The sequence below is a fragment of the Saimiri boliviensis genome, chromosome 15 (assembly GCF_048565385.1).
Source record: "Saimiri boliviensis isolate mSaiBol1 chromosome 15, mSaiBol1.pri, whole genome shotgun sequence".
NCBI classification, from domain to species: Eukaryota; Metazoa; Chordata; class Mammalia; order Primates; family Cebidae; genus Saimiri; species Saimiri boliviensis.
The window spans coordinates 38,624,114-38,696,202 of NC_133463.1; the positions used below are offsets into that span (position 1 = coordinate 38,624,114).

At 34.9% G+C, this 72,089-nt stretch overlaps 1 long non-coding RNA gene across 1 annotated transcript; it reads left to right on the top strand.

Annotated features, from left to right (window-relative positions):
- Positions 1–1,803: 1,803 nt before the first annotated feature.
- Positions 1,804–35,343, top strand: LOC141581454 (uncharacterized). Its single transcript, XR_012514094.1, has 3 exons — positions 1,804–1,998; positions 15,166–15,223; positions 16,636–35,343. It is a non-coding gene; the product is annotated as an uncharacterized LOC141581454 (long non-coding RNA).
- Positions 35,344–72,089: the final 36,746 nt, after the last annotated feature.

Sequence of the window (72,089 nt, forward strand, 5' to 3'; positions counted from 1 at the left end):
ATTAGTCTCTCAGTAAATAATCGCTTTGGTTATCAATCGTCCCATCTATTTGTTAAGAATCCCTCTCTCCTTATTCCCTCTCCTCCAGCAACTATTGTTTATGTAAACATTTACTTATGTATTCAGTGTATGTTAATTTAATAGAACATATGATTATGCAAAAATTGGAGAACATTAACTCATGGGTATGAAAATGATCCCCAAAGGATTTAAAGTACCTTCACCAGATCAGAATCTTTATGCAGAATTCAGTGATAGACGTCTCAATCATTAATCCACATTTGCTTTTTCAGTTACTCATTCAATCAACAAACAGAAAACCTACATCTTCTATGATATCAAACAGGTATACAATACTCAAGGTGAAATTGCTTGAAGGATGGAGAATACTTGCCGAAAACATCTCTGTCTCAAATTCAGATCATGTAAACATACTTGGCTATGGAGGTATCCAAGAATCAGACACAACCTTTATTTTTTTAAAAGAAAATACAGGAGTCAAGGTAGAATTTCAGTTTTGTCTATGTCAAAAAAGGAATGTGCTTTTATCAGTGAAATTTTAACATTTTAAAACACTTGATCTCTCCAAATAATTAGACTTATAATAACAAAGAAACTGTATGCCTCTTTATTGTTAGAAAAAACAAAATTACAGAAGGACTGGCTTATTCTAATTTAATTAAATTTTATATTAATATTGGCCTATATCCTTATTTTTCTAGGACAATTCATGAGTTTTCCATTTCAACTTACTTAATTTCACCAAGAAGGTAGTGTCACAAGCCCTTGAAATTATTATTATTTTTTTTGAAATTATTTTGACTGAAATGTATCTTCTTTGACTACATGTTAGATGAAATATTTGTTAGAAAATTGAGAATTTATTTTTAATTTCACATTAATTAAAAGACTGTATAATGGAAATGTAACACTCTGAATTAAATAAACTGGATGTATAAAGAAACTGAACCTATATAAGTTATAGTATAGTTATTAAAACATATCATAATTTCAACAAAGATAATGAGAATAGGTCTACAGATGACAGTTGTTGACAGGTGCCTACAAATTCTGCAAGCCAGAATGTTTATAATACAATTCCATTATTGGGTATATACAAAGACAATTAAATAACTACGTTAAAGAAATATCTTTACTCCCATGTTCGTACATAACATGCTATACATAGTAAATGTATACAATTTGTATTTGTCAAAATTAATTTTTTGTTTTTGTAATAAAGCTTATGGCCAAATGGCATCTGAATTAGCCTGAGGGGAGAGAGAAAAGCTAAATGTAAAACATTAAGGGGCATGTAAGTTCACCTTTACAGATTCATTCTAAACTTCAGAAATTGAAGTTTGGAAGAAATTCTGAAGATCTGCATTGAGAGTGAAGATCAGAATTTGGGAGTTAATTAGTGATAGCTGCATAGTAAATTTAGAAAGCAAACAAAAATAGTTAACTCCAGTAAAAAAAAGTAAAACAAATAAAATATGGTCATTTGGTTTGTTTTAAAAATTATAACCAGTTGATATGTGGATGCTGATAATTGATTCAACAAAAAATTGTAACATAGTTATATTAGGAGAATATAAGGAAGGAAGTATGCTTGCATTTGGGGTTAGTGATAAGGAATGAAATTTCAATAAACAGCAGTCAAAACAAGTCATTTTAAAAAGTAAGAGTAGATTTCTAGTAGGAATGTGACTGAGTAAATCAACAACAGTCTCTCTTCCTCCTCCTGGAAGTTACTCAAAACGGAAAACTGTCGCAACTCCACATTCAGCAAAATGAGGAGACACTATAATCCCCAGGTTTTGTAATAGCGGTAAAGGCTGCCAGCAGAGCTGAAATTAGGCAGAAGCTGTGCAGGAGGAAATGGAGCTGAGAAGCTATGGAGAGAAATCACAGCATTGAGAGGGACCAGAAACAGTGCATCCCAGAAGTAGTACTAACACAAAGAAAGCATGTGGAAAACGAAGGACTCTCTGGGAGGTACAAAATCTGTCTGTACTTTGTTTTCTAACGTAAAGATGAAAACTGGGGTGAACTGAGCTGTCACAGATGCTTCTCAGGAAACATGATTTTGAGAGCTTGCGGATGTGAGTGTATAATAAAATCATCCTGTCAAACTATCATTTGGCAAATGTAAGGAAAAGAAAAAAAAATGAAGAAACAGGAAGAAGCGTTTGTGAGAACAGATATTATAGAAACCCCAAGAAGGAATATAGAGCAGGGAAATAAGGTACTTGAACAAAATAAAATAGCATGTGTAAAGTATTACAATTTTTAATGAAGAAAATAATAGCTAAAAAGAAATTAACCAGATTTATAATCCTTTTCTTTTTTTTCCAGAATGGATTAGTTCTGGTAGAGATAGCTCTGTTTTGGATCATCAATTGTTTATGTTACGGCATGAACCAAGTCTCCTTATCTAAACCATAAGGTTTTTGAGGGCACGAATTGTTTTTCAAAAATCACGCTAGTGCTCTGAGATAGAATTATATACGTAACTATGTATATGTGTGTACATGTGTCTATGCATGTGTGTACATATGTATGCATATACACATGTGTGCATATATATACACACAGACACACACGTATATATAAATGTATATATGTCAGGCAAGTCTCATATTAATTTATAAATTGAATTCATAGACCAAAACGTAAATCAGAATTCTGAACTGATAGGTTTTTCTTCCCCTTTAAGCAGTTTAAAGATGGTATTCCACTGTTTTTGGTCTCTATAGTTTGTAATACAAAGTTAGTTTGTGATTGTGTGTTTTTGAGACAGTAAAATCAGCTCTTTGGTTTCATGTTTCTTCTTTGCCAGCACGAAGGCTGGTAAAATAGCATTCTTATCAAAGTGCTAAGGTCTTAATAAATGTAAATTTAAAATGATTCCCAGATTGTGTTTAAGTTTTTAGAAGAATAATGCAAAAAATGTTGGTGTTAACTAACAAAAGTGACTCTAATTCTTATTCCTCGTACATTTTTCTCAGGCTGCTTTCAATAATTTCTCCTTATCTTGCATTTTAAGCAGTTCGACTATAATGTGCCTGGACATGGCTTCTTTATCACATCTTTCTAAATTCTGTGAATTTATGTCATTCACCAAATTTGATACATTTTATACATTTCAAAAATATTGTTCTCTATTCTCACTCTTTCTGGAAGATCAATTATATATATTGTAGGTATTTTGATAGGCTGAGTTTTAAGAATTGTTTGTTCTTCCTGGTTTTCAGATTAGATCATTTATCTGGATCTATCTGCATTTTCACTACATCTTTCTCAGTCATCTCCATTCTGCTATTGAGCTTGTCCAGTGAATTTTTTGTCTAAAATGTTATTTATGTTAGTTCTAGGATTTTCATTAGGTTTTAAAAATTTCTACCTCTCTGCTCTGGTTTTTATATTTTTATTTATTTTATATATTTGAATATATTTATAATAGCTGCTTTAAATCCTTAGATGCTCATTTCAATGTCTGGGTTATCATGAGGTTTATTCTTATTTTTTGTCTCTTCTCTTGGGAATCAAACATGTATTTTTGGTTCTTCATATATCAGGTAATTTTGTATTATTGCAATGTGGAGATGACTTAGTTTTATTGTTATAAAGAGTTGTTGCTGTTATGGCTGCAGTAATTACTGTGTTTTAAGTTATTTGGGCTCAAATGCAAACTTTGTCTATAGCAAATTATGTTTCAGTGCAATCTCTGGTTATTTAATATGTAGTAGGAGAAATCTTAATGATTAACTTATATCAGAAGTTAAAACACTGAAAGCAATCCAGGAAAATTAACTTTCTTAAAGAGTTTGTTTATAAATGATTCGTGTATTTTCGCCACATTTTGATTTTGAAAAAATAAAGACATTTATTTGAGAACACATATGCAGGAAAGCTTTTTACTCAAAGACTTGGTTTTGAATTACTCTACTATAGAACTTCTTTTGCTGTTCATTGAACAACTTTAGTATCAATGACAAAAATGTTTTTCATGCATTTTCAAAATTCAATTAATGTTGGATGAATATATATATATATATGTTCTCTGAGTTTAACAGATAGTAATCCTTTATCTTCTCTTGTTCTTGAGTCCAGTTGCTAGCAAAATCAACTTAAAAAATTTCAGTAACAGTTTTATGCACAATAATGTAGAAATTCTTTTCACTTGTTGAATCAACTGGTGGCATTTAGATGAGCCAAGGCAGATAATTACAACTCTTTGGTTTAAATACGTGTATAGACAGGGTCTTGCTCTGTCACCTAGGCTGGAGTGCAGTGGTGCAATCACAGCTCATGTCAGTCTTGGAATTCATGGGCTCAATGACCTTCCTGTCTCCACCTCCCAAATAGGTAGAACTACAAGCTTGAGCCACTGCACTCACTTTTGTATGAATAATCTTAGACATAAATTTCTTGGGAAAATAATTATTGACTGAATTAAAAATATGTAAAATTAATTAGGTAGATAACCTGTTGTTTCACTTTTGATTATCTTAAACCACCCAAAGAGTACATCAAAATACTCAATGTGCCAGACACAATATGGACTCGAAAATATAACCAAAGTAACAAAAGTGTTATCAACTTAAAAATTATGTCCAATTCTTAAGGAATAGAATAGTATTGAAACGAAATTGTCAATACAACATTTTAAACCAGTCATATTTCTACAACTAGACCTAGTATAGTTTTGACAGATGAGACAATTTTCTTTAGGTTTTGATTGTGCTTTAATGAACATGAACCATAATTAAGCAGAGTTCAAGTTTTCCTAAACAGTTTACAGCCAGAATGTTTCCTAGAATCATAGAGAAGAGTTGGAAGGCAATTTCAAGATTCTGGCAGAGTAAATGTGATAGAAGACTCAGGGAGGCAGCCATGCAAATTCAAAATGGTTGACAATAGGTTACTTTTCTGTCTTCAGAGTGTGGATTGTCTGTATCTAGGCAGTCATATATATATATTTGTGTGTGTGTGTGTGTGTGTGTGTGTGTGTAATTGTATTACACACATGTATTCATATATATGCACACATACATAAATGTATAACATATATATGTACATATATATATACACACATGTGCACATACTCTTAACAGTGTTTCCTTTTATAGGTTAAAAAAATCAAAGATTGTTTTAATTTTAAATTGTTTATAGTTATCTTTTGCCTGTTTACTTTTTCCCCCTATGCTTTGCCTACTGTTTCATTCATATTTAATATCAGAAGTTATTAATATAGAAAAAATATTTAAAAACATGTTACACAGTCAGAAATCACAGTGTATCAAAAGAAAACAGAACAATGAAGATTCTAAAAACAAAAGCTAAAAATGAGATAAAACAACTGAGAAGTCTACTGTTAATTACTTGATATAATTTTATTACCACAAAGAAAAAATAGCAAAAGCCAATGCAATTCTTTAAACTGGTGAAATAATAAATTATTAACTTCAAAGAAGAATACTAAAGCTAGTAAAGCAATAAACTCATAACTACTGAGAGATGTTTATAAACCTACAAGAGCAATATAAAATTCAGAATGAAAGTAAATTTAATTAACGAAACAGTCAAATGGTCTCCAAAATTAAGAATAAGGGAAGTGTGTGTGTGTGTGTGTGTGTGTGTGTGTGTGTGTGCTAAAACTGCTTCATAATGCGAAGAGTTAGTGCTCAGAGTTGAACTTGCAGTTAGTAAGGTCTTCAAGAAGCTGGGCTGGTAAGAGGGCTGAATTTTTCATGAGTGTGTGACAAGAATACTTCCAATGTTTATAGATGATGTCAAACAAATTATGTCAGCATAAACTGTCAAGTATTTCAATCTCAACCCTAGACAATCAAAGGCAAAAGAATAAATTTTAGTAAATGTAAATTATATAAAGCCAAGTCTATTATTTCTCTTTTTGCTAAGTTACTGTAAAAAATGATTAGGATGTCTAAAGCAAAAAAGCAAAAATGTTTATTTAGATTAATAGATAATGATATTTTTCCTTCATGATCTTCAATTCTCTAGGGGGTCATGAATTAACTTCCCTAATATTTCTCAGTTAATATTACATCTGCAGCATGTAATAGTGTTAAAATCATCTGGGAGTTGTCAGCAGGCCATAGGACAAATGCTCAGTAGTCCATTAGTAAGCCCTCTATTTTGTCCATTGAGACCCTGAGCCCTGCTTATATTATATAGTTTTTCATTGCATAGCATGTTTCTTGTGTGTTGGAAACTGCCTACCTATTAAAATTTCAACTAGTTGACTGGCTTGTTGTAACTATTAAGTCAAATTCTTCTTAGAAACATTCTAAACATGTTTATCTTTTTCTCAAAAGGTGTTAAATCACAGTCCCAAGTTTACAATAACTATGAAATCCTGCTGCTACTGCTGGTTCTTCTGTAACAGATTATCCCTGATATAATCCTTAGACTATAACTTCCATAAGTAGAAGCAACAAGGCTGCTTGGCTTGCCACTGTATTCTTAGCACTAAGCATAATAGTTCCTTAGCACATGGTTCCTAAATTTATCTCAGGACTAATAAAGAAGCAATTAGAAAAAAAAAGCCACATTTAAAAATATTAATATATATAGTTAATGCTGATTGAAAGTCAATACATATTTTACATATTTTTACTAGTAATATTATATATTTAGAAATACAATAGCATTTTCATTTAAAAATACTATGTTTATATTACTCCTACAAAAACTATTATACTGAAGATATTACCTCTTAATGCTTTAGTCCTTGGACTATGAGTGCTTGTTCTTTCTAATCCAATTCTCTGCTATTAACGGGCATGCAGGGCAGGGGGACTGATAACAGGATTGGTTTGGACTTCCTTCCTCCCATAATATAGTATGTTGAACGTGGGAAGAATAATTCAGTACTTTTATATTTGAAATTGAAAATAAGTCACAGCCTTTGGGCTGAGTGACCAACCTGGGAAAATAAAGCATGTAGAATATAGAAGAGAGGCTTAATCTGTTAAGGAGGAACATTGGATCCGTGATCCAGTATATGGTTATGTGTTTTTGAGCCAGTAAGATATGCTCTTTAGTTTCATATTTCTGCTTTGCCAACATAAAGTCTGGTAAAATAGCATCCTTGTCAAAGTGCTAGGATCTTAATAAATGTAAATCACAAACAATTGGCAGATTCTTTTCATGTTTTAATTCTTTTAAAGTTTTAAGAAGAATAAATGCAAGAAATGTTAGTGTTAACAATAGTGACTATAAGGCAAGTCCTTTGCTTGGCCTGACAGGTTCCATACTCAAAATACCCAAGCATATCAGCTCTGTGGGAAAAATGGAAGGATTTAGAAAACTAGATGAGATAAAAAGAATTGTTAAACAGATTTTACATATGGTTTACAAAAGTCCGTTCTAAATTTTTTGATGTACATCATTAGGTTGTATTTTTCCTTCTCTATCTTTCTCATTTGTTGCGTCAGACAATGTTCTGTCAAAACTTTTCAGAAGAACGTAATGTGTTCCCTTTCAATTTCATTTTCCTCACGTTTAAATATTTCATAATGAAAATCCTTCTGTTTTGTCATATCCATGAGACTTAATAAAATAATGTTTACCATGGTATAATGTTAAACCAACCTACTTTTCTTTTTCTTTTCACTTACTAATGCTTTAATCCTTGATAAACATGTGCCAAACACTCGTGTGTTTCACATTATTTTATAATACTTGGAGATGTTTCTTCCTTTGCTGAGTAAACAAGTCCCTTTAGACTTTTGAAAGGGATTTGGAGGCTGCTCATGATTCCTATCCTTAGGTGGATTTTCATTTTGTTTAAGAAACAAACACAGGATAAAATATGTTTATAAATACTTTGAGTTCCAGCAGCTATCTCTGCGGGCATCAGGGGTTGTGGGATAAAAGTTAGAGTACTTTGGCATGTTTCATAAAGTTTTTAAGCCTGGGTTCCCTAAATAACAGATTGAAACAATGCTTACTTATTAATACTTTATTGTGAATTATAATTCTGGTAGGTAAGAGAGATGGGAAAGGAAAAAATGGGAAAAAATAGAACACCAACTTAAGGTTGTATGTTTCCGAACAGGGCATATTCTCACAAAAACACCCAGGTAGTTAATAGTCACATGATTTAAGTTCAGGCTGAATAAATGAAATCCCTGCCTGTCAGAATGGGGAAGAATAAGTGAGTAGTTGGGATGTAGATTCTTTCCTGTCTCATTTCTCCCTAGTCAAAAATTTTCCTATAGACTGTTAACTTCCACCATTTCCAGATTCTGTTACTTTGGTTCTTTTAGGAAGTCTCTGGGGATGGTAGAGCTATAGTAACTCTTTCGGTTGGACCCATATACTGGAGCTGAGGTGGGTTTGATGGAGGTTTTGCTGAAGGTTAGTCTACGTCCCTGGGAAAGGCTAAGATAATTCATATTAAAAGATGAGGTGAAATTTATCACAGAACTGAATGTATAATTTTTAAAAAATGAGGTGAAAGCAGTGCTGGTCAGGGATTATGACTTGACTTTATATCTCTCCTGTTGTGTAGATCTGAAGGGGAAGCCAAGATCCAGGGAGCAGGTTGCCCTGACTAGATCCGGTGATCCTTGGAAACTGGATCTGGTATGGTATACACCCTGAACCTTTCAGATGAGCTTTTACCCTCTTACAAAAACTGTATCACAAGTGAAAACTGAATGTTCCTTCTCTGAGAAGGGCAATGTAAGTCCCATTCTTCAGAATGGCAGCCATTAAAATGACCTAAAAAAGAGTTTAAAGAGGTTGGTTGGCAAATGAACAGAGATTCAGTCCCCACCGCTGCATCTGGTCTTGAAACTTCTTTTTACTCACATTTGTCCTGCATTTCAAGCTGTCTGGCATGATGGCCTGAACCTATATTTAAGTCTTTGGGCCCATATGTTCCTTGTCCTTATCAGGTTATAGTTACTTCGTTTATCCAATCACAGTTATTACTTGGCAGGGAAACAGTAAGTGATGCCAACTGAGCCCTCATTGTTCTAGAGACATGCTACTCTCCCTGTAGCAGTTCCATGCTGACAAGGTCATTTATTCTAGTCATTCTAATTATATTGTCTAGTCATTCTACTGTTTTCTTGTGGGTACACTGGAATGTGACTCCAGCATGGCCAGGTGGTAGTCAAGTGTTCAGTTCAGTGCAGCTCTTACTGTGTCACTTCAATGATCTTTATCCCATGTATCAGAGTCTGTAATTTAGAAGATTCTAAGGTTGAATGGATTGGAAGAATAAATTCTGCAAATGAGTCTCTAAGAGTGATGGTGAGAGGGGCCAATCCTGCTTTCAACCTTGGTGACAGAGTTCTTGTATTTCAACTATTGCAGACACATGACCATATACTGGCCTTTGGTTCACAACAATGACACATTCTGACAGCATGCTCCAGATCCTCAAAGTTTTGTCCAAGTTGACATCTTAGTTGACTCTTCAGTATGCCATCCCACTATTCAATTGGCAGAACAGGCCAGCTCCTTCTGGATTATAGAACATGGTAATACAAGTGGATTTCATGTTTATGATCCCATTAACACACTCCTTTTGCCACAAAATGGCAAGACATGTGTGTATGTGTGCACATGCATAGAAGAAAAAAGAGAGCTATATTTTGAAAATGCCATTTCTGAATGTAGTCTGGATATGTAGGCAAATTTGAGAAATATTTTTGGAGTAAATAAAATCACCATCTTGGGATGAATTGGAAACAGAGCTGAGAGAGAAGCTAACGTTGGAGTGGACTCAAAGTACTGGTGTTGAGATATGAGACGGAGAGTTGACCTATTCACTGGGATTCAAAAAAAGACTACTCTGGGTGGCAGTACATATAAAGTTATCTTTTGTTGCTTCAAGATGTGGATAGGTTGAGTTTGAAATAGAAAAAAAAAAAGAGATGTCAAAGTAGTAATTGTGCATAGGTGTTCGGAGCTCAGAGAAGCGTCTGCACTAGAAATGTCAAATTCTGTATCGTTTGCATGCAGGTAAACCTCAGCATGCATAGACGAGCAAAAACGTACATATGAGAAGAAAGCCTTTCACTGAAGCCAGTGAAATTTCAACAGTTGGTTTCCTCTTAGAAGAATATGAGCCTGCAGAAAATACGGTGGTGGTAAAAATGATCAGAGTCAGGTAGAAAACCAGGTTATAAATGGAAAAAGAGTGAAAAGGAAGAAGATATCTCAAGAAGGTAGGACTAGTTATCTATGTTGAATGCTGAGATGTTAAGTAAGATTGAAACCTTTCCATTGGATTGAAAATAGAAGTCATTAAAAAGTTTAGGAGATTGTTCAGAGTAGAAATCAAATTGTAGTGAGTCAAAGAATGAATGTTCCTGGCATATACTAAGTGTTCAGTACATGATTATTTCCTCTCAGTTTTTTAAGATAAAAGATTACTTGACAATTTTTTGTTGCAAGTATTTTTACATTTAAGTCATTTGATTTTAATATTTAACTGCTGTGGAGTCTAGGATCTCATAATGACAGTGCAGATGATGAGACATTTTTAATGGCAGAAATAGAAGTTAAATTTTAAAAATTAATCTGTGATATGATTTCCCATTTAGACATTCTAGGAGAACACTAAACAGAATTTACTAAATATTTAGTAAATACTATTAGTATTACTACTACTATTATTAATACTAATAATGTTAGTGTTACTGGTAATATTAATACTAATGTTAGTATTGCTAATAGTAATAGTACTACTAATATTAATACTAATCATAGTATTACTACTAATATTAATAATATTGATGTTACTAAATGCTAAACATTTACTGTGTTCTAAGCATGGAGACAGAGTCTCTCCAAATTCACCTTTAATAACTCATCAGAAAAATAGAAATTTAAAATGCTAGCCAGTCATTAATCAATATTAATTAATCGTTGTTCCCTGCTATGGCAAAGTTCAAGTTCATTGGGAAGGGCACACTTGAGGCAAATGACAATGAATAAGCAAATAACTGCAACTATATAAAAGATAAAGTAGGAGCTGTGGGCATGTACCATAGGATCTATCTACTTTTAAGGATCACAGAAGTGAGTTACAATAGAAAATCCAAAATACTGTTAGAGAAAAGCAGTGGTAAAATTGCCAGCCCCAAGGTCTAAACCAGCCTGCTGATCTTGTCTGGGTCAGGATATATGGCATTATTCACAAGCTAGGAAGAGTGTGCACAGTTTAATTTTTGAATTCAGTGTTCCTTTCAGTTAAATCAGAAGGCATTGGGAGCTTTACTTCATAGTTACTTTCACCTTCTGTAGAAAAGTTTTCAGAAGAAGAAAGCATATGTAACATTCAACTATCATGCTTTGTAATTAGAAATAATCATCGTATGAAAGAATGTGTCAAGTTTTGATGTTATATTCCCTCCTCCAGTGTAAGCAATAGCAAAAAAAATTTTTTTTAAAAAGGTTACCATTTACTCTGTTTATGTGCCATGTTGTTTACAGATGTGATTATCTTTGGGATATTATTGTATTATGCTTTATATGACAAAGGTCATATCATAGTTTACAGTCATGCCAGATGTCTCAAAAAAACAAAACGATCATGTACATTGAATCACTGAACTGCTAAAGATATCAAATTATGTTTAGGCTGATTTTATGAGTAGATAAATGCTATGATAGTGGAATGGGAAAAACTTAAAAATAGTTTTTAAGGTTCTTAGTCATGAATTGTGACAGTTTTATTTACAACTGTAAACATTTATATTTAAAACTAAGCAAACTGGGCAACAGTTGTTTTTGCCCTAGGTATCAATGACGATAAATAATTTTTTTGTTACTAACATTCAAATAATATTTTGAAACCTTCATTAATCTTTTTCACTGATTAAATTCAATTCTGGAGAATATGTAAAACAGTATAACAAAAGCAATTTCTTTACTTTCACATTTTTGTGAACATGTTTTGGTGCCCTAATTAATAAGGTAACAACTTAGCATTTCTTCATGAAGAAGATATGGACAATGAGTAAATATTGGTATTATACATTTCATATTGTATTAGGTAACTTTAATATAATTACTCTCATGGAAGACTGAATTCGTTCAGAAAATTCCAGTGCAAATACTTCACAATGTTAATATGAAAAATAAACTTTTAAATTGATACATTATAATATGTATAACATATGTTTTAAAGTTTAAAAAGTAGTAATATTTTATGTTAATTATTTTCATCTAAGAGTCAGTGATTTTTTTTTTTTTTTGTGGGGGATGGAGCTTTGCTCTTGTTACCCAAGCCAGAGTGCAATGGCACGATCTTGGCTCATCGCAACCTCCGCCTCCTGGGTTCAGGAAATTCTCCTGCCTCAGCTTCCTGAATAGGTGGGATTACAGGCATGCGCCACCATGCCCAGCTGATTTTTTGTATTTTTAGTAGAGACGGGGTTTCACCATGTTGACCAGGATGGTCTCAATCTCTTGACCTCGTGATCCACCTGCCTCAGCCTCCCAAAGTGCGGGGATTACAGGCGTGAGCCAGAGTCAGTGAATTTTTAGAGTATTTTGTTTCTTGCTTTATGGTCTTAATTTGTTATACTATATCATAAAAAGTTTTTTAAAAGATAAATCTTCCTGTATGTGAAAAGTAAATCTAGATATATCAAATGGTATTACTTATGTATCCTGATTTATATTATAGAAGAGTATAACAGTGCCTTGTTAAATTATACAAAATAAGGCAGTATCACTAGATGTGATGTACGTGGTTAAATATTTTACTTTATAGTATCTGATTAACTGTATGTATCAATTCATCAACAAAATGATTCAATAAAAATTCTAGGCTACTCTGATTAATTTCTAGCATTTGCTTATGAAGAGTTTATTACTAAGATTCTGTTTCCATGTAAAAATGAATTGGAAAATATTATATAAATATTTTTTATTATTTTGTCTACCTTTCTATTTTTTGAATCATGTACAGTTATAGCACATACTAGGATTTCAATTAATTTTTGTTAAATGGTCAGTGTCCAGATAATTGAAGTAAAACATGTGTTCCTTTTGTGTTTACTTAAATATTTGCCTAAGAACATATTTTCATGTCATGGGAGGAACTAAATGTAATCAAGTAAGAAACAAAGCAGTCACTCAAAGTTGAGGCATTTGCAAAGCTGTCTCAGGGAAGGAGCTTACATTAGAAATTATTATAATAAAAATAACATGCATTAAGCTTTTACTAGATGCTACACATTCTTGTAAACACCTGTATATACATGTAAGATCTGATTTAATACTTATAATAGCTTTATGAATTGAGAATTATTTATAATCACCATTTTGTAAGTAAACTAAGGTGGAGTTTCAGTACAGAAATGACAGAATTACTTATGTCATTAACTGTCCTGTAGATAGCAGTATTAAATTCTGAAAAAAATTTAAAAAGAGCTGCTGAAGAGTTCCTAATTCCTAATTAGCCGAAAACTAGAGGAAGTTTGACTCTTGAAGGGAGGAATTTGAATATCATTGAATGAGATTCATGTTCTTCAAGATTTTGACCTGAGGCCACTCTGCAGTTCATACCATGTGGGGTAGCTGGCACTCAAGTACAGAATTGCATTCTTCTTCCCTTGAAGTATCGAAGGATGGAGCTCAGGACTGGCAGAGGATAGAAACTGAGGAAATAAATAAACAAAAGGAGCCACAAGAGAAATATCCTATCATCCGCTTAAACTCCTTCCAAATTCTTGTCTAACTTCTGAAGAAACACATGAACAGACTCTAAGATCTTACAAAAAGCAAGAGCTTGAAAAACAGAAGAACTAAGGAATATTTCAGTTTGCTGTTTCCAAGGAGAGACAGTATTTTGAGTTACAAGACCTGCTAAGTCAGAAGGGATTGGTAAATACCTCAAGCTCTACCAGATATTCAAGAAAGCATGAAATGGGCCTGGCATGGTGGCTCATGCCCATAATTTCAGCACTTTGGGAGGCTGAGGTGGGAAGATAATCTGAGCTCAGGAGTTCAAGACTAGCCTGGGCAATTGGCAAAAACCCTGCCTCTACAAAAAATACAAAAAATGTTAGCCAGGCATGGTGGCATGCACCTGTCATCCCAGCTGGTGCTTGGCAGCTGAGGTGGGAGAACTGCTTAAACCCAGGAGGCAGAGGTTGCAGTGAGCTGAAAGTGCACCACTGCACTCCAGCCTGGGTGACAGGAGTGAAACCCTGTCTCAAAAAAAAAAAAAAAAAAGAAAAGAAAAAGAAAAAGAAAAAGAAAAAGAAACCATGAAACAAAGCCCTACTCAAGGTAATCATGTAGTAAGTTAACTGTGTGCCAGCAAATAAGTGAACGCAGAAACCAGAATTCCTGCTATTTATCATCTGCATGACCAGTTTAAAACCAAAAATTACTAGATATATGCTGGTTTGGTTTCCACTTAGATTATACAAAGTTTATGAGTTCACTACCATGCCCCAACAGTGAAAAAATCCAGATAATCTACAAAATCATCATTTCTTCAGTCTATTAGAGAGATTAGATCTCACATGAAGTTAAATCCAAAGAGTAAAATCCATGTCTGAGGAACATCCATAAAAGCAGATAAGAAGAAAAGAAATGAGGCCGGGCGCGGTGGCTCACGCCTGTAATCCCAGCACTTTGGAAGGCCGAGGCGGGTGGATCACGAGGTCAAGAGATCGAGACCATCCTGGTCAACATGGTGAAACCCCATCTCTACTAAAAATACAAAAAATCAGCTGGGCACGGTGGCACGTGCCTGTCATCCCAGCTACTCAGGAGGCTCAGGCAGGAGAATTGCCTGAACCCAGGAGGCGGAGGTTGCGGTGAGCCGAGATCGCGCCATTGCACTCCAGCCTGGGTAACAAGAGCGAAACTCCGTCTCAAAAAAAAAAAAAAAAAAAAAAAAAAAAAAAAAAAAAAGAAGAAGAAAAGAAATGATATTTTAATAAATTTTTGCTATGGTTTGAATGTGTCCCCAAAAAAGCGTGTGTTGGAAATATACTTCCCAATGCAACAGTGTTGGGACATGGGGCCTAATGAGAGCTGTTTATATCCTGAGGGCTCTGCCCTCCTGAATGTATTAATGTTGATCATAAAAGAGCTTGAGGTTACAAGTTCAGTCTCTTGTTCGCTCTCACCCTTCTTGTCCTTCTGCTACAGATGTCTCAGCAAGAATGCTCTCGTCAGAAAAGGCCCTTCGATCCCAACCTTCACAACTGTAAGTCAAAACAATTTCTGTTTATTATAAATTACTCATTCTGGGCTGTTTTTTTATACAGTCCAAAACAAACTAAGGCAATTCTTAAAATACGAATTATGGATTAGTGTGACAGTTTAGAGTCCTTGGAAACTGTAGGCACAATGGCTTTCTGCCTCCATGGCCCGCTCACTGGAAAGATTGAAGAAAACGAGTATGCTAGTGAGAGTACCTTTTGGTGTTGTAGAGGCATAAAACCTTGCTCACTTCCTAGATTTTTTCCTTCATAGAAAGCAAGAATCATTGGGCCGCTTATGGGGAAAGGTGCTTCTCATTACTTACATAGAGTTCCTTCACCTACACATGCCCTAGAATATGCAGATTTGATCCAGCTTAGCTTACTCAAAGAATGTATGTGAATAAAAGGAGGGTGCAGTCACTCATTCCTGTAATCTTAGTACTTTGGGAAGCTGATGCTGACAACATAAAAAGACCCTGCCTCTACTAAAATAAATGAGTAAGATAAAAATACGAATTTGCTGGGTGTCATGACAAATGCCTATAGTTTTAGCTACTCTGGAAGGTGAGGGTGGAGAACTGCTTGAGCCAGGAGTTCCAGGCTGCGGTGAGTTCTAGTGGCCACTGAACTCCAGCCTAGGTAACAAAGCAAAACTCTGTTTCTGAAGAAAAAGGAATAAAAAAGGAACAACAGCAACCATCAAAGTAAGCACTAAACTAGTACATATATCCTGTAACAATTTTGCAATATTTCCTGTTGTAAAGTTTATTTCTTAAAAGACTTAATTTGGCCGTAGTTCTGCTAAAACATTTTCCTCTTCAAGTGTAGCTCTAAAAATCTACAGATGAGACAAGTAGGATGGTTGTAATTTATAAAATCAAATTTTAATAAGTAATAATTAAATGTCACCTAATACTTTGTTTTTTGGATGGTTCACATTTTATGTGTCAATGTGTTATATACCTGTCATGAAAAAATGTGATTTGTATATGTATGGTCATTGCATTCTTATACTCCTATAGAAATATGCTCATTTTTCCTTTTACTTGTTACTGTAATGCAAACTTACAATAACTTAGCAATACAAACTAACCTTCTTTCAATGCACATACAACATGCATTTATTAAATCAATGTCTTTGGTGTTTTCTTTTGTAAAGAAAAATCATGTTTTACTAGAGAAGAAAATGTGTAATTTATGCCATGGGTTAGTATAAAACTTAAGTAATTATTGAACCCAGAATAGGAGAGTGAAATTTCAGTGGATTGACTTTTTCTAGATTTTTTAATTTGCTAATATGCAATTTACACATACTGTCTAGCTTCACCAGTGTTTCAGAGCTTATTGTGCTGAATTATACTTACTTAGATGCACTGTAAAAGAGATTATAAGATATATTTTATATTTTGAAAAGACACTCAGTCTACGGCCATACCACCCTGAACGCGCCTGATCTCGTATGAAAAGACACTCAAAATCTCTCCTTCTTGCTCCACAAAATATAATTTTGGTAAGTCAATCACATAAATTAATACTTTGACCAGTGCATATAAAGTATATTATCTTGCAAGGGATAAATGTTGTGCAGTGTAATATACATGAGCATAGTAAGTATGACTTCTCATTTAAATATCAGCAGATAAATTCTCTGACTGTAAAACATCTTATAATTTAGGGATGGTTTAAGCATGGATTTTTTTTTTTTTCCAAACTGATGAGAACAGCCAAAGGCCAATTAGGGATATTATGATTTATTTGAGTAATATCTGAAAGTCTCTTGTTGTCATTAATAATGTGTCCTGCAGATGTTTTAGAACATGAATATGCTAAAAGGGTTTTGTAAAATTATTTCTCTGATATCTGCTTCATCAGTAATCTTAGTCATTCTCAACAGAAATTGGCTTTATGGACTTCCTTGGGCAGTGGGTTTAATACATTTTTGCCACATATCTAAAGGCATGGTTGGTGATAGTCTCAGTGTATTGACTTTGTTCATGCCTGAATGAATATCTAGCATTTATGCCTTTTTGTATATTTAGTATCTGTATGATGAATGTGACATGAAATATGAAAAAAATTAACTTCGCTTGAAAACATTGTTTATATACTAAAAGCATTTAATTTAACAGTATATTGAAAAAGATTGAAAATAATGATAATGGTTATCATTTTCCATAAAATAGGGTAATTATGTTGAAACTTCTTTCACTTTTTACCAGATTCAATAAGATATTTTGATAAATTACAATAAAACACTGCTCTTTGGGGATTAAATAATTTACTTTCTAGTGATACATTTAAAACTCCAGCTGAAATTTTAGTGAGCATTTTGTTTCTGGTAGTATAACAAGCACAACAGAAAGAAATTGAAATGATATAAAAAAATTTCAAAAAAATGCTAGAAAGAAGACGCAAGGAATCACAAAAATGTAGGACAAATTGAAAGCACAAACTGTGGTGATAAATGTAACTGTAAACATAAGAATTTACTATAGAGATAAATGGACTAGATGATGTGTTTAAAAGACTGTCATAGAGTATTAAAGATAATTCTGCCACATACTTTTTATAAGAGAAAACTTAAAAACTTAAGAAAAAAGTAAAGATTGAAAGGAAACAAATGAACACACATACCCTGTAAATACTAAGCAAAGCAAGCTAAAGGAACTATACTAATCTTAGTTAAGATTGTCTTTAACGTATAAAATACTACTAGACTTGAAAATTATCTTTATAATGATAAAATACACAGTTCATTAAAATGACATAATAGTTTGAATGCATTTTCTAACATGGCCTCAATGGCCTCAAATGCCCAAAGGAGTACAGGGCGGAAAAGAGAAATACAAGAAACAATGTATCAAGCAATAAACATATTGGAAAATTCTGGCACACCTCCCTGATCTTGAATAGCATGATTAATAAATTTATCCCAATGAACACATGTCGAACACATTACCCAAATGTTCCAAAATACATATTTTTTTCTAAGCACATATATAGATAAAGTATAATGGCCAATTTCATAATATTTTTAAAACTGATCTTATATTGTTCCATAAATACAAATGCCTACATCTCTGAGAATAATATCATTAACCTCTATAGAAATGATAGAAGAAAACTATTAGAAGTCATAGATTTAGAAATTAAGGCTGAATGCTGCGGCTCACGCCTGTAATCTCAACATTTTGGGAGGCTGAGGCAGGTGGATTACGAGGTCAGGAGATCAAGACCATCCTGGCTAACATGGTGAAATCCCGTCTCTACTAAAAATACAAAAAAATTAACGGGGCATGGTGGCAGGCACCTGTAGTCCCCACTACATGGGAGGCTGAGGCAGGAGAATCACTTGGACTTGGGAGGCAGAGGTTGCAGTGAGCCAAGCTTGCACCACTGCACTCCAGCCTGGGTGGCAGAGCGAGACTTCATCTCAAACCAAAACAGAAATTAATGAACATTGAATAAATAAGAAAATGTAACAAAACTTGTAGAACACAGGTAATGTGATTCAGAGACAAATTAATTGTTCAGAATGTATAAAGGGAAAAATTGAATATAAATGAGCTAAACACATTTAACAACAAAAAGAATAATTGTAAAAAACAAGCAAAGAAAATAGTAGAGTTGAAATTAATGAAAGAAAAGACAAATATCAGGAAAAAAACTCAAGAAATTATAGAATCTACATACTCTATGAAGTAATTAGGTGGCATAATGAACTGTTAAAGTTTGAAGATGTATATAAGGTGAACCAATTTCTAGATAACAAATGACTTTATGAAAGTTGACACAAAAACAGAACACATAAAGACTATGATTTAAAATCTTCCCATGAAGAAAACTATAGATTCTGGTGGCTTCATCAGTAAAATATTTCAGATATTTAAGGAAAAATAATATAGTCTTATACTCAATCTTTCTGAAAGAAGCAAAAGAATCAATATTCTCCACCTTATTGTAGGTATCTGACATAACTTGATTACCAAACCTGGCAAGAACAGGGAAGCTATAAGGAAATTCTTTCCTGTACATAGATGCAAAAGTTCCAGATATGAATTTGTATTTCAAGTTCACATCATGTAAAATGGATAAAGTGTAACGACCAATTTCAATATATTCCCAGATTCATTTAAACTATAAAATTCATTAATAAAATGTAGCACAGATTCCATGATTACTCAAGGAATCACAAAAATGTAGGACAAACTGAAGCCCAAACTATGGTGATAAATGTAAATGCAAACATAAATATTTACTATAGAGATAAATGGACTAAATTTTGTGTTTAAAAAACTGTCGTAGTGTCTTAAAGATAATTCTACCACATGCTTTTTATGAGAGAAAACTTTTAAACTTCAGAAAAAAGTAAAGGTAGAAAGGAAACAAATGAGGTGAACAAATTCATAGATTGGTTCATGATACAAGAGATATTCATATATCATGAAAAGGATGCATTGAACATGTATCAAAATCATCTGGTGAACTTGTTAAAATATGGATAACTTGCCTACAAGTAATCAGACTTTCTGATTCAGTAAGTCTTGGGTGAAGACCAATGATTTACATTTCTAAAAAGTTATCAGATGATGTTGATACTGCTGGTCTCGGGAAGACATCTTGAGAAGCAGAAGTATTTTGTTACATCTTGAGAAGTAGGAAAAGTATTTTGTTAGAAAAATCAAAGACAGTAATCTCTAATAGGGGCAGTTAAGATATTTAATAAAAAATCACTATCCATGTATTTTATTAACTATAAAATAAAACACCTTGTTACCCAAAGAAGGATGAAATTATGTTTCCCTGACTTAGAGAATGCAATATATTAATATATCATTATATTTAATAGAGCACCATATTGAAAACATTTATTTGAGGCCAGGTACAAGACAAAAGTGCTTATTTTTACCACTTATATTCATCTGGGCAATTTATTAAAGGGCCCAGCCATTGAGATGCAACGTTTTTTTTTTTTTTTTTTAATGGTATAAAGAATAAAAGAAGAAATACTCTGCAGATGGTTTGATTACATGGGTAGGAAATTTTTAAAAAATAAAGTCTGAAAGTTAACAATACAGTTAAGCAATAGTCCTGGCTGTCAAATCAATATGCAAAAATCAATTATAGCTCTAAATACTTTCAACAAATAGAAAAGTTCAACAGTATAAGATTGGTAACAATCATGTGTTGAATTCAAGCTTCCTGCCCTTTATTGCCTTTCACTGCCTACTGTAAACATCTACCGAGTTATGATTTCAAAGGTAACTTTACTTTTTAATAAACTTTAATTATAGAATTGTTTTAGATTTACAGAAAAATTCAAAGATAGTACAGAGTTCTCATATACTTTACACTTGTTTCTCCTATTGACATTTTATATTCATATGGTATATTTGTTATCATTAACAAAAAATTTTTTTCATTAAATAAATTCATACTTTATTCAAATTTGTCTTGCTTTCAGTTGGCAAACTAAAAACATTTTCTGTTCCAGGACCCCACACATGATAGATACCACATTAAATCAAGTTTTCATGTCTTCTTAAGCTCTTCTTGACTACGACAATATTTTATACTTTCCTTGTCCTTAATGACCTCAAACATTTTGAAAACTTCTTGTCAGTTATTTTGTAGAATGTCTTTCTATTTGTACTTGGCTGGTGTTTCTTTTATGGCTAGACAGGGATTATGGGGTTGTAGTAGTGTCATTCTTGTCATATCATATCAAGGGTAAATATTATCAAGAAGACTTATGACTCAGCTAAGGTGGTGTTCATCAGGTTTCTCCACTATAAAGTACTTTTCCCTTCCTTTTTATATTATATTCTTTGAAAGAAATTAATTATGTACAGGAGTCATGACTCACTACCTTGAGGCTGGGATATCTGGTTTTTCTGCACAGGGAGTTGTCTATTCTACCCCACATATATATTTATCCGATTACTTATTTGTATCAATATGAACTTAAGAATCTTTTAAGTATATATTTTAGACTATAATCCAATGTTACTTTTTCTTTCCCTCAAATAATTGCAGTGTTGCCCAGTGGAAACTTTTCCAGTTGGCTTCTGTGTCCTTTTTATAAGCTCCTTTATCATGTGCGTGTGTTTTTGTGTGTGTGCATACATACAGGTATCTGTGTGATCTAACCACCTCCTTACTTTTAAGAAGTAAGTAAGATACTCCAGTATCATCTTGTTATAATTTCTGCCATTGCCAGAGAATCAGCTTTTCTCCAGAATTCCTAGTTCTTTTGATTGAAGAATAATATTAGAAACCAAAATTTGAACTTGAAATGCACTTGTTGTTACTGGGGTGCCCTTCTTTGTAAGAACTCTCAGCAGAAGGAGCAAGGAAAAACATGTATGTATACTAACACATAAGAATACACACACACACACACACACACACACATATCAATAAATACTTCTGTTGATAATCATTTGTACCTATTCATATTTCCAACTCAAATCCATTATCACACATATAATTTTAGCCTATTCCCTTTGCTTATCTGTAAACTTCCACTCTGTCAGTGAGAAACCTGACTCCTATGATCTACATTCCACTTAATTATTCTATTTCAGTATATGTGTATCATTTTTTAAACGAATTGTTAATCCAGGTAACTGTTTTTAAAGTTGCATGTTTGTGACTAAAATGTCAATACCATTTTGGGTTCTGTTATCAATAGGAGAGGAAGAAAGAAGCACTGGTAGTGTGAATAAATATTTTATGCCGTGGAGAGAAAATTGTTTCTTCTTACATAAGAGTTGTTCTTCCTATGTGTGAGATTCTTTTGCATTTTGTGAGCTATGCAGCTTTCAAGGACAGCATGATTTTGGTTTAAGTTAGGTGTAGCTCTAGAAAAAGATAGGGTGAAATAAGAGATAGAGAGATACACAGATCATAGCTTCAGATATGATTACTCTTTCCAGGATTGTCCAAGGGAAAATATCTTTTAGGAAATGGATTCGATAATATCCAATGATTCTTGGGGAGAGATAATGAAAATAATTCAAGAAGGGAAAGATTAAGTTGATCATGAACTATATATCTTTATTAAAATATTTAATATCCTTCAATATAGGCTAGATTTAAAGTACTACGTGACTCCACAGGTTTAATGTATCACAGAATTTATAGAAACCAACTAAGATAATTTTTCATGTTCTAATCTCATTTCTAACACAATCTCATTTTTATAATGCAAATTGTAAGTCTTGATAGAAATGTATAATATGTAGCTTTCAGTTTTATTTTTGGTCAGATTTTCATCTTGCTCTATTTCTCAGTGAAATATTATCTTCTATTTTAGCAAGTGGTTTATTTTCCTTACTTCTAAGTGGCCAGAGAGCCCCTAGGATAAATGTTGTAAATTATTGGCCTTCAGTATTAAACATTTCTTTCAGTAAGCATTTATTAAGCATTGTCTGTGCTTCAGGCAATATGGCTGGCCCTTATACTCAAGCAGCTTACAGGTTAGAGGAAAAAATACTACATTACTATGATAACATAATAAGGGCTATTATAGAAGTATGGACAACATACTACAAACAGCAAGAGCTCCCAATGCAAAGTGTGTGTTAGGAAAGTTTCCTGGCTGTTTTAAGATAAGACCTAATGTTTTCTTACTTATTTTATACCGAGGGAGAGACTTTAGTATATATACTAAAGTCTTTTATACTTTAGTATAAAAGAATATATACATATACATAAAGTATAAAGTCTTTTATACTTTTAGTATATAGAGGGTGTGCAATAAATATTTGTTGAATGAATTGGTGAATGAAGTAATATATAAAGTACCTCTTTTGGTTGTAGTGTTCTACAAACTTTGGTCCTACAGACCTCATCTATTCTCTTATTCATTAGTAACTTTATAGAACTTGATCCACTCTATTTCACTCTTATCCTCATCCTTGTTTATTTCAATATCCATCTAATCGATCCATTTAATACCTTATAACGTCAGTTTGTTGACTCATTACCCATTCACATGCCTGTAACCTAAAAGTTGTTGTTACTTTTGAACATACTCTCAGCATCTCAGTTTCAAATTCTCACTCTCTTATCATCACCATCTGTATTTCCAGTTCTTTTCCCCTCTAGCAATGATAAACCTTGTAATCTCCAGCCCATTGAATTCCATTGACTGTTCCCAAGTTTTCCAGTCTGCCCTTGTGATTTTACTAGGCTTCTTTCTGGGCTTAAATTCCATAGTTCATCATTAAAATTATTCTCATGAATACAACTTTAATATCTTTTCTTGTTTCTCTCCATTGAGTTACCTTAAACACTACAGCCTTTGTAAAATTATTTTTCCGTTTGACATAGGCCTGTGCAGCCACAGAGGAAAGTGGTTAGTTACACAAAAGTAAGCATGTTTAATTTTAAGTTTAAAATTGTTGATTGTTTATAATTCTGTATCACAGAATTTATAATTGTTCCAATGAGGTTCTCAACTTCCTGGTAATTCTATTACATTTCCTTATTTCATTCATTTTTCTCTCTCTAAAGTTTTTATTTTGTGTCTTTTCATCTCAAAACTTCAGCTGACACTTCCCTTTCCCTTATCTTAGTAAATGATTTTATCTCATTTCACTGGAAAAATGAAAGAAATGCAGAAATTTTGTCCTATTGTTAAATTCACCCAATTACATGTCTACAATACACACTTCTTTCCCTTCAACTAAAATAAATGAATTATATGCACCCTGTTCCTATGATAAACAAATCTCCTGTTTTTATATGGTCTTATTTTCTCTCACCAATGCAGGTGTTTCAGACTGTCTTGTATCATCAGCTCCCCTGCCTGCAGAATTATTTCATCATCCCATAGTCTTTCTCCCATCTTAAAAAGTAGCTCTTTGTTTTTACATCCTTTCCAAATGGAATTGTTTATGATAGTATTTGGAAGTTAAGTATTCCTCAGGTGAGTTTGATTTAAAAAAAGAAAGACTTATTTAAATATTTAGACATGTTGTCTACATTAAAGCTAAGATACATAAATTTGCCAGAACTTTTGACTTGTCAACTGGATGTTTATTTTATATTTGATGTCATATTGGCAGAATCAGAAGATACACGGAATGTCGGTAGATATTTAGGAAGAAAAACCACCAATAGGATATAAGAACTTTCAATTAGAATTGGATCTAAATTAATTGCCTTTCCTTTTTCTTTCTTTTATCACGTAAATATCTCTTCTCCACGAAATGAAACTCACAAAACATGCAGTTGAGTTCCCTACAACTCACTTTATCCTTTCAAAATGAAAAATAATACTAATCACTTTTCTTTCCTTACAGAACATTCTAAAGAATTGATTATTTTGTTTCTGAACTTTAAGCTGTTGCACTTTATCTGGAAACCCATCAGAAACTTTTTACTGAATTCCCAAGTAGTTAGATAATTACTATTACTTAATCTTCTGAAACACCCCTAGCTATTTTTCTTTTCATAATAAATAGCCAGCAATTTACCTGAACATAAGTCTTTGATTACAAGTATAGACTTACACTGGACCCAATAATTCACTGCTGAACTTCTGAAAAAGGATATAGGTTTCTGTTTGTGTAGCAAAGCCAATTTATTGTATATTGTATATACTGAAGATTAAAGTACTCATTAATACTGACTAAATGGATTGAATGTGAGTGTGAAAAATATACAAATAACATGTCATATTCACATTAAAGCAATTCAAGTTACTGGAGGCAGATTTTAAATCAAGCCATGGGACTTGTATTAAGTCTTTTTTTCTTTTAAAAAACACAAAACAAACACATGGAGAAACTGGTTCAATGACTTTCCATAATCTAGACAACTTTTATGTCTAAGTTCTGCAAAATGTACACAAATGTTAAAATGCAGAATTAAAGCTATAGTAGTTATGATAATTCTGGGCCATAACACAAAACAATATAAAAAAAATTTCTCCCAGAGCTAAATAGTTCAGAAAGTGTGTCTTTATTTGGAACAGGCTGTTACAAAGGCATGATCTTTAATTTAGAATCAGATAGGCCAGAAGTTGGATCTAGGGTTCTGTTATAGACTACCGGAAGGCAAATCATTCAGTCTCTACTCTTCATCTAAAAGAAAAGAAGGCTGGGTGCGGTGGCTCAAGCCTGTAATCCCTGCACTTTGGGAGGCCAAGTTGAGTGGATCACCTGAGGTCAGGAGTTCGAGACCAGTCTCTCTATTATGGTGAAACTGTCTCTACTAAAAGCACAAAAAATTAGCTGGGTGCAGTGGTGGGCACCTGTAGTCCTAACTATTAGGGAGGCTGAGGCAGGAGAAACACTTGAGCCTGGGAGGCAGAGGTTGCAGTAAGCTGAGATCGTACCACTGCACTCCAGCCTGGGCAACAGAGACCCAGTCTCAAAAATAAAAATAAAAAAATAAATAAATAAAATAAATTAGAGGATTATTATAAAGCATAAATGAACTATTGTAAAAAGAAAAAGTGATATAGTCACTTTTTTTCCTAAGAGATAGTTGTTTTTGATATTCTTCAAACCACCACATTTTCCCCAGATTTATGTAAAATTTACGATAAAATTAAAAATGCAACATTTTGAAGAAACATGCTACTTATATTTAGTTCTTACAGTTGCAGATGCAGTTACTCAACATATGATGAATTCCAAATTCATGAATATTACTCTATCTGTTATATTCAGAAGCTGTATATTCATTTCAGACATATATTAGTGGAGGCTCAGAGATTAATCATCTCCAGCAGTACCCTGAGGTGCACTGATTGAGTTTTCCTTCATTAAAAAGATGAGAATGAGTAGCTAATTCTTCACATGGTCATGCCTAATGAAAATGTTCCTCAGTGTCTGGCACATGTAGCCCCTTGTCAGAGCCATGGGATTGTTGTGATTCATATTAAAAATACAGATTCCTCTGCCCTATTCCAAACCTCCTGAAAGAGAATCTCGGGGACTATTGCAGATAATTTGAATTGATTAAGAAGTTCCCTGGGTTATTTTTCTGTGGACACTAAAATTAGATACCCTTAAGAAAAGTAGAAAACACTCTAAACACAATATAGGTTAATGCAGTCAATAATAGCAAAAGATAAAGAAGGTTTATTGGAGCCATATTTATGTATATATTGTTAATAAATGCTTCAGGTCAACTGGATCCCAAACTCCAGTCACCATGATGGGAGAGTTTAGTGTCTTTACGGATGCTAGCTATCTAGCATACCAGTACCATAATTACTTTCCTGCTGTACTTGGTAGTAACTATCATTACATTTTTGGAACCTTCGCTAAACATCATACCCTGAGTCTTGATATCGCTCAGAACTGAAACACCTGAAAAGTTTTAGACTTTAAGACACTAATTTCTCATTGTAGCTCCTTGTACCTACCAGTCTCCATCTCATCTTCAAACCACATCTGGTTCTCAAGCTCATTTACAGCTTAGCCCACTGCTTGTTTTCTTCTACTCCTTAAGCCCTATATGGCTTTACCCCTTTCTCTAGCCATAGAACCCCGCAGTACGTGACTTAAATTGTTCTGCTTTTCCACCTCTACAATTCCTTTCTTTCTTTAGATTTTCACCTCATTTGATTAGAACACTCTTCCTATTCCTGGGCAGTCCAAAATGCTATTAATTTCCTTTTAGCATATGTATTATTTTAGGTTGGTACAAAAGTAATTGCCGTTTTTGCCATTACTTTCAACAGGAAACGGCAAGTACTTTTGCACCAACTCGGTTTATTTTCACACTGCTCTAAAGAACTTCCCTGAGACTGGGTAATTTCCACATTGTAGGGGAGGCCTCCAGAAACTTAACAATCATGGCTGAAGGGGAAGCAGGTACCTTCTTCACAAGGTGGCAGGAGAGAGAAGAATGAAGGAAAAACTTTCAGAAACATATAAAACCATCAGATATAAAAACTCATTCACTATCATGAGAACGACATGGGGGAAAACTGCCCCCATATTCCAATCACCTCCCTCCCTCAACATGTGGAAATTAAAATTCCAGATGAGATTTGGGTGGGGACACACAGCCAAACCATATCAACATGTTTATTGAAAAGTTATGTGCCAGACACTATAATAAGGATTTTTCTAATCTGCAGTATTGTTTTATAAAATAGACTTTATTTATATAATTTTACAGAGAAGGAAATTAGGCCTGTAAGAAGTCAAATAATTTGCTTTTTACAACATAGCTGCAAATGAGTCAGAAATACAAATCTGGATTATTTCTTCCCCAAACTGCCCCTTCTACTCCATGAAAATATTACTTTCTAGAACCTCACTGCTCTTGAGTGCTGAAAAAGAAAAAAATTGCATAGTTCTATGTCAGAACCCTAATTTGTAATTTAGTGATTGTTTTTAAAAGTGATCATTTATAAGCTTATTGGCATAATTTCTATCAAATTCCCTGTAGCAGGTTTGCCACATCTCTGCCTTGTTCATGTTCCTAACCCAATAGATGTTTGTTAATTAATTTAAATGTCTAGAAGACTTTTGATTAAACAAGCATTCATCTCTGCTACCACCAGTAGCCTCTTTAAAATTTGAATGAAAGTATAAACATGACATAAAAACCATACAGATAAAAAGAACAGAGGCGGTGACGATGAATGAAATATGACATCAAAAAGTTTAAGGTAGAATGTAGAAGTGAGAGTAGCCGTTGACTTAGCAGACTGGCAACAGCTACGTGACAAATTGAAGAAGAAAGAAGGCTAATAAAAGGTAAACACAAAAGCAAGTGTTACAAGCAGATTCACACAGCAGAAACTCAGTATTCAGAAGTTAAATCACAAAGGAGGGATTTGAGTATGGCTGAAATAGGAAGGGTAGATGACAGTCTGTACAAGGAGCAGTTGAGCTCATACATACTGTTCCTCCACATAACTAGGGAACCACCCTCACTTCCCTTACTCTGGCAGGATGTGAACATTTACATTCTGGAAAGGTAGAATGAGAAGAAGACTGAATCTGTCATCACCAGACTCATGGAATGTCTGACTGTAATGAAATCAGAGTAACTCTCTCCATCTCACACAATACCAATGCTCCCTTCGCCCACTCTGAGCTTTCTCTACCCAGAATGTTGACAATTAGTCCTATCTATACTGACTGTGGAGTAGGGATAGAGATTGCAGAAACAGCTTTCTGGGAAACTGATCTGAAAAACAGCACTTACAGATACTGATATTTGGTAACTCCCAAGAAAAGGGCCAAGCATTTGATCAGGAATCCTGCTAGTAAGGCCCACGGATTTATCATTCATACCTCCACACAACAAGCTTCTAATGTATTTTGCAATACTTCTACATTAAAATGTAAGAATATCCATTGATCACCGGGCATTTGAGAAAAATCACCAGATGATATGGAAAATATAAATAAATGAAAAAATATTAATATATAGTAAGACAAAAACTTCTTTAGATATATAAAGATAATAGAAGAAACTTCTCAAAGATTTGAAAATTGATGCTTCTGGGTAGAAAGATTTAGGGTTGGGGAATGGTATGTCAGGACCCTGTACTGCTGTTTCTTATTATATAGGACACAGACTAGGATATGGTTGGTTTTGTGTCCCTGCCTAAATCTTATGTCAAATTGGAGGAGGGCCTGGTGGGAAGTGATTGGATCGTGGGGGCAGATTTTCCACTTGCAATATCACCCTTCTTGTGATAGTGAGTGAGTTCTAATGAGACCTCACCACAGTTGAAATGAAGGAAAAAATGTTGAGGGCAGTAAGAAGAAAGTTTGGGTTACCCACAAAGTGAAGCCTATCAGACTAATAGCAGATCTCTCTGCAGAAATCCTACAAGCCCAGAAGAGAATGGAGGCCAATATTCAACATCCTTAAGAAAGAAATTTTCAACCCAGAATTTTATATCCAGCCAAACTAAGCTTCATAAGTGAAGGAGAGATAAAATTATTTATAGACAAGCAAACACTGAGGGTTTTGTCACCATCAGGCCTGCCATACAAGAGCTCCTGAAGGAAGCATTAAATTTGGAAAGGAAAAACTGGTACCAGCCACTGCAAAAACATACCAAAATGTGAAGACAGTTGACACTATGAAGAAACTGCATCAATTAGTGGACAAAATAACCAGCTAGCATCATAATGACAGGATCAGATTCACACATAACAATATTAATTTAAATGTAAAGGGGCTAAATGCCCCATTGAAAAGGCACAGAATGGCAAATTGAGTAGAGTCAGGATACACATCAATGTGCTGTATTCAGGAGACCCATCTCACATTCAAGACACATAGGCTCAAAATAAAGGGATGGAGGAATATTAAGCAATGGAAAACAAAAAAATTAAAAGCAGGAGTTGTAATCCTAGTCTCTTATAAAATAGACTTTAAACCAACAAAGATCAAAAAAGACAAAGAGAGACATTACATAATCATAAAGGGATCAATACAACAAGAAGAGCTAAATATCCTCTATGTATATGCATCCAATACAGGAGCACCCAGATTCATAAAGCAAGTTCTTAGAGACCTATGAAGAGACTTAGACTCCCACACAGTAATAGTGGGAGATCATAACACCCCACTGTCAATATTAGAGAGATCAATGAGACAGAAAATTAACAAAGAATATTTGGGACTTGAACTCAGCTCTGGACAAAGTGGACCTAATAGACATCTGCAGAATTCTCCACCCCAAATCAACATAATATACTATCTTCTCAGCACCACATAGCACTTATTCTAAAATTGACCATATAATTGAAAGTAAAATACTCCTCAGCAAATGCAAAAGAACAGAAATTATAACAGTCTCACAGACCACAGTGCAAGCAAATTAAAATTCAGGATTAAGAAACTCACTCAAAGCTGCACAACTACATGGAAACTGAACAACCTGGTCCTTAGTGAGTAGTGGGTAAATAATGAAATCAAGGCAGAAATAAATAAGTTCTTTAAAACCAATGAGAACAAAGACACAACATACCAGAATCTCTGGGACACAGCTAAAACAGTGGTTAGAGGGAAATTTATATCACTAAATGCTCACAGGAGAAAGGGGAAAAGATCTAAAATCGACACCCTAAAATCACAATTAAAGAACTAGAGAGAAAACAAATTCAAAAGCTAGCAGAAGACAAGAAATAACTAAGATCAGAACTGAAGGAGATTGAGACATGAAAAACCTTAAAAAATCAATGAATCTAGGAGCTGGTTTTTTGAAAAGATTAACAAAATAGACTGCTAGCCAGAGGAATAAAGAAGAAAAGAGAGAAGAATCAAATAGACACAATAAAAAATGATAAAGGGAATATATCACCACTGATCCCACAGAAATATAAAGTACCATATGGGAATACTATAAACAACTCTATGAAATTAAACTAGAAAACCTGGAAGAAATGGATAAATTCCTGGGCATATATACCCTCCCAAGACTAAACCAGAAAGAAGTCAAATCCCTGAATAGACCAATAACAATAAGGTCTCGAATTGAGGCAGTAATTAATAGCCTACCAACCAAAGAAAGCCCAGGACCAGACAGATTCATAGCCAAATTCTCCCCAAGGTACAAAGAGGAACAGTTACCATTGCTTTTGAAACTACTCCAAACAATAGAAAAAGAGGGACTCCTCCCTAACTCATTTTATGAGACCACATCATCCTGATAAAAAATCATGGCAGAAAAACGACAACAAAAAAGAAAACTTCAGGTCAATATCCATCATGAACAGCAATGTAAAAATCCTTGATAAAATATTGGTAAACTGAATCCAGCAGCACATTAAAAAGCTTATCTACCACAATGAAGTTGGCTTCATCCCTGTAATGCAAGGCTGGTTCAACATATGCAAATCAATAAATGTAATCCATCGCATAAACAGAACCAATGACAAAAATGACATGATTATCTCAATAGATGCAGAAAAATTCAACACCTCTTCATGCTAAAAGACTCAATAAACTCGGTATCAATGGAATATATCTTAAAATAATAAGAGCTATTTACGACAAACCCACAGCCAATATCATACTGAATGGGCAAAAGCTGGAAGCATTCCCTTTGAAAACTGGCACAAGACAAGGATGCCATCTCTCACCACTATTCAATATAGTATAGGAAGTTCTGTCCAGGGCAATCAGATGAGAGAAAGAAAGGGTATTCAAATAGGAATAGAGAAAGTCAAATTGTCTCTGTTTGCAGATGACTTAATTGTATATTTAGAAAATTCAATTTTCTCAACCCAAAAACTCCTTAAGCTGATAAATGACTTCAACAAAGTCTCAGGATACAAAATCAATGGGCAAAAATTGTAACTATAGACCAATAACAGAGAGAGCCAAATCATGAGTGAACTGCCATTCACAATTGCTACAAAGAGAATAAAATGTCTGGGAATACAATTTACAAGGGTTGTGAAGGACCTCTTCAAGGAGAACTACAAACCACTGCTCAAGGAAGTAAGAGAGGACATAAAAGGGAAAGCATTCCATGTTCATGGATAGGAAGAATCAATATCGTGAAAATGCCCATACTGCCCAAAATAATTTATAGATTTAATGCTATGCCCATCAAGCTATGACTGACTTGCCTCACAGATTTGAAAAAAACTACTTCAAATTTCATGTGGAACCAAAAAAGACCCTGTATATCCAAGATAATTATAAAGAAAAAGGTGGAGGTATTATGCTACCTGACTTCAAACTATACTACAAGGCTACAGTAACAGAAACAATATGATACTGGTACCAAAACAGATATACAGACCAGAACAATGACATCAGAAATAACACCACACATTTTCAATAAGTAATGAGGAAAGGATTCTTTGTTTAATAAACAGTGTTGGGAAAACTGGCTAGCCATATGCAGAAAACTGAAACTGGACCCCTTCCTTGCATCTTATGCAAAAATTAACTCAAAAATGGATTAAAGGATTAAACTTAAGACCTAAAACCACAAAATCCCTAGAAAAAAAAATTTAGGCGATACCATTCAGGACATAGACATGGGCAAAGACTTCATGACTAAAACACCAAAAGTAATTGCAACAAAAGCCAAAATTGACAAAGGGATCTGTTTAAAGAGTTTTTGCCCAGCAAAATAAACTATCAGAGTGAGCAGGCAGCCTACAGAATGGGAGAAAATATTTACAATCTGTCCATCTGACAAAGGGCTAATATCCAGAATCTATAAGGAACTTAAACAAATTTATAGGAAAAAAAACCCCATCAAAAAGTGGGAGAAGGATATGAACAGACATTTTTCAAAAGAAGACATTTGCGTGGCCAAGAAACATGAAAAATAGCTCATTATCACTGGTCGTTAGAAAAATGCAAATCAAAACCACAATGAGATACCATTTCATGCCAATTAGAATGACAATCATGAAAAAGCCAGGAAACAACAGATGATAAGATGTGGAGAAATAAGAACTTTTTTATACTGTTGGTGGGAGTGTAAATTAGTTCAACCATTGTGGAAGACAGTGTGACAATTCCTCAAGGATCTAAAACCAGAAATATTATTTGACCTAGCAATCCCACTACTGGATATATATCCAAAGGATTATAAATCATTCTAGTATAAAGACACATGCACACATATGTTTACTGCAGCACTAGTCACAATAGCAAATACTTGGAACCAATCCAAATGCCCATCAAGAATAGGCTGAATAAAGGAATGTGACACATATCCACCATGGAATACTATGCAGCCATAAAAAAGGATGACTTCATGTCCTTTGCAGGGACATGAATGAAGCTGGAAACCATCATTTTCAGCAAACTAACACAGGAACAGAAAACTAAACACCACATATTCTCACTCATAAGTGGGAGTTGAACAGTGAGAACATGTGGGTACAGAGAGGGGAACATCACACACCGGAGCCTATTGGGGGATCAGGGTCAACAGGAGGGCTAGCATTAGGAGAAATACCTAATGTAGATGATGGGTTGATTGGTGCAGCAAACCACCATGGCACGTGTATACCTATATAACAAACCTGAATGTTCTGCACACGTATGCTAGAACTTAAAGTATAATTTAAAAATTATGATTTTTTAATGTATTTTGATTTTTGTATCCTCCCAATCCCACTATATTTCACTTGGAGAAAGAGATGCCCTATGCTGTGTGGAGCAGAAATGCAAGAACTGCTGAAGAAAGCAAAGAAAGAAGCGAAAGCCTTAAAGTAGTGAATGTTACAGGATTTCTATTGTAGACAAGGTGAGAAAACCTATCTAACTGTGTTTCATGAGACATTGCAGAAGATATTACATTTACCAAAACAATACAGTGAAAGGGGTGCTAGTTTTTCCGGAAGGTTGACCATTGCTGACTGCATGATTTAAGCTCCTGTATTCTCTAGATTCTAGTTGACTTTGGCCAACAACAGGAGATCAGAGGGCAGTTATCTTCTGCTCCTGAGCACTCCTGCTGGCTTCCTTATTATGCCATTTCTATATAAACATGGCTACTATTGCTGAATGTTAAACCTGTCCATTGAAAATGTCAACGGGGTGTCCAATCATCACTCTCCAGGAAGGTACCAACAAGTCACCTAATGGCAGATTGATGAGAGGCAGAAAATTGTCCTTATAAGAATAAATGCATATTTCAAGGTAAAGCTTCCTTCTCTGCCTGCATTGATTCTACCAGCATGACCGTTTATGGGCTTGCCTTATCTATTTTCACTACAGAGGAAATACATCCTATGAGGTTATTTGTTTTCCTCACAAACATGACCCATTTTTGAAATATTATATTTAACCAATATACAGTGTTATTTTTCTAAAGAGCAAAATATGAGGTTCTGAAAATCAAGGGGAGGAAGGTGTGAGTGAACCTCCATTATTATATAAAACAACTCATTAGCAGAATTTTTACTTCCTTTCTCTTTGGCCAAAAGCCATATACATTTAGATGCCATGGTGCTGAGGAAAGTACATTTCTTCTAGTGAACAGAATAAGATTTTCATTGAATTAGAAATTGAGCTTGCTTTTGGATTCCTCACCAAAGAGCCAACAGGAAAATATAAGGAACTATGCTGGAAAGTGATTGATTACAACTTGCTTGAAGAAATTGGGTTGCTGTTACTCAATGGGGAACAGATTTTACTGGATTGTTTCTTACTACTTCCACTTTCAATAGTAATAGTCAATTGGAATCTATAGCAATATGATAAAGAGTGGACAAGTCTTAGGTGATTCTGTGGGAGTAAAGATTTGATTCAACCATCAGTTTAAACGATGATAAAATACCTAGCTGACATGCTGTAGGAAGATAAAGAAACTATGGAATCTGTGGTGGAAAAAAGATACTGTGATTTCAGTTTATCCATCATGATCATCTATAGATGTGGAAACTGTTGCAACTGTGTCTTATATTATTTAATTGTGTTAAATAGTAGAAATCTGCTGGTAATAGCTGACATTACAGTTTCTGTTCCAGGCAGGAACATGGCTGAATTGAGATTACACTGCCAGGATACATTGTTTGATAGCACTTCCTGTGTTTCCTGAGTTGAGAACAGAAATCACACTGTCACAGTACATTATTTGATGGCTCCTTATATCTTCCATAAGTTAGGAAAGGAAGTTCTATATAATATATGCACAAATGCACACACACACACACACTAAGTGCTAGATGGGATGTTGAATGAGATAAAGAAAGGAGAGTTCCATCTCTCTGTTCCCTATCCCCTGTATCTATCCCTTCACATTTTTCTGCCCTCACTGTGTTCTGAGCTGTTCAGAGATTCTTCTCTACAATCTTGCCTCTGATCTTTGGTTTCAGCCAATGGAAGGCACTTAGAAAGGCTCCAAGGTAGGAGGAGAGTGAAGGCAATTATTTGTTCCTCCTGCTACCTTCCTGCCTGGCTTATGTGAAGGCAATGGCCGAAATTCTTTCTGGTCTGAGAAGTTTCTGTAATACCAATTGTTCTTTAAGACTAAGAGTGGCCGGGCGCGGTGGTTCAAGCCTGTAATCCCAGTGCTTTGGGAGGCCGAGGCGGGTGGATCACGAGGTCGAGAGATCGAGACCATCCTGGTCAACATGGTGAAACCCCGTCTCTACTAAAAATACAAAACATTAGCTGGGCATGGTGGCACGTGCCTGTTATCCCAGCTACTCAGGAGGCTGAGGCAGGAGAATCGCTTGAACCCAGGAGGCGGAGGTTGCGGTTAGCTGAGATCGCGCCATTGCACTCCAGCCTGGGTAACAAGAGTGAAACTCTGTCTCAAAAATAAATAAATAAATAAATAAAAAGTCTAAGAGTAGTGGTAATTTCCTTCATTGGCTAGTCCAGTTTTGTTGTTTGGTTCTCTTATTCCTGCTTACTGCTTTTTAAATAAGTTTTTTCTTTTTTCTTTTTTTTTCCAAACAGGCCCATTTGAGTATGTCATCTGGCTGATAAAATTATAAAGTAATATCTTGACTCAGCTTAGTATTATTTGTGTATTACACTCTTTTTACTGACATTAATATATTCAATCTATCTCTTTTTTTGAATGTTTATTTTAATGTAAAGTATAAAAGCAAACACATAAATGAAAATGTTACGTATTACTTATTTTAATTGTGTTCCTTCAAAGCAATATTTAGATAATTGCTTTTAACCTCCAAAAATATTTCTTTAAAGAATAACTTAAACCATTTACATTTGTTTTCCAGCTATTTTCAAAGAAGCCGTCTCTTTATGCTTTAGCTTGTTTTTGTATTTATCTGTTCTTTTTTTAAACAAACTTTCACTGAATATCTTTTTTAACTTCTCCTTTTCCAAATTATGTTTACTTTAATATCTCTGATGCTTTGAAAACACAACCTGGTTTAAATAGAAATAATGAATACATTTATTCTTTCAAACACTCTGTATACATTAGTTGTTAAAGTTAAAAATTAAACTAAATTGTCCCTCTTGATTTCAATTTGGCAAATTTGAAATGCCCTCTCACTGTTTCTTAGTGTTTTTAAAATAATTTGAGATGTTAACATAGGTTTGCTTTTAACTTTTTAATCATGTAACTTCCCCTTTGAGAATAATTTTAAACATTTATGTATAGTTTTAAATTTCAATATCCAAGAATGACTTAAATTTAACTCTACTTTCTACAAGATCTTTTGATTTCCTCTAGGCTTTCTTCTTTTTTTGAGATAGAGTTTCACTCTTGTTGCCCAGGCTGGAGGGCAATGAATGGCACAGTCTCGGCTCACCACAATCTCCACCTCCTGGGTTCAAGCAATTCTCCTGCCTCAGCCTCCCAAGTAGCTGGGATTACAGGTGCACACCACCACACCCGGCTATTTTTATTAGGCTAGTCTTGAACTCCTGTCTTCAGGTGATCTGTCCGCCTTGGCCTCCCAAAGTGCTGGGATTCCAGGCATGAGCCACCAAGGCCGATTTCCCCTAGGCTTTCTATGCAATGGCTTCTTTACCTTGATCCTTATACGGGAGCTAAAATTTGTGTTTTTTTCCTACATAAATCTATTTTAAGACAAATTATTTATAGAAACTGTTGCTACATAAGAAATACTAAAACAAAACTAAAAACTTCTGGGCTGAAATTATTGATGATGATATAATACCTGTCACACAATCTATGAAGTAACGAAGTTGTATTGGTTAGAAAATAGTTGTTTTGAGCAGGGATGTGATAGATGTCTTCAGTTATTTAAATAGCTGCTGTGTAAAAATGATTTCCACATTATATTGGTGATGTATAAAGTTTCAAATCTATCACAAACAAACAAATACTATTAAGTAAAACTATGTAGAGCAGCAGTCCCCAAACTTTTGGAGCCAGGGACTGGTTTCATGAAAGACAAATTTCCCACGGCTGAGAGTTGGCAGAGGGTGGTTTCAGGGCGATTCAAGTGCATTACATTTATTGGGCACTTTTTTCTATTATTGTGGCCTGGGAATTGAGGACCTTTGATGCAGAGGAAGGGTTTTGTTCAACAAAGGGAGAACTTTCTGTTACTTCTGATCTAAGATCAAAAAGTGCTCTTGGATTCTCCGATCCCCTGAAGAGAAAATTGAGCTATGCATTTACAGGAGTGTTATAGATGTAGAGCAAATATTGGATGATTATATTACATTCCTTATTCTACACATTTTAGCTCAGGTAGTTTGGATTAATCAATGATATCATAATTTCAATGGTAAAATTTAAGTTTAAAGTCTGTAACAACTGATAGAACTGGAAATTTACATCAAAATGTACACTTTTGGTAATTGCTTATTAGCAACTGTCGATTTATCTTCATAAGAGGTAGAATTTTCATTTTTGTCTCATCATAGGAGCTTTCTTTAGTCATACTGAGGAAAGCATTTATTAGGCAATATAGGGTCAGGGAAGGGTGACCCAGTATTTCCACGATCCTTTTCCTCAATTTTGGAATCTCTGTAATGTACTGGAATGACTATGAGTTTATATCTGCGATTTCACCTTTTGTTCTTAAAAATTCTGGAAGAGCTTAGCTGATTTATACTGTTCTGTTAAGGCAGCGATCAATTCTTCCAGTCCATTCGTATTTGCAATCTTCCTTAGAAGTTGGCTTGCATAGTTTAGATCATTCAGAGTGAAGCAAATTTTCTTTTGCTAATTACAATTTTTCTCGGCGTATGTTATGCTAAAATAAACCCCTTCCATAAGGATTCCGAAGAGGGAGGAAATAAAATGGCTGAGCACATAATACTTCTCCATTTTGTAAACATTGCCTTGTACATAGTAAAAACATCTTATTTTTCAATGGATTAATTCTAAATTTAGGAATCGTTGTGAAATGAGTCATTAATAATCAAATATAAAATGAAATTTGATAAGCATGGAGACCTGAATATATCCAAACATCTTTCGTAAAATATCTTTCACAATAATTATTCTTAAAATTCATGGAGAAATAATACAATTAAAAAACAGTTATTCAGTGTACATCCAAAGTTAGCATAATATGATACAGTGTTTTCATTGTATTAGTATTATGTGTTAATCAAATGCCAATTTCTCCGGATTCAGATGAATCAAATCAGGCCATATCACCCAGAATCAAGCAGTAATGTCTTATGCATGAGAAGATAAGAGCTAGTCTGAAGAAGCAATGATTTATCTTCAGTCACTTTGGACCAACATTACAATCTCCTTTGATCTCTATCTGCAGAGGTTTGTAAGAACGAGCACATTGCAAAGTTCCATTGTAGACACAGAATGCAATGCTCATAGCAGGGTCAGCTAAATTCTCATCTATAAGCTAGCAAAATATGCCTTTAGCTCATTCCTCTTCCTGCTCTGTTTCTCCTTATTAATCACACTCCTCTGTTCCTGGGTGTCCAAATTTTATCTTAAATCACTCTGTGTTATTAACTACAAAACCTCAACTTCCATTTATATATCACCAACTATTTTAACGTATCTTTAGAATAGATCTTTCTTCTGCTTTTCTCACCTTTGAAACCCATCTAACTTCTCACATGGATGTCCTTAAGAAACCTGGACTTGACATATGGTGTGACAAACTGATTATCCTTCAGTCTAACCTGTTTCTTTTTCTGTTTTCTGGTTCCTTATCTTGGGGGATATACTTAGCTTTCATGACCTGCTCTGTGACTTTTCTCTCACCTCTTTGTCTCTGCTTCCTTCTTACTCACTGTGCTCCAGTCAAACTGCTCCATTGGGTGTGTCTAGAAAGACAAGGCACTTTTCTTCCCTGGCCAAAAGCTCATGCAAGCTATTGTCTTTGGAATGTCTTATTGGTACTTAACCCCCAACACAATCATCTGTGATTCAGATGAGGTGTCACACCTTATAAAAAGCTTTCCTTTAGCTTCACACTCTGTGGCTAAGTGTTGTCATTATTACCCTGTGCTAAACTTTGTCACAACAATTATTACATTACTTTGGGATTTTTGCTTTCTCCATTGACTGTCTCTCCCTGAATTGGAGATTTGATTCTTACCATTGAATCCCTAACAACTAGCACAGTATCTAGTGTATGACATGTACACAACAACTAATTTATGTGTAAGCAAATCAGTAAAAAAAATGCAAGTATGATCTCAGGAAACCACCTATAAAACTTACAACGTTGAGTAAAATAGAAAGGAAAACTGACTCCAAACTTTGTAACTTTGGGCAAATTATTTAGGAGAAGGCTCAGTGGCCACATATACGATGGTGGCATTAATGATAATTTTTATAGTAGGGAAACTATTTTAAATTATAGAATACTAGAATACTAAAGCAATAACAAATAATACAGTTGTGCTTAGTATGTGAATGATTATATTATTCCACCCAGAACAATTTGCTTATTTTTAATAAATTTTTTAAATGAAACATTTAAACAAGTAGGAAAAATAGGTAATAAAAATTCATGTAGCAGTCAGCCTGTTTAAGAAAAATCAATCCAAGACCAATCTTTTTTTAAATTTTTGATTTTTATGGATGCGTAATATTTTTACATATGGTATACATGTGATATTTTGATATAAGCATATAATGTGTAATGATCAAATCTGTGTACATGGGATATCAATGTGATATTCAATGTTTAAATTTGTTAGTATAGCAAAATGATTATATTTTATCAGCCCTTCATTTCTTAAATATAATATTTCTGTGAAACTTTCCATTCTTTTGCTCAATAGTGTCATTAAGATAGCAAGGCATAAAAACTGCTTGTCTTTTTCCCTTCATTTACCAGTTTTAAAACCAAATGTTAGTTTATTCACATTCATGGTTCCCCTGTCTTTACATCATCTGAATGTAAATTTCTTTTTCTCTATATTCAATCCATCGAGTTTCTACTGTGTCACAACCACCGCCTTCAGAAGATCTGCTCATTGTAAAATTATAAATATATAATTCTGGAAAACTAAACTCAGAAAGTATCATCTTGGGCATTGTTTGTTTTGGTGGGGTTGAAAACTAGAATATTTTCAATATTCTGAAACCATATCTGTTTAATTTTTTTAGCCAATATTTAATAATACAGAGATACTTACCATGAATATTTGACTAGCCTAGATTATTTAAAGTTACTGTATAGTCCTAGTTTTAACAAATCTTAGGTTAAATAAGTTAACATTTTAACACTACATTTGGGTCAAATTGTATTTTAATCATCCTTTCATATAATAACAATAACATATTTAAAGGCCTGAAAATAGGTTTTGTGGCTTCATAGATTAGTAATGGGAAAAAGTCTTACATTTCCTAATTTTAAGCAAGCTGTGGACTCTTAGAGAGGATATATTAGTCTATGTTAAGCAGAAGGTCTCAAGGAATAACCAAGGGTATTGGTTATTAATTGGTTATTAATCACAATGCTGTGTTGACATTGTGATTGATCCTGCGTTTATAAACGTGGGTGGGTGGAAGAGGGGAGTGGATGGGTGGTGGTAATTATACAACTAGCTCTAGATGCTTTTGTTCCTGGCATAAGAACAGGATTCTAGCTGGGAGAAGGGGGTCTGAAAAGGAGAGAGGAAGCAATAAGTTGGTGTAACTCTTAACATGAGTGAAAAGAATACTTTGGGCAGTGATTGATAGGGGTGATTTATACATCTCAAACACCATTAAAGAAACTTCCTTATTTCCATTTGCAAAGTACTTGAGAATTTCATGCTAACCACTCTTACTATGTAGGAAACTAACTTCCCTGTGATGTCCTTATTTTGTTCTTAGCCATAAACAGACAAAAACAAAACCGAAAACAGAAAGAAATCCTTCAGCTTTGTGGCTGCTATGAAACCATTCTGGAACAACAGTGTGGTCCTTTCCCTTATCTTTCCCATCCTTCTTCTCCTCATCCCTTCCTCCTCCATCATTTTGTAGGCAGCATGTGCCTTCAATTAAGATAAAGTGAAGAAGCAAAAGGAAAAAATAGAATTCAAAACATCCCACTGATAGTGAAAATGACATTCCCAAGATATTATATAGAGCTTTCTTGTTATCTAATGAGACTTAATCTTAGGCTAGTAATAGAGAATAGTACAAATCTGTGACATTTTTACAACACTTTGATTTAAAAATTTGAATACTCTTTAGTCATTTCCTGTTAAATAAGATGGATATGATTTGAGTTCTTCAGACTTCTTTTTTTTTTTTTTTTTTTTTTTTTCTAGAGGAAAAGCCCTGATGTGTCATGTGTAAGTTAGGTGGTATCTTCTTACAATTAAATTTCTTCCCTCCCTGTTACATATATATAGCCTGAAAGTCTTGAGCAGATGAGACCTCAAGGAGACCACAGATGCTGTGGTATTAAATCAGTAACCTATCTTATCATGTGGATAATTGTAGGATATAATGAGTCTTAAAAAAAATAGATCAAAGAGCTCTTATACCAAAACACCTTATAGCATTTGATGGTCTATTTAATATTTTTATTGCAGGTCACTTGGGTTATTGGGTTAATATTGCTCTTTAAGATTTGTAGAAAATACTGTAAATGATACACAGTACTATGAGTCAATGGTCTCTAATTTTAACCACACGGTACAATCTTCTGGGGCACTTAAGTATGCCAATACCCACTCTAGACCAATTAAGTCTGAATCTCTGAAGGTAAGTCTTGAAAATTGTTACTTAAAATGAATTCCCAGGTGATTCAAATATGTAATTAAAGTTAGAAGTTATTGCCTTAAGGGAAAAAAAATACCAGAAATAAGTATAGTCCATGAAAGCACAAACCAATATTCCATAGCTTTAGAAATTTCTGGCTTTTTCTTTAATAGCATTCCCCCCCCCCCCATTCTATTCTGTTTATAGCCTACTTGTGGATAGTTCTTTATTCCTTTCTGTAGTAAAAAAAAAGATTGGCTTTTCAATGTCTTTCAGAATTCTGCTTTTAAATAGCTCCAATAACTTAAGTTTTTGAATAATAAAAAGTGGCTTATGTTCATTGAAGTGCATCAATACAAAATTGGAAGTAACATAAACTTCCAGTAATGGTTTGGCTTTTCCTGTTGCATAATCACGCTGGTCAATCTAAATTTATGGAAGATTTTTATCTAGTAGGTGACAAAATCGCTTTGCAAATGATTGCTTTTTCTGTTGTTGAAAAAGCAATGGATACAAATTGCTCAGCCCTAGGTAGCTTGAAGCTCATTTATATTTTAGAATTAGTGTATGCCTCAACATACCTGTAGAACTGAATCCCTATGAAATTGAAGTAGTAACCCCTAAAACTTAAAAAGTTCATTTTCCTTTTAAAAACTCACTCTTGATATATGGAATTACAGAGAGTTTTTCTGAAGGCTTTTTGAGTGTTCATTTTCATTTGATAGGAGCATCTTACAAAAAATTAACATTTGTGGGTTCACAGTAGGTGATACTTGCATTTTAAAATAGGGCATTAATGCTGTGGAAAATTTCAGTTGTAAAGATATTATGAACGAACAGTTCATTTCTGGATTCCACTGATAGTAATTGACTAATCGCATCAATGATGGCCATATGTTGGTATTATTGGCCAAAATTAAGTTTTAACACACTTTTTCTCTCTGATATCCCTGGCTGATTTTGGTTTTGGATAATGGCTGCTGCTGGAGGTATTTCTCTTATGTTTTCTATAATCTCTTATTTACCAGAGTTCCAGATTCCTGGTGGGATATAATTATTACAGCTAATAAAGTATCTGTAATGCATTTGAGAAGCAGTATTTCATTGCATTCTCCTATCGTTTTTATTTTAAACAAAAGTTAAAATTTCATTGTATATGATCAGTGTGGTGATCAGCTTCAGAAATGTATTCTTCCTCAGAAGTGATCAGTTATATGTAGTATTAAGAGTAAAAAACTGATGACAGCCATCGGATCCGGATTTCCTCAACATTTCCCCCTTCTGAGTTGACATTTAGATATTGTGACATAGGTTTTCATGGTGCTTTCTCAAATAATGTTAGTAGCAGTTCACTCTGTTAAAGATGTATACAGCATTTACATTTACATTTGAATTTGCAAATACATAGGTGGGCCATTAACAATAGCAAATTTTAGGGACTCATAAGCATCTTTGCAGAGTTAAAGTAGTTTGTTTAATGTTACAGTAGAGCAACAGCATCATTACAGTTGTTAGAAATCTTAAAAGTCTTTCATTAAAAATTTACTTAAAATATATTAATTATACAAATTTTCTCAAAGTCCTAACTAGTAAAAGTCTGACATGGCTACTGAACTCAGTTCTTGTGACTCAGGTCTCTGTACCCATTTCTTTTGGGCACACCATTGGACTCGTTCTCAATTCTGGCTATACTTTGAAAACGCTGGAACACGTTTTAGAAGATATGCATACCTGTGTCACAGGTTCAACTAACTGAAATGGAATCATAGGAGTATAGTTCGGGAATATATATTTTCTTAAAAATTTCTCCACTTGATTCTAACACATGGTGGTGATTGAGACCTATGTATTTTTCACTTTCCACACCAGATTGTCTCTTCAATATAAGACCAAAAACTCACCTGAATGGTGCTTCTTATTTTATATATTTGATTCTCTAAACTGGCCTATTTCTAAGTTGACTAAAGCCATCAATAAAAGTCTTAAATGAGATTGAAGCTTACGTGGTAAGGAAATGGATGATGAAATTTGTTTGCATCCCACAGATGTCCAGAAGCTCAACATCTTTCTTTGTGGAGTCTTCTATTTGGTTTGCTTCAACAGAGTGAAAGCATTTTAGCAAATGAATCTCACAGGAAATGGAATGTCTGGTTTCAAATTTGTCAATATGCTGCAAAACGTCATTTTAATGTTAGGGTCTATTTTTTTCCAGGATATAGAATGTGTCAGTTTCTTAGTCATTTGCTTTGAGAGAGTGATTGAAAAGTTTTCTCTTTTTTTCAACAATGTCACTTATCCATTGCCAGAGGATGTTGGAGATGAGTAGAACTTTCTAATGCAGTAATTTCATTGCTTCAAAATCTATGATTTGATACTACCATCATAAATCACTGAAGCATGTAATTACAAGAATGAATACAGAAGAAAAGACAGGAGCACAAAGGAAATACCAACACAAACATTGCATCATGTTGAATCACAGCATCTCAGAATGCATGGTATAAACATTATTATTCTGTGCAGAAATTGCTCCTCATCTCTATAGTTCCATTAGATTTTTTTCCCAAGCAGGATTAACTAATTATAAGCTCTGAGAATTTAGATACTATAAAAACGACATGTCTGACATATTATTTCTTCATATTTTAAGAAGACCTTAAAATGCTGTCTTAAGAAAAATATTGCATCTGTTTATTAATTATGAAAAATTAAAAATAGGTATTAGTTTTACAAATGACGACTAATAATATAAGTGAATAAGTACTCCATGATATAAAGCATTTTTAAAAAATGCTTTAAAGTTATTTTGCTCATAAAATTCTGTGCTAGGATGATCATTTAGCTAGAGGTCATTCCGAATATTCAAAAATGATTTCTAGATTCTAAAATTAATGATACTTTTATTTCTGATAAATTTTAAAATAAATTATTGCCTCTAATACCATTAAAACACTAAGTTCAGAGAATATTGAATACATACTAAGTATAAAACATTATGATAATTTCTAGAAGGCACGTGAGAGTACATTTGGAAGCTCCCCATCTAGTGGTGATAATGGACATATACAGAGCAACATGCAATATAATACAAACCATAGTACTAGAATAGAGATGGTCATGAAATACTGCGGGATGTGGATGTCCTTTGAGGACAGTATATTAGATCCCAGTAAGTAAGATACTAACTATTGGTGGATTGGGAAATGATCAGTAATTACATCAAAAATGTTTGCATGTTTATTATTTATTTAACAAACATTTGTGTCAGCATTGTGTTAGAAATATCAAGATTGTGTTACAGAGATGTGTAAGTTTCCTATTCTGAAATAGCTTAGAGTTTTCCGTGAGGTGCAGACAGTAGGAAGATGTCTATTATGTGATGTGATGTTAATGGCAGTCACAGAATTAGACACGAAAGGAGGGGAAAGAACAGTTAATTGTTAGAACCATGTGAGACAAAGCACCCTTCTTTGTTCTTGTGTAATTGAACAGCATGTTCAAGTTGTTAAAATGTATATGCAAACATCTCATAAAGATAAATCGTCATGATTCACTTATGTGTTGAAAGAGAGGCTACATTTTAATGTGTAAATGTGATCTTATTTCCCAATCTTCACAACCTTGATTCCTTTGTGAATGTTTGCAGTCTTTAAATGTTGACCGAACAAAGTGTGATTAGGCAAAATAGCAAGGGCTAAGTAATGCCATCTTCTGTTTCATCCCCTGGTTCTTTGAGAGAATGAGAATGTTTCTTCTCTCTCTCTCTCTCTCTCTCTCTCTCTGTCTCTCTGTCTCTCTCTCTCTCTCTCTCTCTCTCTCTCTCATGCTACCTCTCTCTCTGTCTCTCTCTCTCTCTCTCACACACACACACACACACACACACACACGTACACACACAGAGCCCAGGAAAAAAACAAAAAAACAAAAAGCAAAGACCTATCAGAGGGTCATGAAAATTTAGGAGTTCTAGAACATTGTCCTGTGTTCTAGACAGGATAAACAAACTCAGAGAGGAAGGAGTGTTACAAGGAAAACAGTAACCTTTTTTTTTTTCTCTCTTTCTGGTGTTTTCATTTTTTCAGCTCTACCATGTTCCAGCCTATGAACCTCAATCATAGAGACATTTTCACTTTATTTGCAATATATGCTTTAAAACCTTGTATGCTACAAAATCACATACTAAAAATGATAAAAACTTAAAGGAAAGAAAGGCTAAGAACAGACACAACTCAGAACCTGTGTAGTGTTATAACCAGAGCCCCAGTGAACATAATACTAATCCCAATAAAAGCACTAATATGGTTAAGACATTTTTTAATTACTTATAAATATTTATAACAATAAAGGCAGGACTGTGTCTTGAAAAAAAGTGACAGTGTAGCTCATTGGAATAAAGAATAAGGAAGATTTGAAGCTGCTTAGTTACAGAAACAGAAAAAACTTCCTAATTGGAGAACACCATACAATAAAAATTCACTGGACAGAGCACCTAACTGAATTGAACCAAGAAGACTGGACATCGGCCAGACGTGGTGGCTCACGCCTTAATCCCAGCACTTTGAGGAGGCTGAGGCAGGTGGATCATGAGGTTAGGGGTTCGAGACCAGCCTAGCCAATATGGTGAAACCTCACCTCTACTAAAATTACCAAAATTAGCCAGGTGTGGTGGCACATGCCTGTAGTCCCAGCTACTTGGGATGCTGAGGCAGAAGAATCACTGGAACCCAGGAGGTGGAGATTGCAGTGAGCCAAGATTGGGCCACTGCACTCACTCCAGCCTGGGAGGAGACAGAGTGAGGCTCCATCTCAAAAAAAAAAAAAAAAGATTGGACGTGACATCTGGGGACATACTGTACATTCATGGCTTGCTATGTTCAGTTTGATTCAAATACTTTCTGTTCGATTGCTGTTACTTAGTGGGACAAAACCCTATCTGGAAAGAAAATACATGTGAACCAATGCAACTTCAACCTTAATTAAGAATGATTTGATTATTCATCTCAGATTTATCAGGGCATGTTAGTTGATTTGCATATCAAAAACTGTTGTACTGGAAAGAACTTTTGCAGTATTTCTCTTGCATGGACATTTAAGTTATACAGACCCTTTCACTTTGCTTTTTACAGGTCTTGATAGATCTTGAATATTTCCTAGCAATCTGATCATGCCCACTTCTTGTTCACTTCCTTTTGGAGAGATTGACTTTTGTGAGTGAGTGTGATCTGTGTTTCAAACAGATGAACTCTTTAGAAACTGGGTTTTAAGCCATTTCTTAATGCTGGTAATTCTATTTCACTTAAGTCAAAAAATGACAGATGCTGGTAAGTTTGTAGAGAAGAAGGAACACTTATTCATTGTTGGTGGGAGTTTAAATTAGTTCAGCCATTGTGAAAGACAGTGTGACAATTCCTCAAAGACCTGAAGACAGAATGCCATTTGACCTGGCAATCCCATTACTAGGTATATACCCAAAAGAATGTAAATCATTCTATCATAAAGACACATGCATGCATATTTGTATTATAGCACTATCCACAATAGACTCAAAGACATGGAATCAATCTAAATGCCCATCAATAATAGACTGGATAGAGCAAATGTGGTACATATAGACTGTGTAATACATCTAGTTCATAAAAAAAGAACATGATCCTGTCCTTTGCAGTAATGTGGGTGGAGCTGGAGGCCATTATCCACAGCAAACTAACACAGGAACAGAAAACCAAACACGGCATGTTCTCACTTATAAGTGGGAGCTAAATGATGAGAATGCATGAACACGAGGGAAACAACACACACTGGGACCTACCTGAGGTTGGAATGTGGCAGGAGGGAAGGAACCAGGGAAGATAACTAATGGATACTAGGCTTAATAACTGGGTAATGAAATAATGTGTCAAACAAACCTCCATGACACAAGTTTGCTTATGTAACAAAACTCCACTTGTACTTCTGAGCTTAATGAAATAAAAAATGAAAGAAAGAAAATTAAGGGGCAATTTCTTTCATCTTCCTCCACATGTAATGAAAATTAGCATTTTTTAACATTTTTCATAGCATAAAAAATCAGAGTATTAAAAAGCCTACAGAGTCATCAAAATTATGCTTTCTCCCGATTTTAGCTTTCAATTTGTCAGGAAAACTTTCTGATTTTGGAGTCAATGTTTGCCATTAAGTAAACATAATATGTTTTGGTTCTGGTATACCCATAGTCCCATGCCTAACTTAGTGTCAGGAACTTTTATAGTCAAAGGGTCAGGAAATTGGGTTATGGAAGAATAATTCTGGAAAATATTAAGGACCATGGCAATTATCAACCAAATGATTGCAAGAGGTAAAGAAATGCAGTTTAACTCAATGACCTAGATATTTTGGGACATAATGGAGTGTTTGAGGTTTTTGAAGTACTGAAATATTTTCTTTCATGATCTTCTTCACTTTGCAAATGTTGAGAGGGTATTGTCAGCATTCTGTGCTGTCATGTTTACAGGTGTTCATAGAAAATCGAGCTGCATCATGATTGTTGAATACACTTAATCGGAGCTTATCTATATTATCATTGTAAGTCCTTGCAGCTCCATAATGCTTCAGTCCTGGGAATAATTCTGATTATTATTTTTTCTTCTTTGGCCTTGATAACCATAGACAAGTATTGTTTTACTAATCCAAGATACTATAAAAATTTAGGCTAAGTTGTTTCTACTATTATCTTATTATAATGATAGATTTTTACTTGTTTAATATTTTAATTAAATCTTTGAAAATATAAAGCAATTTGGATTTAAAATAAAAATCTTGATACCCTTTCCCCCTCCACTCTGCTAAAATGATGCTTTGTCAAAAAAGGATCCCATATGGTGCTTAATGATCTCTCCATTTACACAGCTAATGTTTAAAAGCTGTAAACTCTACAGTCGAAAAGCTTAAATCATTTTTATTGTGTTCATAGTTAAGGATTTTATTGATTTCTTCCGTAGCCTGCTCCACACACTAATAGTCTGCCTTCTAAGGAAAGATTTTCTTACTTCCCAGGTCTTAGTCTTACCTTAGTCAATAGTAAGATTTTTATATTTCACTATTTAATTTTGTGACATTCATTTTTGTGAATTTTCAAATACTCTCATATCTACATTTATTTTAAGGCAACATATATTAAATTAATCTCATCTTTCTGAAATTGTTGCAGTCTTGTATTAGCTTAGAGGCTCTTTAAAATATTTGATTTTTAAAGAATTAATCATGCAAGATTTAGAGTACCAAGTATACCCTAAAGTCTTCTCTTTCCATTACATCTCTTCAGTTATAAAATGTTACAAAATATTGCATGAATTAAGACTTAGCCAGGATGTAATGAAGACTATTGTTAAACACCAAGAACATTCACTAAGGAACACCTAAAAATTTTATTCTCCAAAATCTTTTTGGTCAATGTCTGAATTCATTTGTTTCAGAAGTCTACTATTTGAAAGCTGAAAAGAGTAACACATTTTGCTCTCTTGCCGCAGCAATTTCTCCATATAGCAGATCATTCTCATCAACTTGAAATTCTACCTTAACATTATTCATCTTTAAATTTAAAAACACTAAGCCTTCCCTTGACCTTACATTTTGTGGCAATCACTGCTCCATTTCTCTGTTCCCCTTCAGAGAAATTCCTTGAAGGAATTGCCTTTACACATTTCTTCACATCTCATTTTTTCTTGACCTATTTAAATCAGGCTGTCCTTTCCTCCTCTTCCATTGAAAGTTCTCACAGGTGACCAGCATCTTGCCAAAAGGAATTGCCAATCACTTGTCCTCTTCTCATTTGGCCTTTTTATAGTTTTGACAGTTTGACCATCTTTTACTTCCTGAGTCTTTGATTTCTAGGCTCACCTGGTCTGCTTTCTACTTTGCTGGTGCTTTCACTGGCGACTTTTCTGTTAGAATTTTAAATTTTGGAATCTTCCCAGGCTTTGTTCTTGATCCTCTTATTTTATGTATTTATGTTGTCTCCTTAGGTGATTTACTGAGTTTTAAGACATCAAATAGTATGCTTGAGTATTGGCCTTTTTATCTTAACGTCTTTGTTTGGATGTTGAACTTAACCTCAAATATTTCCAAAATGGAACACATAATTTCCAACACCGAAATCTGCTCTCTCCCATGTAACCTCATTTCCATATTCCAATTCTGTTCCTCAAAAAAAAAAAAAAAAGGTATATATTTAGGAATTAGTCTACCTTCCTGATTCTTCCTTATAACTCATATCCAGTTCATCAGGCAAGCCCTTTTATATTCTGTCACAATATAGAGCTCAAATGTGACCATATATCTTAATACCCATTGTAATAGTGCAAAGATAAGCACCATTATCTGTGACACAGACTATTGCAATAGACTCCTACTTGGGACCCTGTCTCCATCCTTAATTTCTAAAATCTTTTCTCAATTCAGCAGCCAGAGGTATATTTCTAGAACATAAATCACTCATCTACTTGAAACACCTTGCTAGTATCCTTATATTCTTAGAATAAAATTCAAATATCTTGCCTGAACCTAAAATACTCAAAGTGATATATATTTGTAGAACTCTAAATAGAACAGGCATTCTGTTCCAAGGTGCCTTTTATTCTGTTGTCTTGTTTCTCTGGAGCATCCTTTCTTTCTTCCTTTCCTTAAGCCTGGGACAAGAATACAGAGATATCAAATCATGTGTACATTTTTGTACAGGTAGTACACTTTTACCTCTCTTGTCTGCTTTGCTTCTTCCACTCCACATACACACCTCAACCAGGCTATTATGTTTTCAGTGGTGAACGGGAATAATAGGAGTAAGCAAAAATGAAAGAAACCCCTACAACCAGCAGCCTAGAAAATATTCCTCTGAGCAGCATGGGGAGGGGAGATGAAGAAAATGGGTGATCATATGAGCATAAAGATTCTTGGGACTTAGATGGGAAGGCTCAGATGGCAGCCACTATTTCATTTGGTCATAAATGAGTACTTTGTCCCTGGACTAACTTAAGATTTCATTAGTCCGTGCCTTTCTTACTTCATACACACAATGGCTTCTGCAAAGACAAGAGAGCAGGCCCTGAATAACAAGTGGGCTGGTGGTGGTGGTAGAGGAGGATGATGAAGACAATCTATGGCACTTGCACTCAGTGGGGAGTTAAATAAAACATACACTGAATCTCCCTTAGGAGATGATATATGCTCACTTCTGTAATACATGGATGCTTGTCCAGAATGCTGTTAACTCGTAAATGTGAGTGCAATCTAGGCACCATCGTTTAACATAGTAACCCCTCCTTACTAGAGATAGGAATATTTCTTTACAATTTAGTACTATTCAAAAATGCCAATAAATTTCTAGAAAACAAACAAAGGAACAAAATACTGTCAAGCCAATAGAGTTTGAGCCATCTCACATGGTGTGGGTAGGAGAAATACTTGCCAACAGCAGACTGCCTCATACATAATCTATGTAAGTTGGCTGAGGAATTGACCCGAATAGGATTTCTCAAACAAAGAGGAGGGATCATGGAAAGTAATCTACAACCTAACACTCCTTCCAAAGATTTAAGTTTTTCCAAAAATGCCCTTATAACTTGACAAAGAGCTCCTGGGATTGGCTTACTTTACATTTTTCACGAAAGCGAAGGGTGGCTGTTCAATGTCTTCCAGAGAGAAGCCCTCAGGACTAGGATTTTCTCGTGGAAAAATTAGTTCTGCATCACTAGGGCATACCCAGAAAGCAAGTATGTATCCTATATTGGAATTAACATTAAGTACTTCACTGGCATCAGGTAAAAGGCTTTTGAATCACAACTAGGTTATACAGCTAATATGATGCAAATGTTAGTCTGAGAAAAGGTAAATGTTGAGAGAAAGTTTGAAACGTCAACTGTTTGAAGTATTTGTAAATTTCAAGGATGCTTGGAAATCTGAGAGAAAGAGGACAAGGTGAGGTACCCAAATGTGCCTGGATCATGTTTTAGCTTGAGCTACCATTACAAAGTACCACAGATTGGGTGACGCAAACAACCAGAATGCTGACACCCTAATCTCAGTTGAAAATCTGTTCTAAGTCTGGAAACTGTTTAGAGTTCTCTTCTTGGGTTGCAGATGGTCACCTTCTTGCTGTACTCATATGACCTCTTCTTTCTGCAAGCATGCAGAGAGCAAGACAGAGACAGACAGACAGAGGAAGAAGAAGAGAAAGGGAGAGAGAGAGTATTCAGTTATTCTGTTCTTATAATGGTTCTTATTCGATCATGAGTGCCCCATCCTCATGAGGTCATCCAACTCTAATTACCACATACGGTTCTACCTCCAAATATCATCACCTTGGGGGTTAGGGCTTCAACACATGAATTTTGGAAAGACATAAACATTTATCTATAACAGATGACTAGTTGGATCATGAGAGTAGGAACAGGGAAGGGCAGTAGGGCACAGGTTGATGGAACCAATTCGGGAGGACACCCACACTAAGGCATATTTACTTGGAGAGTTTCAGTGCATCATTTAAGACTGGGGTCCCCAACCCCTGGGCTGTGGACTGGTACTGGTCTGTGGCCTGCTAGGAACTGGGCTGCATAACAAGATGTGAGCAGTGGGTAAGAGAACATGACAGCCTGGGCTCTACCTCCTGTCAGTTCAGCTGAGGCACTAGATTTTCACAGGAGCTTGAACCCTATTGTGAACTATGCATGCAGGAGATCTAGGTTGCATGCTCCTTATGAAAATCTACCTAATGCTTAATATTCCGAAGTGGAACAGATTCAACCCCAAGCCATCCCCTAACCCCCATCTGTGGAAAAGTTTGGGAACCACTGATTTGAGGGAAGATAAACTATGTTCTACAAGGCTCCCAGAGAGCTTTAAGCATATCTCAATGTTGGCCGTTGCTTTAGTATGTGGGAGTTTGTGCATTTGTCACCACTACTATCTATAAATTGCTTTTAGGGAAAGATAATGTCTATTTATTTTTTTTTGCCTCTGCTAAATCCTGTCCCCTGAATGTATTAGTAATATGTTAGTTGAACTAAATTGAATGGGCCATACATGGTCAGGACTCTACCAAGCTGTACTGAATTACTGTTGGCCCTGTATTTGGGATGCCTTCTTAGTTTTATATTACATTCTGTTTCTCTTTTTACTGCTCTTTATCTTGAGCTATATTTGTAAGATATGGAAAACCTCAAATCAAGAATATAATTTCAAATCCTCAGGTGAATATGATTAGAAACTTTTTGATGGTTCAAGAGAAATATAATATGGTAATTATTCTTTGTCTATAGCAAAAGTATATGCAAAAAATGTGTTTTTTTTGCCAGCATTTGTCACTAAAATTACTATAATTCAGAAGTAATCTTTGATGCACTACATTCTCAGTGAATTAAGTTATAATTAGTGGATTTTGACTTGAAATCCTTCAACTTTTTGAAACATGATTCTAAATTATTAATAATTTCTATACTGAATGACAATTTCACACTCAACATTTGCATTATATATTTTTCTATATTAAGAGCATACATATTGACATGTATGCACACATATTTGCATTAAACCTATTCATCAAAACGTATCTCTTAAGAAGCTTGTGGCAATGTAGACATGCAGATAAATTTTTAACCTTATTTATCTTTCAGTTTTTTGGAAGTGTTTTGAGTTTAACAGGGAGTACAAATATTGCTGACACTGGCACCTAGGATGGTATTTTTTTTCCTTCTTGCTTTTAAAAGAAAGTTTTTATCTACCATTTATAAGATACAAAGCAGCTGCTGGACCAAGTAGATTGTATTACATTTAAGTGTATAATGCCAGCTCCCTCCCTGAGCCATACTCAGAGTCAGGAATTCCTAATGTCTTACCAGCCATGTATTCCCAACTGGATTTTGAGTTTGACACAAAACAACCCTCCAGGCAAACTGCACACTATTTGTTAAAAATAGAGTTTTGGCAGCACGTCTCTGCGAGGACTTCTGCCTGATGAGATAAGCTGGACTGTGTGTGTGCAGTGAAGACATCTTTTGTCTCTTGCATGTCAGACTGAAATTAGAGGGAGGGCTCAACCTAATGCTTCTTGTCTCCTCATTTAGTGTTGCCTTCGGTACTTTAATTCTCTAATTGTGAAAGGCAAAAGCAGTAGTCGTTATGAAACTCAGTTTATAAATTCAATCATGAATTTATAAATTGAGTTTATAAATTCAATCAGTAAAAGAAATCATACATTTATTTTACTGTATCTAAACTTATATTTGATCTTGTGCCCTACTTTCCTGGATGTTGAAAACCCAATCTTACTGACAATGTTGTATCACCTAGGTGGCATTTAAAGTTCTAAATAATCTGATAAATGCATGCATCCTCCCCCCTCCCTCTCTGCTAACTAAAAGTAGTGCTACCATTTGATCCAGCAGTCCTAATACTGGGTATCTACTCATTATACAAAAAAGATACTTGCATATGCATGTTTATAGCAGCACAATTCACAAATGCAAAAATGTGGAAGCAACCCAAATGCCCATCAATCAATAAGTGAGTAAAGAAACTGTGGTATATGTATGTGTGTGTGTGTGTGTGTGTGTGTATACACATATATATATATATATACGTGTATATATGTGTATACACATATATATACACACACACACATGCCCATCAATCAATGAATGCCCATCAATGAATGAGTAAAGAAACTGTGATATATATATGTACACACACATGTACATATATGTACACAATGGAATATACAGTCATAAAAAGGAATGAATGAATGGCACCCGGATGAGATTGGAGACTACTATTCTAAGTGAAGTAACTCAGGAATGGAAAACCAAACATTCTATGTTCTCACTTATAAGTGGGAGCTGAGCTGAGGATGCAAAGGCATAAGAAAGACTCAGTGGACTTTGGGGACTCAGGAAGAAAGGGTGCAAAGGGTGCGAGGTACTAACAACTACAAGTAGGGTACAGTATATACTGATTGGGTGATAGGTGCACCAAAATCTCACAAGTCCCCACTAAAGAACTTATGTAAGTTACCAAACATCACCTGTTCCCCAGTAACCTATGGAAATTAAAAAAAAAAAAGAAAAAACAACCATAAATGAAGAAATCTATTCCAAGGAAAAATAAATAAATAAAGTTCCAAGGAACTTATATAATGCCAAGTCATGGAATTAGGTAATTTATCCTTAAGATCATAATATACTTTTATAGATTGAGCCTAGTCTCTGGCTGATTCTCTCTGGTCATGGCTGACTGCATAGGACTTTCAGATCCATGAATTTATTCTGTTTCCACTTCATGCCACTTTAGTGTACACAGGGGATATCCCTCTCTTGGGCTACTCCAGCAGTTACGTGAAGAATGGCTGGCTACTAATGCCTGAAACCTCTTGCCTCTTCCATGTTCCTCATGTGTGTCATTGTATTGTTTCTGCAACACAGGACACATGGGGAAGAGGGACCACATGGGGCAGAGGAGGCCCATGGGACAGAGTAGTGTCTCTGTTTTTATCTACATAGACGTCATAGTGAGGTCATTTCTCCTTTAGATTCTTTATTTCAAGCCCTGAACAGGTAAGAGATGTGTGCACAAGTTTTTCTCACTCTTCCTAAGCTTTTTAGGGTTTTATTTTTGTCTGCTCTTTACCCCTGGGATTTCATTCCTTGAAGAAGAAAGAGCACAGGGCTTCTTGTCAAAGAAACTTGAGTAGAAAGAAGGAGATTTTCTACTCTTCATCCCCAGTTCTTCCCACTATTTTGAAGTGTAGCTTTTTGAAACTCAACATGACAGTTATTGAATCATTTCTCCTTTGCATTGTATGTTACTTGAAACAGTAAGCACTGAATGTCATCATGTTGCAGAAGGTCAAAGGTAATATATGGGAAACTTTAGTTAATACTACAAAATATGATAGCATAAAATGAAATGAACAAAACAAAGATAGCACAGGATAAGAAAGCTTAAAGAAAAATAGTTAAAATATCTCACACCCAACCTCCCTTCCTCTGTAAAACACAACTAGTTTCACTTGTGGTATGACTTGCTCTAACTTCACCAGACACAATGGCAGAAAAAGAGCACATTGCAAAGAAAGATTCATGAAGAACAAAGAGAATACACTGCTACAGAGGAGACAGTTGTCAAAGACCCATTCCATTTGTATTTCCCTTTTTTATTTCCATTACAATTCATTTTTTCTAATTAGCCTAGTCCTGTAGTAAAATATCATCTGCTTAAAGGTAGAGGAATAGTGGAAGTAGAAAGAAAGATTCAGTTTTCCCTAGAGGTTACCGTATATTGTCCAAGAAGTAAGTTCAAAGAGTACCTTCCGAAAATTTTATAAGAATTAAAATATCTAGGTTTTCTGAATTCTGATTTTTTTTTTGGTAGGGGATGGAGGTTTGCTCTGTCACCCAGGCTGGAGTGCAGTGGAATAGTCTTGGCTCACTGCAACCTCCAACTCCTGGGTTCAGGCTAGTCCCCTTCCTCAGTCTCCCGAGTAGCTGGTACTATAGGCATGTGCCACTATGCCTGGCTAATTTTATTATACACACACACACACACACACACATACACACACACACACACACACATATATTATTATAGGTTCTGGGGTATATGTGCAGATCATGCAGGATTATTTTATAGGTATATACATGGCAATGTGGTTTACTGCTTCCATCCCCCCATCACCTATATCTGGCATTTCTCCCGTGTTATTCCTCCCCAACCTCCCTATACCCCACTGTCCCTCCCCTATTTCCCCCCAACAGACCCCAGTGTGTGATGCTCCCCTCCTTGTGTCCATGTGTTCTCATTGTTCAACACCTGCCTATGAGTGAGAACATGCAGTGTTTGATTTTCTGTTCTTGTGTCAGTTTGCTGAGAATGATGGTTTCCAGGTTCATCCATGTCCCTGCAAAGGACATAAACTCATCGTTTTTTAATGACTGCATAAAGATGAGGTTTCACCATGTTGGCTAAGATGGTCTCGATCTCCTGACCTCGTGATTTGCCCGCCTCAGACTCCCAAAGTGCTGGGATTAAAGGTATGAGCCACTGCGTCCAGCCATTCTGATGGTTTTATCTCTCTCTTCCCTTGCATACTTTAAGGACTGCAAAGTAAGTGAAACAATACTTAGTTTTGTACTCTCCATTGTGTAGGATAAAATACAAAAACTAGTTACTTTGATTCATATAACCATCTAAAACAAATATAACATATTTAACGTATTTTTAAAAAATAGTTTACTCTAAACTATGCTAATGTATTGTTTAACAGTGAGAGAGCTTGCATAATCTTCCCCGACATTGAATTATCTGATTTATACAATTAATAGTGATGAAAATTTCATTAACTATCTTATTAATGTTGGTCACTTATTAATTGTACTTATATCTCTGAAAATACTTCTCAGTTTTCTTTGTGGATCTCTCTCCCTTCCTCCACTCTTTACACATCTCAGCATTTTTGAATAGTCTGACTTTAATACGATTAATTAATACCTATAGACAAATGGCTCAGGTACATCCCAGATCTCTTCTTCTCACTTTCAGATGCTCAAATTCAGTTGCTTTCTTGTTAGCTCCACCAAATGTGTGTCAGCCACTTCAAACTCTACCTGCTTTAGTACTCTTAAATCACATTTTGTCTCCAGATCCCAAAATGCTATTAAATCATGTCACTCGTTATCTCCAGGATATTTTGATCTTTTCTTCCCTTATCTCCCCCATCATATAGGCTGTTACGTCCTGAAGTTCTACACTATGAACATCTTTATCCCTGCACCTGTTGCCTTGGTTCAGGACTTTATTAGCTCTTACCTATGTTATTACACTTGATACAAAACTAACTTTTCACAGTGTTGGAGGCTACAATGTCTAAAATCAAGGTGCCAGCAGATTTGGTTTTGGGGGAGAACCTGCTCTCTGATACATAGGTGGTATCTTTTGCTGTGTCCTTACATAGCGGGAGGGGCAAATAAGGTCCCTGTTGACAGGGACATAGTTTTCTCAGGTACACAGGCCAACCATTTTCATAATTTTGTTTTTTTCTTTGGACTGTGATCTTTCACTAAAACCCACATATTTAATTAGGACTCACTTATAAAGGAAGAATTTGCTCCTGCTGCTGTCATCTCAAGGTACTTGTTACCTATGTCAAATACAGCAGATAATATTGAATTTAAGTGTGAAAATGTCTATCTCCCTCGCCATAAAGTAATCCAAAACTTCATTGTTTCCTTTGTCTCTGCATTGCCTTATCTGCAAAGTGAATGAATGAATAAATGAATAATAAATATGAATTAATATTTTATGACTTTTGGAGCATCTACATTTGAAAAGGAAGCCAAGATGATGATAATCCAAAACACATAGAAAGTAATGGAATTATTTTTAATAGGGAAATTTTATTTTGTAAAGTTGAGGTGGCTTTAGGGCATTAGATGTGGATATACAGGAAACATAACATAATTTTTACAAGTTGGCCACTTCAGAAACAATTTTACTTTTTTATACTTTTTTTCTGTTAATAGGAGAAAGCTTATAGTGTGCTAGTATTAAATACTCTATCCAAATAGTATGGAAAGCTCACATTTTTCCTATTAACATCTTCAAAGGAATTTACACTATAGTATTAACTTGTTGCACGTGTGGCTACCTTTTATAAACTTTGTAAAAAATTTGGTTTTCTTTCAGAGTTTGTATCCTTCTTCAGGGTGACTCTTATTATAAGGAGAGAACTTAGCTAAAAAAAACCAAAAAGTAAGAATGGAGAAAATGTGTAAACAAATTTTTGAATAATAATTTAATAATAAATAATAAATAATAATACAGCTGGACCTGTAGTCCCAGCTACTCAGGAGGCTGAGATGGGAGGATCACTTGAGCCTGAACTGAGCTGTGATTGTACCACTGCACTCTAGCCTGAGTGACAAAGCTAGATTCTGCCTTAAAACAAAAAAACAAACAAACAGAAAACTACAACAAAATAACATGCCATGTCATGCTGAGATCTTGTGTAATTCATTTTATTGATCTGATTTAAAAGACTTGGTCATCTTATCCTATCTCTTTGAGTCTATGCTGTTATTTATAACGTGGATTTATCCTACATCTCCCCCATGACTTGTCACTAACAGATCCTTATCCTCTGGGAACTTTTTTCTTATTGAGAGCAGTTTTCAGTACATGAATGTAATAGCTGGGTAAATTTCTCAGGAATGTACAGAGATGTAAACGAAATGTGACCCTGAGATAACCAGCCAGAGTGGATAAAGATCATGCTCGTTACATGATCCAAAAACGAGCATGATCTTTATCCACTCTGGCTGGTTACATTTTCCAAAATTTGTTCTGTAGAACACAGATTTTAGAAATTTTTAAGAGGTATTAGATAGGTGTAATTATATCTGTGGTCAAATATACTTCGGAGTGTCTTGATTATATCAAATTTAACAAAAATCCTGCAGGACTTTTTGGAACAATGACTGTACTCTGTATTGTGAATCATCAAGAAAAAGCATATAGAAGGTAGCTCTGCAGTTGTGCAGTGAAACATATTTTTTACAGAATAGTCTGCAGGAACACAAATGGCTCAGATACATCCCAGACCTCTTCCAACTGGTAAAGTTTGAGAGTGTACAGGGCTTTAAAAATATTAAATACCACTGTTTTGGAATATTAGCTAACCAACAAATTGTTCTTTATTGGTAGACCTATTAAATCATTCTATTCAAATTGATTTAAAAATACAGTTATTAATAAAAATTTAAAAGGTTGCATAGTCATGGACATTACAGCCCAAATCCTTCCTCTACTGATTTTTGAACTTTAAATAATTAACACAGGTATAATACTTATCTTTCATACATACTCATATTATTTGATCAATTTCTTGGTTGTATTTTTCTCTAATTTCACTGGTTTTATCATAAATGTATTTTTTTAACCTGGCCTCATAATTTTTAAAATAATTTTATGAAATTGCCAAAATGGGCCAGGTGCGGTGGCTCAAGCCTGTAATCCCAGCACTTTGGGAGGCCGAGGTGGGTGGATCACGAGGTCAAAAGATCGAGACCATCCTGATCAACATGGTGAAACCCCGTCTCTACTAAAAATACAAAAAATTAGCTGGGCATGGTGGTGCGTGCCTGTAATCCCAGCTACTCAGGAGGTTGAGGAAGGAGAATTGCCTGAACCCAGGAGGCGGAGGTTGCGGTTAGCCGAGACCGCGCCATTGCACCCCAGCCTGGGTAACAAGAGCGAAACTCCATCTCAAAAAAAAAAAAAAAGAAAAAAAAGAAATTGCCAAAATGATAAATATATTTGAAATTGTTGAATTTTCAATTGATCCTACCTTGTAAACAATAATATTTATAATTGAGAAAATAATTTTTCATACGTACCTTGTCAGCTCAACAAATTCTGCCCAATATATCTCAAATCAAAATTATAATTATGTTTATTCATTTCTATTGAATATGTTGAATATTGGATCAAACGTGTTTCTAGGTACTTTTTTGGTCACCATTTTCAGTACTTGTTCTTGACCTTTTAAAAAAAAATAACAAATTTCATTATATATGCTTTCCATATTTGTGACTCCCTTGAATATTTTGTCAAAAGTATATGCTGTCTTTTTCTCTTTCTCGTTCCTGAAGTTTTAGATTCAATGCTGTCTTACTCAGAGGTCATTAACAACTATGTTTCTTTCCCTTAACATGTTCTCAACACAGGGAATTCGTGATTCTCTACCTATACTGTATAATAACACCTATCATAGCATCTAAGTCAATGCTGGAGGAATAGCATTTAAAAATGGAAGACTTCCACAATTGCTTGAAATTACCTTAAAGAATATTTTGGTGAACTACTCATTTAATACTTAAATATTTGTTAGTCAAATGATCAGCTATTCTAATATTTAAACCGTATACTGCAGCAGACAGCTTACCTCTAACTTTGAACATGACTATTAAAAACCTTCTTGTTAAAATAAAATGTCACCTTATGGCTTTATTGATTTATTAAACAAACATTTGTCATTTATGATATGCCCATCAGTGCTTCAGATACTGCGAATAAGTCAGTGATCAAAATAGAGATCCCAGAATTTGTGAGATCCTTTACTTTTTACTCAATTAGACTGTAAAGAATATATTTACATTCTTTTTGCCATGTTCATCTTTCAGATGTTAAAAGATATGTATTATGTACATCTTTAGTCTTTTTTCCCCCTAAATCAAGTGTTCTCTGTTAAAAGAATATTTGTGAAATGTATTTTAAAACCTTGCTACAGTATTTAACTCCTTCTGGAAGCTAAATATTCCTCAGAGTAGCACAAAAGGATGTATCAGAATAGCAAAGTAAAATAGAATATTGATATGCTTAATCCAGAATACTCTGTAAATACAGTGAACTGTTTGGGTTTCAGATGACTTCTTAGACAAATAAGCCAGGTTTTAAGGATTGATGACTGGTGGTTTCTTGGATCCCATAGAATTTCCTAGTTAGGGCATGTTTATTTTATTAATTTATTAATATATTCCTGGCTTGGTGGAGGTTATTCATAATTATTTTCCGTTCTCCTTATCCTTCTGCCTATAAGTTATTTCCCCCAGAATTATTCAACTATATTAGGTAAAAGTCCTATGCAAGCCTCAGCTGATTTTTTAAAATATATTTGTGGGTAGATACCTGATGAAAGGGAATCAATATCTTTGAGGAATATATACATTTATTGTGTTGAGAACACTTTTCTGCCAATGACTTCATTTTCTTTATCTAAACTTAACCTGAGCCCATCAGAAGGACTGGATTGAAATGTTAGAGTTGTATGTATGCAGCAAGTGCACAGACTGAAAGTCACCTTGAAGTGATGACTAATGAAATAAGTTGCAGTTCTGGTCAGAAATACAGAAACATGTTTGATCAAGGGTTTAATGAAAGTTTGAGATCAAAGCATTTTTTAAAAGGTATAAAAAGGCATTGTAAGGATGTAATTTTGTCATTTCTTTGTTTTTGGAATTATCAATTCTCCACCAAGGCTCTGTGACTAAATTATGTTAATGACGGTTCGCTGCTCTTGCTGGGCCCTCTGTGAATACAGACTACACTAAGGTAGACTTTATTAAAAGTGCTGTCAACATTTTCCCCCTAATCTTAATAGTAATACACAGTTCAGGAAGATGTAGTTAAGTGACACTAAGCCATATTCTAGCAGCTTACAATTTCATTGTCAAAAATTCACCAACATCTCAGTGAAATAATTCTGAAAATAAGATAACAGCCACCATCTGCAAATCTGGAAACCATCAATATTAAATTGAAACAAAAAAAGAGGAGAGAAAATGGTTTTAAACCTTACTACTATCCTTTCTTCTTCCATGATTTCCTCTCTTTGCTTAGTGATTTGGAAAAGAATCTTTAAAAAATAGCATATACTAAAAAAAAAGGTGTTCCTTACTGAGGAGTCTTTCTTTGGTCATTCCCAATAGATTTTGGGGATCCCTCAATTTTATTGAGATTTATTAGAAAATCATGCTCAATTATGGTATATTTCAAAAAATTTAAAAGTCGGCTATGGCAACCTTATAGCAGTTATATTTCTGTTAGGACAGCAAAGTATAAGAAACCACATTGCTCCATTGAATACACAGTAAAGCCATGGTAATTTAGTTACAGTGGTTCCCCTTATCTATAGTTTCGTTTTCTTTGGTTTTAGTTACCTGTGGTACAGTAAAATAAGATATTTTGAGAGAAAGAAGGAGGATATGCATTTCATGTAACATTTATTACAACATATTGTTATAATTGTTTTATTGTTAATCTTTTACTGTGCCTTGTTTATCAATTAAATGTTAACATAGGTATGTACGTATAGGAAAGAACAATATATGTAGGATTTAGTATTATCCATGATTTTAAGCATCCACTTGGGGCCTTGGAACAAATTCACTGTGGATAAGGGAAGATGATCATACATTTTGTACCCTGTTACAGCTTTGCACAAATTAGTCAAAGGATCATATATGTGACTCTATTTTATATACAATGATTGGACAATTAGCCTTAAAATAATTGCTAGATATGTGCCTTTCTTTTTGTTAAAATGTAATTTAATTTTAATTTTGGGGATACATGTTCAAAATGTATAGGTTTGTTACATTGGTAAACATATGCCATGGTGGTTTGCTACACCTAATAACCCATCACCTAGGTATTAAGCACTGCATGCATTAGCTATTTATCCTGATGTCCTCCCTCCCCATGATCCCCTGACAGGCCCCAGTGTGTGTCCATGTGTTCTCATTGTTCAGCTCCCACTTATAAGTGAGAATATGTGGTATTTGGTTTTCTGTTCCTGTGTTACTTCGCTGAGGATAATGGCTTCCACCTCTATTCATGTTCCTGCAAAGGACAAGATAGCGTGCTTTTCATAGTATTGAGAACTGGCAGAGGTGGAAAGCTCAATTAACTCTTTTATTGCTACTGGATTCCAAGAAATCAACATAAATATGTGACAAAACTACAAATCACATTGGAATTAGTTTTCAATAGTTATATAGAAAATTATCACAAACAGAGGCTTAAAACAAACACATTTATTTCCTCACAGATTTTCATAGGTCAGATGTCTGGGGACAGCTCAATTGTGTCCTCTGCTCAGTATCCCACAGGTTACCCTCAAAGTGGAAGCCAGGCTGGGGTTTTCCCCTGGAGACTTGAGAGACCTTTTACAAGCTCATTTAGGTGGTTGGCAAACTCCATTTTGTGTGTTTCCTGTGAGTGCTATAGCAAGTTACCATAAACTGAGTATCTTAACAGAAATTTATTTTCTCACAATTCTGGAGGCTAGAGGTCTGAAGCCAAGGTGTCCCCAGGATTGTACTTCCTCTGCAGACTCCAAGGGAGGATCCCTCCTAGCCTCTTCTAGTTTTGGTGGTTGTTGGCCTTCCTTTGCTTCCTCTGCTCATGGTCACATGACTCTAATCTCTGCCACCATTGTCCCATCGATCACAGCCACCTCTGTCTTCTGAGGTATTTGCTTTTTTCTGATTTCTGCTGGAAGCTGCTCATGTCCTAGAGGCTAGCTACAATTCTTTTCTGTATGAACTTCCTCAGTATAAATGCTTATTTCATCAAGCCAGTAAAGAGAATATTTAACATCACCAAAGACCCAATTCCTTTTAAGGCAATTCATCTGATAAGGTCAGACACATTCAGGATTAAGTGAAAGTCAACTGAAGTGGACTAATGATGGTGTATTAACCTGAAAAATTACCTCACCTCTGTCATATTTTATGGTTTAGGTGCAAGTAACCATTTCTATCCATGCTCAAAGGGAGGAGATTGCATAAAGCATGAATGCACAGGGTGGAGAAAATAGTGATGATCCTAGAGTCTGTCTGTCACAGTATTCCCAATAATTCTACATGCTTTTTTACAGTAAAATTTCTTTCAAAGAGTGAAAGAATTACACTTTCACTTTTTATATTTCACTTGCCCATCTTATTCATCTTTACATTTCATAGAATCTCAGCCGAATATTTGAAAGGTGAAATCTACTTCACTAGGCTCATGAAAGAGCTAATATAGTTCTACTTCTCCCATAATGTCAAGTTCAGGAATTCATCCCTACATGTTAGAGACTCTTTCAGGAATTTCATCTTATGTTTGAATTGACCCTGTGACTGGAAGCTCGCTGGTTCATGAGGTGCTCCATTATCATTGTTGACAACAAGAGTTGTGTGTACAAGAGTTGCAAATGTAACTAGTTAAAATGAGGTCACACTGGATTAGGGTGGGTCATAAATCCAGTGATTTACATTCTTACAAGAAGGCCAGGTGGACTAGTCACAGTGGCTCACACTTGTAATCCCAGCACTTTGTGAGGCTGAGGCGGCAGATCATCTAGGTCAGGAGTTCAAGACCAGCCTGGCCAACATGGTGAAACCCCGTCTCTACTAAAAATACAAAAATTATTTGGGCGTGCTGGTGCATGCCTATAATCCCAGCTACTCAGGAGACTGAGGCAGGAGAATTGCTTGAACCTTGTAGGGGGTGGTTACAGTGAGCCGAGATCGTGCCACTGCACTCCAGGCTGGGCAACAGAGCAAGACTCTGTCTAAAAATAAATAAATAAATAAAATGAAGAAGGCCATGTGAAGACACATTGAGAGGAGAATGCCATGTGACAATGAGGCAGAAATCAGAGAGAGGCAACTGCAAGCTAATGAATGCCAAAGATTTATGGCAACTACCACAAACTAGGAAGAGTCAAGAAAACATTCTTTCTCAGAGCCCTCAGAGGGAGCATGGCCTGCCCACATCTCAATTTTGGACTTCCAACCTCCAGAACTGTAAGATAATGTATTTCTGTTGCTTTAAGTCATCCAGCTTGTGATAATTTGTTATGGCAGCCCTAGGTGACTAATATACAAGCATACAAACACCTTCTTTATCATTTACTCTGAAGCGTCACAGTACAAGTTCATTCCCTTTTACTTATGACAGCCTATCCAATACCAATATTAATGTTTTAGTCTGGCCTTCCCAAGCTAAAATAAACAGTTCCTTCAAACACTTTTTGATATAGCACAATTACATCCTGGTTTCTGTACCTCAAAGATTTGTAGTTTGTCAACCCCTTATTAAAATATCACATCCAAGACTGAATATACTACAGATGTGGGACTTCCTAGGCAAAGTAAAATAGGCCTGCATTTAATCACTGAACAGGAAAAGTATGTTATTTCTAGTTAGCATTATGTGAGGCTTTTAAAAAGCATCATTACAGTATTAAAGCATGTTACAATTATAACCTACAAAAATTTCTAAATATTTTTCCTATAAACTTTATCAGTGTCTGACCATATCCAGCATATGCTTGTGCCAGGGATTCATTGGACCAATAAATATATTAATATATGTTCCTGTGAAATTGATCTCAGTTTGAGGCTATACTTTTAGCTACAGTAATCTTTTCTAATTTGGATTTTGAGTACCTATCCGTAAGCTCTTTCCTATAATTTTGTGTTGCTTGAGAGTTTGATAAGCCTGCTGTCTATATTTTCATTTATGTTGCTGGTAGAAATAGCAAACAGGTAGAATAAAGTTCATAAAAAAATATCAAGGCAGAGTTCATTGGCATATAAATATAGTAATTCTTCTAAGTAAACATCAACATGTTATCAATATTATTTAGGAAACTGTTTAACCAGAGAGGAATCATAAAACAATGTTAATACCAGTCAATATTTTATCATATAATTCACTGGAAGATCATAAACTGCTTAGTATAGCTTGTGTTCAACAAAACTTTAGCAATGCGTATATAATATAAATCTGCCAATAAAATAATTTAAAAATAAAATCAAGTTATTTTGTCATGATTAATAAGTGGCAGAATTGTAATGTTTTTAATGTTTACCAAATGTTTACAAACTATCTATTTGATATGATATTACAGATTTTTCTCTCAACAGATTGCTTCCAGATATGTGATTTCTAAAATGAAACTTTTGTCTCTTCTTCAAAATTTACTAACAAAGGTTTTTATTTTATCAGCAATTTTAACTGTGGTACCAATAATTAGTAGATCTATTAAATCTATTCTCACCTGTCTTGGTATTCCAATTTTCTATATGTGTTGTTTGTTCTAAACTTTTTGGTATAATGACTAACTCTCTTTGAAGGAAAAACACAATAGACATTGATTAGATTTTACTGACGTGTTAACTTTACTCTGTTTTCCTGGAGCAAGAATCTCATTTCATTCTCGTTTGTTTTTCTGAAAATACAGCAAACAGTAGTCTTCTTTCCATGGCCTCAAAGGATATCCTTAAGGATCACTTTTAACGCTCCCTTTCATGGCACTTACATTCGCAGCATTTATGTAAATCATCTTCCTGTGTGAAGACTTTCTGTTTTCAGGCGGGGTGCAGTGGCTCATGTCTCTAATCCCAGCACTTTGGGAGGCCCAAGTGGGAGGATCACTTGAGGTGCTGTTGCACTCTAGTCTGGGCAAGAGAGTGAGACCATGACTCTAAAAAAGAAAAAAGAAAGACTTCTGTTTACAGCAATCCTGAGAAATGCAAATTTTATATTTTTTGTGACCTGTGTCCCATAAGAAAATTTCCTAAAGTTGTACAGTGTATGTTATTAGTGTTTTAAAAGATATTAAATTTATTTTTAGGAGAGAATTAAGGCTTCTGCATATAAATACATTTGGGGAATGTCCACTCTAGCTTTTCTCCTGGTGTCTCATTATATAGTAGCTGATATTTTAAAATTAACGATAACTCCTACAGCAAAGGAACCCTGTTAACTTAGTGTGAGACAGTGTTTCATACAATTTCTTGGACACAGAATAGTTTTCCCTCAGAATACCTCTTAACATCTGTTCAAATGAATACATTTGAGAAAGCACAGAATTAAATTATTAACACTCAGGACTGTGGTATGATCTACTTGATCATGTGAGTCAGAATGACGCAGAGATGCTCTGTCTAGATCCACCCTCAAAGGAGAATTTCTGCCCAGCTGTGGAAAATGCAGTCAGCACATTGCTTCCAGCTGACAGGCCAGAGAGCAGCTGTTCCAGAGTTCACAACACCTAGGGGAGCTGTCATGTGGCAACTGAGCAACAGGGGTATAAGGATCTAGTAGTAATTTAGGTCCAATGTAATACAGCTCTGATGAACAGGGTTTGCTTCAGAGTTTCCTGATAGATTGGCCAAGGGTTTTTCGGGCCTTCTTTGCAATTCAACTGCTTTTTCTGCCTAATTCTACTTCCTCCCCCTTCTTTTCTTAAGGGCTAATCCCACATCTTGCACATCAAACTACATCCCAACATGTGTTTCTTCAGAACTGTGATAGATGGAAAGCAGGAATTTTAAAAAATGCATTAAAGCAATTTTGTTTGAGAAAATGTACCTTTGTGAGAGGTGGGAAGAGAAGACAAGGTCAGGGCAGAGGCAGTGTTCGGGTGGCACCATGGAGAGGTGCACCCCATGTGGACTTGACACATGGACAGGGAGACCATAACTAGAATTTGTCAAGGTGGAGACAGGAAGGAGAAGGAAAGAAAATAAATGATACCAAGGACAAATATAGTTGCTACATTATTTTGGTTGGCCTAATGATAGGTCTAAACATGCCATGTTTTTCTGGTCTCAGGGCCAAGGACAAAGCCAGACTCAGTTTTAAACAAGACTATAAATTAGGGTCTGGGCCAGACTGTCAGTCCATTTCATTATCTTGCCTAATTTCAAACCTCTGCTGAAATTGGCGTCATGGCTAGATGCAGGAAGTGGTGATGCTGATTCAGCAGAAATATTTTTGGACTGAGACTTACCCAGACAAACTACTCAATGCAAGAGAATATAAAATAGGCTTAAACCAGTTTTGGGAGTAAATCGAATTGATTCATTGGGCCACTTAAGCAAGAATGCAACTCCAAAATCTAGCCAAATTGAGCAAGTATTCTGTGAAACTATTATCAGAATAAACATACACAAAATTTTATCTAAAACATATAAAATGCTGCTTGGGCTAGTACATATTGAATTAATCACTTAATTTATTTTTCAGTATATGATGCCCTTGGTTTTCATCATTGCATCCTATTGGCCAATAGAGTCTCTCCTTGACCTCTTCACAGAAAGCTCTCTCAAGAGGCATGTGTTATTTTGAGATGTTTGAGAAGATTACATTTTTAATCAAGCTCTTAGTTTGAGAGGAGGGCATCTTTTATTTCTCTTTTGGTGTGGATACACAGACACAATGTAATTTCTAAATTCAGGAAATAAATAAATATGATTACTTTAAGAATACTTTTTCTACTTCAAATTGACTTTCTCTGCCATATTATGCTCTCCAAGGATTTCTGTGGATTTTAAGGATGAGAAATGACTTATGAAGATTTGTGAAAATGTAAGATATCATAATGCATTATAGTTATTTGCTATTGCAGTTGAACTTAGGTTCATCTCAAGGACAGACCCTTTCTTTCTTTTGATAGTAGAGTTTATAAGTATCTATACTGAATACTTTGATTGTTGTTCTAAGAGATATTTTGAGGCCAGTACCTCTTGGGGAGATGGTATAACCCCTGGAACCTACACAGGCTTCTTAGAGAATTAATTGGAAGAAGAAAAATGTTATTCTATTTATGATGATGGATGAAGTATTCTGTTAGCATGACATCAACATAGAATGAAGAAAAAATTGCTATGTTACTACTGTCTTTGAGATTTTCTTTTGGGTGTGTTACATATGTCGATTCAGTATACTTGTCAGTTATAAACAGTTAAATAGGGGTTAAACTAATTTTTTTAGATAAGAAATTAAAGTTGCATAATATTCCTAAGACCTCTGTTTTCTAACTTGTAGAGATTTAACTTGAACATCAAGTTGTGAAGTCTATGGTCTTTTTTACTTCATAAAATGCCTCCCTCAATAATGTGCCTTCCATCAATATTTAGTTTGGGCAGCATTTTACATTTTAGAACCAGTTTTTATATTTACATTCATGTAGACTTATTTTCAGAATAAACAAAGAAAAAACATGATAGAATTTTAGAGTTATTGAAATAAGACTATGAAGAGAAGGCATATTTTGTATTAGTACTTCCAAAACAGTATTTTATTATTCATTGGTAGTCCATGAACAACATATGAGTTTGAACAAGCATACTTATAAGTTTATTTTTTGATTCACAGAGATTTCACAAATACTGAGGCTTATTTCACTGATAGTTTGGCCAAGTTGAAACTGGAGGATATAAACTGGCTCAGTATACCCTTTCATCCTTAGTGCCAGCTAGGCCGAACCAAAATTGAACGTGGTTGTTCCACACAGTGGGTGGAACTCAACTGTTCTTACCGCTCTGGCCAGTGATCTTCCTGAAGAACTTTATTACATTTTTAATGACCTTTGAACTTTTGCCAATGGCCTCACTGTTTGATCTGCCACTTGGAAAATGACCAGCAGATTAAAGATACTTTTCTTTGGTGTACAAACTGCGGGAACAAATAGTGTTCAAACAATTTGAATCATTCATTTAGATACCCACAGTAATGGCTCATTCTCTGATGATCCCAACTAAAGCCAAGTTGCTCACTGAGCCTGCATCACCAAGACTGTCACCATTGCTTCCTGGATTCATCATCATCTTGCACTTAGCAACACATGCTCCATCAGAGGCTGGGAAGACCTTCTTCAATAAAGGACTCAATATTTTTGAGGTAGAGGAGACCACTGCATGCCAGACTTGTATCTCCTGACAGAAGCTAGGCATTTGCTCTCACAGTGAGGGAAGGCACATTGCATGGGTCATGGTCTCTGCCTACTCCTGGTTCATTGACCGCATGAGATCTTTGACACCCTCTCAATTCTATTGCTGATCCCTTTCCACTGTTAATGTTCAGGTTATAATGTACTGTTCCAGTTATATAAGCCAATTCCTAAACCACATTGTAGCTTTTGAAACTAATCTGTGTCATGTTTTGGCTTTCTAAATTGTTTGTATTCTGACAATCGTGTGCTATTTACTGTGAAAGATAGCAATAAGTTGATAGTCAAAGTATTTGATTGACCTTTCGTGACTCCTACCAGTGGGTAGGAGTGGGCTCCATCTAGTGTAGAAAAGGTTTATTGAAAAACAAAAGAGGATAAAATTTAAATCTATTGTCCTTACCTCTTTCTGGTCCACATACTTTAGTAAGGCACTTTTAATTTTTCATTGAAGACAGATGTCCTCAGAAGCGGATAAAGAGTTTTATAGGCCTATTTAAAATTTTGGAGATTCTAGGTAGCATTTCTGGGGGTGACATTTTTTTCGCCCCTAATGGCACCTCTAGGCCAGGCTGGTTAGTAGACTGGTTACAGCCAAAACAGGCCTAGGGTATTTATAGTAATTCTGGTTCGGCTACCTGGATTCTCTTTTTAACTTACTTGGTTCTAGATCGTGATAATTATCCGTTGGTTGAGTACACTGCAAATCAATTTTCCAAATAGTGATTTGTATAGGCCAAAGTAGTGGATGTAATGTGTGTCTATAAGTTTTATATAAACTTTGTTCTTTTTGTACTTGACCCTTCTGAATAAAATTCTGGGTTCAAGTAAGAGAATTTTGAAGATAATGGTTAGTTACAGAGTCTGGAATGAGACATAATTTTTGAGAAGTTGGAGAAAAACATGATGGTACTTGAGGAGGAAAAACCTTAGCCCTCAGATGTTATGATGATGAGAGGGAGATTAATGATCCTTGTCTCTCAGAAACATCCCTGAAGACTTTCTCATTAAGGAAAACACTCTGATGTGGCTCTCCTAAACTGCTGCATCAAGTGCCTTAATTTGGCTGACTGATCTCATCTTCTGCCAGACAGCTCTGATAGTAATTTGATTATCACTCTCCCTAATTTTACCTAAAGGGCTATCAGAAACTGGAGGATGGCCTCTTCTGTCTTCCATGTAATAACAATATCTTCCCAAATCCCATACCCATAATGGTTGCTTATTCATTCCTTGGGCGAACAGATGCCTCCTGGATGGTGGGATGGACAACAACAACCAAAAAGCTAGACCTGTTCTGCCTAGGAGATGCCATCCAAGATGAGATTTAGTCATAGTTATTTGAACATAAATGGAACTCTCAGATACACCAGCTGACTGGGAGGCCATGATAAAGGTACTGTCGAGCTGAGCTCCCTGTTGGCGTAGGCCATACTTGGTGATGTAATAATTGTAAAAGCGCCTTTGTTTCTAAGGACGCCATGTACAGCACTAATCCTGTACTTTTTATGCAGAAGTCAGACATTGACTTGCTTTCCTCCCCAAATCATGGTGATTTATACCTTAATGAGGTTGCAAAAGACTTTTGTATGCTAAATAAGTATCAGTAGATTATGTAACCTTCAGATGACTACAGAGGTCTCTCCAAAATGAAGCTACACTTGATTACTCACAGGAGCTTTCAGGAGGATAACTAACTTGTTATCTATTAGAGAAGTCATGCCCATAATGGCAGTCATCCAATTAGAAATGATGGTATAAAATTCATCTCTGACTTTAGTTGTGGTGATACCACCTTGGCCATAAAAGACATTCAAGTCAGTGTCAACTCACTGTCCTAGAATGTTTTATGGATGATAAAATTGCCCTAGGCATTCTTGCATGTAAAGGTTGAGTCAGTATAATTACTATTACAAACTGCTGCACTTGGATTAATGCCTCAGGAAAAGTGAAAAGGTAAATATATGAATGTCAGGAGAAAGCAATCTGGCTTCCTAAAATAGGCCCT